Below are 71756 nucleotides of genomic sequence, written 5' to 3' on the forward strand. Positions count from 1 at the left end.
GGGTCTCTCCCTCCATCTTTCGACACGAGACCATCTCTCTTACAAACTTCAAGAGTTATGGGTCAACGATTAACATGTTAAGTAGGTATTCTTAATACTGGTAAGAACTTCTGTTCTGATCCAGCATCCAAAAGTATGCTTGCTTTGTGATCGCTGTCTTGATCTGATTCCCAAATTGTCTAGTGTTGGCGTTGCTGGTGCGGTACAAAGCTCAAGGGCTGTTCATGGGAATGCTTAGTGCGAAACAAGTAAAGCTGTTAGGTTTAAAAGTCAATAGTTACTTCCCAGGAAGCTTTTAGTAGAAAATTTTGCATAATGATTATGCATCATGTGGGTTTAAGTGGTGTTTATGGGGACCAGTTAGCCTTTATTTGGATGTAATGATGCCCATTTAGAAGAAAGATTTTAACTTGGCTGTATGAATAACCAAATAATAAAGGTATAACTTCGCTGATTACACGTGTTAGAACAAAAATTTTCAATTTTTCGTTCACTTGGAGAAGATTTTCAGAATCAAAGTCAATTAAATCCAAACTATCTCATGACAGATTTTATTTTATTTTATTTTATGTTTTGTTGAGTGGACTCAACACACAACACACCATTATCCGAATGTCACGTAATTTTTTAAGGGTCCAAGATGCCAATTATAAACCCACTTACGCACACTCCAACTCAATATGAGAGGAGTTATTTATTCATCTATTTTAAATGCTAGAAAGGCTTAAACACACGCAATCACTTGAAAGTGTAGGTAACTTCTAGAGACTCATGATGCTCTTTATAAATTGAGCTTACGAATGTGACTTAATATTAGAATAATGGCGTGTAAGATAAAATATCAACATTTTTCAAAAAACTTAAAATATTATGTTGTGGGTCAATAGTATATATTAAGCTTTTTACATTTTCTTGCATTGCAATCTCACAACATGTGGAGAGATAAATATATAATAAATAACATCTATGATAGGGAAAACAATATTTTTTTTGAAAATACTACAACTACAACAACAATAAAACTAAGCCTTAGTTCCATTAAGTGGGGTCGGTTATATGAATCATTTTTTTCCCAATTTATGTAATTATGGATAATTTCTTTTGATAGATTTAAGGATATTAAATCCTTACTCACTATCTCCTCTCAAGTTATTTTTAGTTTACTCTTATTCCTTCTACTGCCTCTCACAATAACTAAATCACCATTCTTCACAGGTGCACTATGTGGCCTATGTTGCAAGTATCTATACCATCTGAGTCGTTCCTCCCTTATCTTATCTTCTATAGGAGTTACAACTAACTTACCACGAATATGTTCATTCCTTAATTTATCTTGCAATGTTATACCACTCATCCATCGAAACATTCTCATCTCGACAACTTTTATTTTTTGGATATTATGTTTTTTCGTCGCTTAGTAATCTGACAAATTTTACGCTGACTGTCAACTACCTAACGCAAACCTCCTCCTTCATCCAAGTTTGGGACCGACTGTGTGTGTGAAAAAAATTAGGATATTAGGTGCATCACAGGTGGAGTTAATTTTTTTAAAATGCCATAGAATAAATGTGGGTAATAAGACTAGAATTTTGGATCTCTTAGTAACCAATTCTAATACCTTGTTAGATTCTCCCTTTATCTAAAAGTTTAAACTAATAGGTTGTGAGCCAATAATGTATATCAAGTTTTAACAATTCTATTTTAAAATTTTTAACATTTAGAAGCCCTCAAACTAAATCAAATTGAGTCTAGTGGACTTGTTTCTATTTAATCGACTTCTATTGCGAAAGGCATCAGAATTGAAATAAATATACTTTGCAAGCATGTTAAATAATTCACATGAACCAATCATATAAATCAACATTCGCAATCACTACATATTCAATTCGATCAACTTTTATGATATTTCATAACCCGAAAACAAAACGGAACCAAACGTTTCAAGTTTCATAATTCATAACTCTATTTCCTTGTAACCCTATTGCCTTCTTCTTCCCTTTGAGCTCTTAAGTTGAAGAACCCTCAACCCTAAGTTTTGGGTGAGAGTGGAAAGAGCTGAAAGCATAGAAGGAGAATTTGCAGGCAACTACATGATTGTGGGCGGTGGGCAGATTTGCATCTTTCTAGAGAAAGTGAAAGTCTCTACCCTTCACTTTTTATTATTTTCTTTTAAAACTCTTTTTAGCCGGCAGTTTGGGGGTATGTTTCTTCTTTCAATGCTCAAAAGTTGCATAATTTCCCCCTTTTTTTAGTAAAAGAAATATCAATTTTGCATTTGACAACCAAAAAACAGGGAGAAAAGGACATAAATTTTGCTTTATTTGGAAATACATTTTATAGAAATGCAGTAAAGTCAGAATTTAGTAGCTTTAACAGCAAAATATTTCATAAATTTTGGTGCAATGATTTATCTGTGGCCGAAATTTTAAGAACGTTCAGAATATTAAGGAGTGTAGTTTTCCAGTCAACAGTTACTATACACCTATCGACGGTTACTTCGACGGTTTCAGACAAAAATATTTTCATAAGAAAATCGTCTATGGTTTCACCAAATCATCGATGAAACATAAATATTTGTTTGCATTTTATAATCTAGGATCTTCTTGATTTGGTATTTAAATACTTTTGAATTTGTAATAGCTATACCTTGGACAAATCCTCTATATAAGACATCTTCATATCAATGAAAGTATTCTACAATTTCTATACACAATATTTATTATCATGACACGCTATTATTAGTTAGAGATTGTGACTTTTATTTTTTGACAAAAGACATTGACATATTTTAAAAATTTCATGAATCTTGAATCTTACTTGAGATTTTAAAAATCACATCAACCTCTTTTTAGGCTTTTATTTTTTGTCAAATATATATATATGTCGATTTTGGGTTGCTTGAGGTTTTAAAAACCATTTGTATATTTCATGGGAAATGAAAAGATCATAGTTAATGTGAATTATAAATTTTCTAGAATGTGAATTATAAATTTGATGCTCATATTTGCTTTGTTTTAAAAAGTCAACGTGATCAACATATTAAATATCCTGAGAATCTTAACAAAATAACCCTAGTTTTTTTTTTTTGATTGCCATCATTGTTTTCAAAATTGGGCCAATAAGTGTAGCGATTAGTTTGGCAGCTCGATTCAATTATGAGCGTCACTAATTTTAAATCTATATTTTATGTTATTTATGTTGAATATTTTTGTGAAATTGAGAAAAATAAGTTTTTTATATTAGTTTTGACAATAAAATGCATATATAATAGATATTATATATATACACATATATATTGAATGAAATAATAATTTTTTTATCACAAAATAGTTTTTAAACAAAAATTATATGTGAAATCTGTCAAACTAACCTAACTTTTAATCATTTCAATCGGATTTGATCGGCTTTTTGATCAAATTTAATTTTGTAGGTTAAACTAAACAAGATAATCAGACCAAATCTTGATTCAACTGATCAATCTGATCTGATTTTTAAAATACCAACTCTATATAATTCTAAAACATGTGATTTTCCCAATTGAACTAAGAGGAATTTGTTATTAAAGAAAAAAAAAAATATTGACGGGCAAAAATTGTGATCAACCCTAGCTATACGTCATGGGTCCGTGATGATATAGGCCGATGGCTTTAAGCATTTTCCATTGTGATTAGGCAGCCATTGCAATTATCAGCCTTGACCCAAAAAATTAGGGAGGTGAACGGAGCAGATATGGAGTATAAATGGCAAAACCTGAATCCACCTATCCAAGAATTACTCATCACGCCTACTGTCCTAAACCCGTCTCGAATCACAAAATTCATCGTGATTCCTATCTCAAATCTATTTATCCCGTACTTCAGAGCATAAATTTCAGACCTTATATTTGGATTTAGATGAATTTAATCAAAATTTAATACAATTTTATAAAACATTTTCTCTAAATCTAATACAACTTTAAATCCACGACCTTTTTCGAAATAGAAACGGTCATATTCAACAAGAAACACTTACAAAATCATACACCAATCAGCTTAGCACTTGATCATACCTGACTCAAAACCAAATTGTGATTTATGGTAAGATGGACCAATTATGATGGAAAGAGACACACCTCATGTCCTCTTTCAATGATTGGGAAAAAAATGACTTTATCCCAAGTGAGTTTAGGCCACAATCTGCACCATTTGTGACTATTGCACTTTTGTTCTTTTGTTGTTTCACATTTTGGTTCAGAATTGAAACCTGAGGAGATGAAAGAAAAGGGAAACAAAAAATCATCCCACATGCTTGCTAATTATTTCAGACCATGAGTTCAAGTGATCATAACCAGCCACTTGCTCTGTGTGGACACCATGTTGGATCCTTTATCTTCTCAAGGATTTTGTAAAAGTGGCTAAAGCTAGGAACCCTAAGTATCCACCGGAACCCACTTGAGGTCTCGAGCGCTCGTACGTGTATAAAAGATATTATGAAAAATTATTAAATTGGACTATCTAATCACATTATATTTTAGACAATTCAATCATACGTAAGGAATTATTAAATTAAATGGCGTAGTCCTATTATATTTTAAACAATTAATCAAATAATTAGATTTTAGGTTATTATGATGCAATTTGACTGAGATTTAAATGGATGTTTAAAATGTGTGAGATTAGGTATTTTAATTTGACAATTTTTTAGATATCATAGAAGGTGCAAATCATTTTTAGCTAATGGTTATCTATTTCGAATAAAGTGTCCTATAATGAATGGAAATTAAGAGGTTAAGCTGCCCAACCACGTCAAATTTTCGACCACTAATAAAATCTTTAGGTTATCTGTAATTTCAATTGTATGAGTCATACCATGATTGGATATCATAACCTAATGAGTTCTCATAAATGTCGACATACCTAGTCACCCTAATCAAAAAATAAATAAAAGAAGAAGAAACAACAAATATCTACGCTGTTTTAAACTTCGCAAGATAGACAACTAGAAAATATTTTTCGCAAGTTTGTTGTCTATAAATGGTCAAGTGCGGTTCATGAGATAGAGCCCAGCTATACCCAACTTCCTATATTGCTAGGATACTCTTATTATACAACTCGGAAAACACCTTCATACGCGTTGCCAAGATATTTTCACAACATAAAGGTTGAAATTATCACTTCTTATATTTATTATTGGTTAGGGTTTCAAATATGTTCCACTTAAAAGATTGACAAAATCGAAGAAAAGTCCCTTCATCCTCTCGATTAGTTGAACCCAAATGCCAAATTGGACCTTTAGTCGTGCCAAAAATAAAAATAATTATAAGAATAATTAAAAACAAAAAGAATGAAGTTTCTATATTTGAAAATTGAAATATATTGAATTTATTTTTCTTAGTGGGGGAGGTAAAATTTTGTGGCTAGTGGGCTTGACCAGAAAATCACGTGGCAAATAGAACCAGGAGGAATTCCATTATGGTCAAAAGCATGGTGGCTGTACGGTTGGAAGCTTGAAATTGGGAGAGTTATTACTTATTCAAACTTAGTGACAAAATCCTCCTCCATTAAATATTTGTATCCTTTTAAAGCTTTGACCGTAATTGCTAATTATCATTTCTTGTCTCTTTTTTCTTACCTGCCATTGATAATGCTTGTCCATAAATGATACGTGGATGATGCACAATTGTTTGAGTGCTTGTTGAATTAAGTTAATTTTTTTTTTTTAAAAGGGTTATGGAGAAAAAAATATTTGAGAATGTTGTAAAAGAAAATCAAATAGAGACGAGAGAAAAATTTTACGTGGTTTGATTATGCCTACTTTACGAGCGGATAAGACAAAAACTTCATTATCTTGGCAGGAATTATAAAATAATTTGAAACTAACTTTGTACAAAATATCTCTCTTCCTTTCTATCTCTCCTCTTCTTGAGGAGAAATTATATAGAGGAACTCCCTCTCCCTGTGACTATATGTTTGTTTCCTTAATTATACACTTACTAAAAATAGGTCCCTCTTTAATATTAATGGATGTGAGACCAATTTACCACATGTACATTAAGGAAACAGACACACAATCATGTGGAGGGAGGAGATCTCTAGTATAATTTCTTCTTCTTTCATCATTTCTATTCATTTGCACACTTCAAGTTTTTTTTATGTGTATGTTAAAATGAGAGGGAGAGAAGCAATAATAATTTATGGTGGTAAAAATGAAGGGACACATATTTTATGATTATGAAGATGAAAGGGTGACAGCCATTAATTTTTATATTTTTCATAACAGAGAAAAAAATATTTGAAAAAGTTGTCTTTTTTTCTTGGTTGATTATCAAAAATGAGGAAAAAATAAATTTAGAGCGACAATTTAATTTTATAGGCGATTGTAAATTATTAATTATCAAAATTTTATTTTTAATGGCATTTGATATATAAGGAAATTTTCAATGAGACATAATAGAAAATATCAAATAAGTGCTTTCTTTTATTACTGTATTATTATTATTATTAACATTCAAAACTAAATTTTGATAAAAAGTATACAAACTTGAGGTCAGTTTGTGTCATTTTTGTTTTTTATTTTTCATTTTCATGTATACACAATGATTCAATTAAGAATCTGATTACGCATTTGTTCGTGTTATTAATTTTCTACTTTTGTTATCTGTTTTTAGTTGTTTTGAAAAGAACTAAAAATAATATTTTATATTTTTTTAAAACTATTTCTCTGTGCACTAAATTATTAATATGTATACTTTTTTAATTAAATTACAACAAAATGATTACACAATTAAAATATAGTTAAAAAAACAAATATCTGTAAAATTTCCAAATATAAAATAATAAAAGCCATGTAAAATAAAATCGTCGAACATAAATTCTAAAATATAAAAATTAAAATAAAACAATTACATTAGTTTATATTTTCATTATAACATTTTTAATTTGTACCATTTGTGCTTATATTATTTTTATAATATTGTTAATTCTTATTTAATTATTCTAACTCTTGACCAGGGCCCTTTCTCATATAGCGTCTTGCTACCGCGACTCACCTACGTGAAATTAATTAATAAGTTTCGTTGAACCATATCGGTTAAGCCAATCTACATATAAACTAATCGGAGGCTGAGCTCAGCTCACCAACTAATTCCATTTTTTAAAATATTACTATATAAGTAAAAATTATATATATATATATATATATATATATTGATATTAACATTTCTTATTTACGCGTCAGATAGAAATATACCGAGTGAGAGCCGTGTGCTCACAGCGCACGCACAGTGTGCCAAATCCCATCGCGCAGAATCAATGTTCTTCCCTGCTCTCGCCTCCTTCACTGTCAAACCCATTGAATATGCTGCACCCCTTTTGTTGAATTTTTGAATTCAACTTCAAGCAGCCTTTTCGATCTGCCATCTTCCCATCCTTCAATCTTTTTGAATCATTCAACACAAATTAATCTTCGCGTCCAACCATCATTCCCGAATTCAAACATCGACCCTTCCTTTCAAGCCCTCATTAATAAACTTCATAAATCCCCTGTTCCCCAATTTTTCATGCATTAAATCCTTTGGCTTCTTCAATCAATCTGCATAAATGACGGCGGGGCGGCGAACTTAGTACCGGGTAATCTACTAGTCTTTGGTTGTAGTCGTAACTAACGCGCGCCATGATTTCCGATAACCCAATTCTCGTCACCGCCGCCGTCGCCGGCTGCGCCTTCTTCTTTATCCGGTTCTTCTCCGCCGCGTCGCTGCTTTACACCCTCAGAAAATGGTGGATTTCGGTCGAGGACAGATTCCACGCGCAGCAGTGCTTCAAAGTTCCACAGTACAACGACGTCATTCAGGAGAACCAGTTGTATCGAAGAGTGTCCAATTATCTCAGCTCCTTGACCTCCCTCGAGGACTCCGATTTCACGAACCTTTTCGCGACATCGAACGACGTCGTCCTTTCCCTCGACGCCAACCAGACCGTCCGCGACACCTTCCTCGGCGCCAGAATGGCCTGGACCGCCGCCGCCGATTCCAAAAACGGCGATAAGTCGTTTGTTTTGAGGATCAGGAGAAGCGATAAGCGCAGGGTCCTCCGGCCCTACCTACAGCACATCCACGCCGTCTCCGAGGAGATCGAACAGAGGAGAAAAGAGGTCAAGCTGTTCCTGAATTTTGATCAAAATCGCGATGGTAAGAGCATCGGACGGTGGAGATCGGTCCCGTTCTCCCATCCTGCGACGCTCGATACCGTCGTTTTGAATCAGGATCTCAAGAACAAGTTGAGGAACGATCTCGAACTCTTCCTAAAGTCGAAACAGTACTACCACCGATTAGGCCGCGTTTGGAAGCGGAGTTACCTCCTGTACGGCCCTTCCGGCACAGGAAAATCCAGTTTCGTCGCCGCAATGGCTCGATTCCTCTGCTACGACGTCTACGATGTCGACCTCTCGCGAGTTTCCGACGACCTGGATCTGAAATTGCTCCTCCTCCAGACGACCTCCAAGTCGCTGATCGTGGTCGAAGATCTCGATCGGTTCTTGGCGGAGCGATCGAAATCGACGGCGGTGAGCACTTCGGGGGTTTTGAACTTCATGGACGGGCTCTTCTCCTGCTGCGGCGAGGAGCGCGTGATGGTCTTCACGATGAACGGCAAAGATCAGATCGACATCGATCCGACGGTCCTCAGGCCGGGGAGGATCGATGTTCGCATCCATTTCCCGCTCTGCGATTTCCCGGCGTTTAGGGCTCTAGCGAACACTCACTTGGGCGTGAAGGAACACAAGCTGTTCCCACAAGTGGAGGAGATTTTCCAGAGCGGAGCGAGTCTGAGTCCGGCGGAGATCGGCGAGATCATGATATCGAACCGGAACTCGCCGAACCGGGCTCTGAAATCGGTAATCAACGCGCTGCAGACGAACGGCGACGGGAGGGAAAGCGGGACGGTGGGTCAACGATTGACTCAAGTGAGCCAGGCCGGGTCGGGTCAGTCGGGGGACGAGCCGGGGGAACCCGGAACCGTAGTTTGCCGGGAGAGTATTCATATGGTTAGAGAGTTCCGGAAGTTGTATGGGTTGTTTAGGATGAGGAGCGGCCGGAAAGACGAGCCCTTTGAGTTGGGCTCCGCCGAGAAGGAGGCTTCCCGGCACGGGTCATGAGGCACGTGTGTATCACGTGACCATTCTTTGCCTCGTGGCCACGCAAACTCCAGATGGTCAGTTGCTCGCCAAACTCATCGACCATGGTACTGATGTGTTTGGTACATATGTTAAAACGATTCGGCAAATACAAAATTTGTTCGATCATCGTGCGAATGATATTCACGATTATGATTTCGATTACTATATGTATTTTTCAAAACTATTGAATTGTGCAAGGTGCATAGGAAGATATTCAATTTGGATGATATTGAGAAATTGGAGGTTTTGAATTTAAAGTTGTGTAAATTTTTAGATAAAATTTCATATGATTTATATTGAAATTTATTTAAATTTATAAATTTGCATTAGTAGGCCGATGTTATTCATTGAATTACATCATGTAATTGTTTGCTTTTTTTTTTTTAAACCCTTGGTTTTACATTGTAGCATCAAGACAGAGATGTTTTAAATTATTTATGGTTTCATTTTGTAGTCATAGAGACTTTACTTTGGTGAAATTATATATAACATTTGATATGATATAAATGGTAATTTCGAATCATTCTTATTTTACACGTGAATATGCGAGTCTTTTAGTTTTTTAATAATTTTTTTATCTTAATCGAAAAATAAGTTTATACTTTTATGTGTTAGAATAAGAATATTTCGAGATTATCGCTCTTATTTCTGATGTGGGATCTCTAAATTATTCAAAATTTTTTCAAAATGATATTGGGAATTTGGTATATGGTGACAATGAAAGGAGGAAAATTATTCCTAACTAACATCTGATTTGGTGAAATGGATAATCTCTTTCCCATTTTATAGCTCTTTCCCATGTTAGTTTAGGCTTTTAGCAATCTTTATCATCAGTAGTTGTAAAGTATGAGCTAACCTACCTAATTGGTTATATAATTAATTGTTTATTTGACCTTATCCATACTATGAACATGCTTGGATTCAGTATTATATATTGAACATCAATGCTCCCCTCATGAGGCTCTTTCTATAACCATGTGCTTACCATGAAAGGCTTAAAATCTGACAAAGAAAGGCCCACTAAAACCCTGAATGATTGTATTGCAGTGATGATGATTTAATAACTTTTTGAAACTGTATATGAACTCTGCTTTCAAGTTCTTCCCTTTCATCATGGTCCTCTTCTCGTCTCAATACATTTACTCTTTTGAAAAATATTATTAAAACACGAGTTCACGATATCATAAAAAAAAAAAAAAAAAAGACAGTTCGGTGCACAAAGCTTCTGCATATGCGAGATCTATATTATTATAAGAGGCAGTTTTCACACCTCGTACGTGTGACCTGCAAGTCATAATATCACAAATTCACGTGATAAAAGCTCTTGTCATGTAAGCCCATAATAATCATGAGCTGACGGTTTTTAGTACAACTATTTTTCTATATTTGGACATGCCTTAAATTTGGAGTTATATTGGATTTGAGTAAAATGTAACATAAAATTATTATTAAAATTTATCTAAATTCATTCAAATCCAAATTCATTTGGATCCGAAATACATACTCCCAAATGCAGTTTTTCTCTTTTTAGGATATTAGGTAAAAACTAATGTGAGAGTAGATTAGTATTTCCTCTATTTGTTATTTCCTTCTTCTTTCTCTTTTAAAATAAAAAAAAATGAAGGAAAGATGAACTTTTAAAAGAAAACCTAGATTGGATTGGCAGATAGATGTGCATATAAACCAACTAATCAAGTATCAATCACCTCAAATAATATCTGCACAAGAGGTTGCTTAGAAGTTTCTCATGCTTTACTTTCTTCTGCCACTTTTTTTTTTTTTTTTTCTTTTGCCACTTCACAACTACACTCACAATCACAATAAAACTCACTTAGGGTTTATGTGTGTAAATATATATATTAATTTTATTTTGTTATATATCAGTAAGACTCATATTCTCCTCTTAACTAAATCCCACTAATATTAAAAATAAAAATGCTTATTCTGTTTGGTATATTTTTATTTCTTTCTCACTTTATTTGATAACCAAATATGAAAATATGGATTCCTTGACATTTTCCTTTCTCTAATATTTTCCAAGTTCCAAACAGAATATAAGGCTCTGTTTGGACTAAGAATTTTACCTAGAGAAAGAAAAAAAAAAGGAAATTATTTTTTCCTTATATTTTTCTGTTATACTAATTGCTATCAAAATTTAAAATTAATTTTAATATAATTAAAAATAGAAAAAATAGATAAATATTAATTATGTGTAAAATTGAAAATATTGTTCATAAAGTAGGGGAGGTGGTGGCATTGGCTATTGGGGTCCAACTAAAAAGTTTTGAAGCAGAGGAGGGCAGAGCACTCAGCTGCTGTTAAGTCGCAGATCTCTGAGGAGAAAGAGAAGAAGTGAGAATGAGAAAAAGAGAAAGTTGGACACAAATAAAGGAGGTGGAAAGCAGAGCATGGCATCAAACAAACAGAGGAATGACTTTTTTCATGGCAAATGATAAAAGGGTACTGCTCAAAGAATTGCATTTCCCGTGAAAATTGGTGAAGAGGTACTATGGAAATTCGTAAAGTGGTACTGAGAAAAGGAAATGTTACATCTACTTTGACAGTTGCAATTCAACAGTTATAGTACATTTATTTATTTACTTTCAAAAACAAAATAGCAGACATTCTGAAAATTTATAATCCACCTAAGTCCGTGATGAGACTCGAGGATTTTATCGTTGAGAAATTGGAGAAATTGAAAAAAATAACAATAAAAAATAGCAATGCTGTTTTTGGAGCGGATCTTGAATTCGGATTTGGGTGAATTTGAACAAATTTTAACATAATTTTGTATTACGCCATATTCAAGTCCAATACAAATTCAAAAGTTGCCCAAACATAGCATAAGATAAAAGAAGGTTAATCGTTTCGAGATAATCTGCCTCCAAATTAGTTAGAGGCTATCAATCAATTTGAATGAAAACCTCTGTAGGATTAAGAATCCTATAATTAAATAGGGAATCCCAATTGATTTTAGGACAAATTCGATTAACGGAATTATTTGAAAAGTTGGTTTGGTCGGGTACGGTTCGATTATAATACCTAATTCGGTCGATTCGGTTAGATATTATTGTTAACTGAAAATTTCGATTAATTAATCGAATTTGACCGAATTGACCGTTTGCACACCCTTACTAAAAAGGTATAGGATTGTACTTCACACCTACTCTTGTATTTAAAATTAGTGGCACCACCACACATGCTATTTTAAATAGTTATGAATGATTTCTTAAAAGATATGAGTATGTATATAAAGTATATTTATTTGTATAAATGAGTATCTATTTTCAATTGATAAGTTTGGTTTGAGTTTAAATGAATCCATGAGAAGGGGTTAGAATATTATAGACAAACACAAATTTAAGACGACTTGTATTCTCTTTATCAATGATACAAATAATTGAGTTTCATATTTGGCATCTTACAATTACCCAGTAGAAAATTAGACTAAAAATGGTAAGTCACCGCTTTACGTTGATTATGCACTTTTCTAAGTTTATTTGAATCTTATGATTAATTAAATAAAGGATTTTTCTTGGGCATATTTAGTTTCCGAAAACATGTTTTTATTTTTTATTTTATTGTTATAAATAACTACAAAAATACCACATTATTGTTTTTAAATTTTTTTAACATTATATATTAGGTTTAACAAAATCATTTTTTATTATTTTGTATAAATGCTAAAAAAACTAAAAAATAAAGTGGATTTTTTTTTGTGAATATTAAAAAATTAAAATTAAAAAATGATAACTGTTGCCTTCTATTTGTGTTTGGTTTTCTTCTTCTTGTTTTTTTTTGGGGATGAAGCTTCCTCCTCTGCTTCTCTGCCTCTCTGCCTTTCTGCTCCAAAGGGAAATCTCTCTTCTGGTCATATAAAGGTTTTCACTTGACCATCTCAAATATGTACATCACCTTTTAGCATTGTCAATCAGCCCTGCAGCTTTCCTATGTAGGGCAGTTTATCCTTATATCATAGGGCAAAAGGGCACAGACTACTCTATCTCATCACAGAAACTATCAAAGTGATAAATAAGTAAAATAAAATCTATGAACTATTTGTCTACTTCTGCAGGCATTTTCTTGTTTCATTTCATTTGTCATGCTCTCACCCTCAAAGTGGGATTTGCATCTTTGTAAAATTCCCTCTCCCATTGGCAAAATCATTAGCAACCCAAATACTACATGGGTTGAAAGACTTGATGAAGAGAAAAAAAAGTTTAAGTTTTTGCTTTGACAAAATCAATATGGTCTTTTTGTCTAACCTCTGTGTTTAAAATTTTTCCAAATAGTGGATCTTATTGTACTATATGTACACTTTATTTGGTAGAGCCGGGCTATTCCACGTCGGTTGTGGAAGAGACTGATGATCAATTATTAAATGTGAGGGGAAACCTCACTCATTGAGCCAACTTTTTGAGTTGATAAGACTCTAGACCACTCAATACTGGTATCAGAGCCTTAGTTCAACTTTCTCCCTTGTATGTCGTGCCTGGGGAGACCCCGTTGCCTTGTCGGGAGAAATCCCGATGTGTGAGGGGGATATTGATGGGTTATACAATAGCAACTATGTTCAAGAAATATAATTCCTTGACTTAAACCAACTTTTACAAGAATTAAAGAAATATCTCATGGGCTGAAAAATCCAATTTCCACCTTTCAAAATGAAGATTCACGTATCATGAACATCCCTAAAAAATTTCAATTCAATCAGACCACAAATGCTCGCTCATTGGATGCTCAGAATCCAATTTAGAACCCATGTAAGACCAACTATTCGGTGATTTCATTAGGCAAGAGACTTGACTAGAAAACTATGTTGATCCTTCGATAGAATATAATTTATTTTTTTATTTCATGATGAAGGGTTAATGTTTTACTTGACATTCTTATAGTTAAACACATGAAACTTTTATGTTAAAAGATTTGGATTTTAGATTTAAATGATTGGAGAAAGAGTTTAAGATGAAAGATGAGTTACTTTAATTGTGTAAGCAAAGTCTGATGAATTTTTCAATGAATTCAAAATAATAAGTTATTCATCCTACTAGTCTAAGTTACATGGAGAGTCTTTCTCAACCACATGAAGGTTACATATGGTCAGTGTGAAATTTTGAAAATGTAAGTAATACTTATTTCTTATATGGTACTTATTATTATATATTTTTTTAACATGTAATAAGAAATGAATAGACATCGGTATAATGAAATTTAGAAATAATTATTTCTTACATATATTTAAGGAATTTTCATATTATTATTTGATTTATGGTAACAATATAATTTTTCATATAGCTAATTGTAATAATATATTTTAACTAATCCATTTTTTAGGAATAAACATTTCGCCAAACATAACTTTAGGTTAGAATTTGAAACATTTTACATTTAAATTTTGTTATCTAGTCATTGAAATGTCTCCTAATACATCCCATGTTTGGTAGTGTGAATTTTGGATTCTGGATTTATATTCATACGAATTTTAATTAATTAAAATATAATATTATATTGAGTTTCATTTAAATTTATGCCATGTTTGGAGAAACCTTAAATTAGGATTTATTTTGGATTTGAATAAGACATAATATAAAATTATATTGAAATTTATTCAAATCCATTCATATATAAATTCAAAGTCTAAAATTTATGCTTTCAAACATAACGTCATAAAAATTTAAATCTAATACGTAAAATTCATGTTTCCAATCACACTCTAACAGGCAAAAACTAAAAAAAATAAAAAAATTGAGGATGGAATCATAGAAGGCAATATGAGTATTTGGGTTTTATTTTTTGGGCCAGCCCAAAGGGACCTTGAGCCTTTGGTTCGGTCAGTCTTTTTTAAAGCCTAGTCGGGTCTACACGCATGGGCCGTCTGTAACCAACTTGATTAGGCCCACCCGAAGTTAAACGAGTCGGGGATGCATCGCACGTGATTACGGTCACGGCACGGCAGCCGCGCAGGCCCATAGATGCTCCGTTTTGGTTTCGTAAACGTTGGGCCCGAACCCGATCGATCTACCGCGTTCGCTTGTCTTGTCCAGGTGTTACGGTACGTCGATTCTTCAATTTCTGCTTCCGGAAATCAAAATTTGCTCCTGTTTTTCAAGCTTTCGGGATCAAATTTCCATTTTTGGATTCGAAGTTCGGAGTTGCGTCTGCTTTTGATCTAATTGATTCTCTTCCCACCGACTCAGTTACGAAGATTGACTATGGCGATTGTGCGCCTGTGATGGCTTTGCGCTTTAGTGATTCTTCTGCAGGTGGCTCGAACTGTGGTTTTTTGATTTAAGATTTAATTTAAACATGGTAAGGTCTTGTGCGTAGCTGAAGGTAGTTGTTGTAAGTGTTTTTAGGGCATATTCGGGTCAGAGTTGATTTAATTTTGAGTTCTTTTCTTTAATTGATCCAGAATTACCTTATTGGAGCTTTCAAGCCGTCGTGTAACATTTCGATCACATTTTCTGATGGAAAATCTCGAAAGCAGGTATTTTATTTAATTTCACAGATTTGATTATCTAATCTCGCATTTAGGGACACGAACTTGAGGCTGTGAAATTGACTTTTTCATGTAATTTTGTATGAAAAATTTCCAAATTTTCGAAGCTCAAACTCACAATCTTTAGTTCGTATTCCCAAGCACCACGTGAGCTGTGTGCGCGCGTGCTTCATTTATTTTGGTCAATTTATAGGAGATTTTCGTCTTGCTCGGTGAGGTTGAATTGAATAAGCAACTTCATGCTCAATGTCTTATTGAACGCTTTGATATTTTAGTGCTGATTTTTGTGGGGCTGCATTTATACAGACGAGTATATAGATACTTGGTCAAGTTAACTTTAAATAATTGCGAAGTTCTTTGTTGTGGAATTTGAAGAACTTTAACAACAATGCATATATTACTACCTTGTAAACTTTTACTTTTACTTTTTTTTTTTATTTATAAAATCCATGGAATATTAAATTTGCAAAATAAGCTCTTATAGCCCTTTCATTCACTTTAGAGCACATAAAAATAAAATCTGAGGTCAGTTATATTTTTTTGCATTTATATTTCTTTGGATTTGTAGCAGTTCATATATTGCACCATGTATTCTCATAATGATGCTTCTTTGTGATTTGTATGTTTAGGTTCCAATAAAGAAAGAAAATGGTCAGACAGTAATGGTCCCTCTTTTTCATAGTCAAGAAAACATTGCTGGGAAGGTATATCTTTTGCTTGAATTGCAGTTATTAATGTTATAATTTTGGTTGTCATGTTAAAATTAATGCGATATCTAAGGTTATCAACTTAATACTACAAAGATATTTGTATGTGGTGATATTTTCAGATTGCTATTGAACCAATCCAAGGAAAGAAGGTTGAACACAATGGCGTGAAAATTGAGCTCCTTGGTCAAATAGGTGTGATTTTGTTTTGAGTTCACAATGTGCTATTGCTTATTAGTGGAGAAATTTAGAGAATATGACACTCTACTATTTTTTACCATACATTATATCACTCCGGTATTCATTGTGTCTTTTCTTGTTGCAAGCATTAGACATATATGAGTGAATGTCATAGGAAAAGAATGCCTTTTAGTATGAGCAAGTGTTTTGTGTTACGGTAATAGGTTTTTGAAGTTTCTTTCGCTCCATTTCCATTATTCGCAGCTAATTGTTGGGTTTATCTTTTCTTCAATCTTAAGACTCGATATATAGTTGTAGTTCATCTTTCAAAATATAACCACATATGCAAACTTGTGCCTTATTTTTGTATTCGTTGGACTCTCAAACACCGTACTTTTTCCCTAGATGGACCTGCTCATTAGGATGCGGGACTTGTATTGCAAAACCAAGAATGCCTATGTTGCTGCCAAAATTTGTATGAGAGAATTTGGATCAATCACGACTTTGATCACCTGACAAGAATAAGAGAAAAACGGCTTGGAGGACCTGAGGTATACTCCGGGTGATCACTCTGATGCCTAAGTTAGGAAATCTGGAAGGATTGTCTGTTTAGAACAGTGAAAGTATGAATGAGAATGAGATAAGATGAGATGCCTTACCTTCCTTAGAAGGTTCTTTTTATAGACGTTTGAATACCTTCCTATTGACTTCCCGCTCATGGATCGCGGAGATTATATTTTGGATAGGTTATTAGGAAGTAAAGATTGGTGTGCTAACCCCTTGCTTTAATTAACGGACGTTACCTTCTTTCTATTAATCCCTCAATGTCTTTTCAGTTTTTGGTCTTACATTAGTAAAAGCCGAGTTTAATGCTAGGGTCTTTTTTAGGTTATATTAGTCTCCATTGTGGGTTGGCATGTTTTGTGATTTTTAAGGTACTTTTGTATTCTTGGGGTTTGTACTGCATCTCATTTTTTTTTTTTTTTTTAAATTTACTGAATTTATTTTGTGATTTAATCTGCTTATTTGTAAATGGTGGAGTGGGTGCTGGCCATGGCTTTCTATTAAATGACCATGCTGAATTTAACTATTGCTCTATCATCTTAATCAATTTTAGACGAAAGCAACAACTTTGTATTGCTTCTTTATACTGATCTCAATGGATGCTGTTGACTTTCAAGTTCAATGCTGGTAGTTTAGTTGCAAGAATCCTTCATATTGGTGAAGGTGTTGCCTGAGAAGTGAGAACCATGTTTCTATTTTTCTTAGTAGGAGCTTTATACGATTGTGGTTCACACATATTGACTCAATGGTTAAGTACGATCAAACCTCAAACTAGCTTAAGGAATCTAGGTCTTAAGAGACTCAAGGTTTTGATCTATGAACTAGCATATAGTTCCAGAAAAAAATACGAGACGCATTGAATGAATGACAGTTAGAAACTGCTATAATAGTTATGCTTTGTTCAAAAAATGCCAAACTGTGAATTACCCTTCCTTCAAATTTTTTGCCTTTCTATTTTTCAAATATTTAATTTTGATGATAACCTACGTAGACGCACATGTTGCAGATTTTTGAGTAATATCTTTTTTCTCCTGATTTAGATGCTCCCTGTATGGTTTGAAATCTTTATAATAGTAGGATCTTTTAATAAAGTAGGTGAGTTAATGCTGCATACAATATTTCTTTTGTACTGAGCTAAATGCTCCCTGTATGATTTTAAATGGAACTTTCTAATGGTAGGGTCTTCTAATAAAGTAGGTGAGTTAATGCTGCATACAAGGAATGGCAGGGTCCATCAGATAATCATTGTAACATAGTTGTTTTACTGAAGCATTTTGTATGATTGTTTCCCTGTTCTAGTTTCTTAAGATAATTCTTTTAACCAAACTTTATTCACTTTGCAGAGATGTTCTTTGATAGGGGCAACTTCTATGACTTTACTTCCCTTGGTGAGAATTTGTTTGTTTGTGTCTAATTTGCTCATACTTAAAAATTGTCCATCTTGATATCTAGTTGTCTTGTGAAGTGATGGACTTTGTCTCATTGTTTCTTGTTATCTTTGCTATTTATTTTTAAAATTATTTGGACATCAATACTAGTGTGGAGTGCCTGAGTTTCTGTCAAACATGATATATGTTGTCCCTAATTTTTTTTTTTTTTTGGGTAGTTCGTGAGCTGGATGTTCCTGGAGAAATTTATGAAAGGAAAACATATCCATTTGAATTTTCTACTGTTGAAATGCCATATGAGACGTACAATGGAGCTAATGTGAGACTTAGGTAAGCTTTTTAGTAAGTATGAACACTTTCACGTGCTTTTGTATAGAGCACCCATACAGAACCACAATTTTGAACTATTGTTTTTCTGTAGTTTTTTTGAGTGGCTTCATGAGTTCTGGGAGGTGACATCAATTTTCTATAGTGCAATTGCTTGTAATGCTTAATGCACTACAAGTTCCCTGGTTTAATTGAATTTGGATACTTGCAGATGGTTTATATAGCATTTCAATTTTATTTTGTTCTTAATCAATGTGTAGTTTTTTTTTTTTTTTAAAGTCAGTTTGAGTTTCTGGCAATAGATCTGATATTCAATAACCGTGCTTTCACTTATCCAAGAAAATGAACTTACTAGGCTGTTAAAAAGCGAAACAGCCCCTCAACCCCCAACTTAAAAAAAAAAAAAGATGTAATATCTATGACAATTTTCTAAATATTTCTCAGACTGCAAACATCAAGAAGTAGCATGTCTTGTTTTGGCTTTTTCTGATATTCAAGAATAATATACAGGCAGGATTTTAGGTTTATTCCAAATTTGTATCTGCTAATCTTGATGCATTAAGTGCCATGGTGGTGGTTGCTTTCAGCAATCTTTCCTCCCAAAACCTGTAGTTAAATGCTTGCTCCACTTTTTACTTGAATGTTTACTGCACCCTATTTAATTGCTCTTAAGGCTGGAAACTATTAAATGGGTAATTGTTGGAAACAGCAACTGATGTTAGAATTTACTGCAAATATGCCCTTCACAGGTATGTTTTGAAGGTGACGATCAGTCGTGGTTATGCTGGCAGCGTTATGGAATATCAAGATTTTGTGGTAATGTTTTGTTTTGTTTTTTTTATTTTTTTCCCTTGCAAAAAAAAAAAAAAAAAAAAAAAAAAATGATGATTTTCAAGAATGGGATAATTATCAAAGTTATCCTATGAGAAAGCTTGACTTCACAATATAGAGTTTTAGTATTAGATTTTTGTACAAAGAAATGGAAGAAAAAGAGTAATATCATTCAATGCAAGATGATTAGGTGGTGGAGTTTTAAGGAAGAAAACATAATAAAATTTGATGATAAAATGATCTAAGAGGGTGATTGGACGTTAGAGGATGAAGGTAGATGTGAACACTCCGTGGAAAAAAAAAAGTGGTTAACTTTATTAAAAAGATAACAAAGAAATTTTAGGTGAATCCAAAGAAAGAGTCTCGGTAGCAAAGAAAGCTGGTGGTTGGATCAAGATGTCCGAAAATCACTAAAGACAAAAAGAATTTGGTATAAAACATGGCAATATTGTAGAAATATATATAACTTTGAAAAGTACAAAGAGGCAAGAAAAGAAGCAAAAAAGAAGGTAAACATAGAACTTAAGATAATTTATATGTTAGTCTAGATACCAAATAAGGGGAAAGAGAGATGTAAAATAGCTAGAGCTAGTGCAAAAATTTAGGTAATGTATAATGTATAAAGGATGAGAATGATAATATCTTGGTAAAAGAAGACATAATAGAGAGGTGGCGAAGATACTTTAGTAAGTTGTTTAATGAGACTCAAATTAAAAAGATTAAACCTAGAAGTCACAAATCAAGAGAAGACTAAAAATTTGAGATTTAATTAGAGTTACTAAAATTAAGACGACTCAAAAAAAAATGAAAAATGAGAAATATATAGGATAGCATCCCAATTGAAGTTTGGAAACGTCTAAAGGATAAAGAAAGTGTATGGTTAACTAATCTATTTAATGCTATTATGAAAATCAAGAAAATGCCAGAGGAATGGAGGAAAGCACATTAATGCCTACATACAAAAAAAAGAAGAAGGTAATTTTCAAAATTTTGATATTTATTGCAAAAAATTAAACTTATGAATCATATAATGAAATTGTGGAAAAGGGTAACTGAACAAAGAATAAGAATAGAAACAAGGGTGTTAGAGAATCAATCTGGTTTTATGCCTAGGAGATTGACAAAAGAAGCTATTTATCTACTAAGAAGATTAAAGGAAAAATTAATGGAAAAGAAGAGGGACTTGCATATGGTTTTTATGGAATTAGAGAGAGCATGTGAGAAAAAACCTAGTTAAGTTCATGGTGGGTTTTAGAAAAGAAGGGAGTATGCAGTAAATATACTGATGTCATTAAGGATATGTATGATAGGGTAACGGCTAGCCTTAGGAATACAAAAGGAGAGTCTAGAGAATTTCCAATCAGAGTAGGTGTACATCAAGGTTCTATTTTGAAACCCTATCTATTTGCTTTAGCGATTGAAGAGCTCACTAGGTATATCCAAAACGAGATCCCATGGTGTATGCTGTTTGTAGATGATATTGTTTTGATTGATGAAAGTAGGAGTAGTATAGAAGTCATGGTTTTAGATAACGGCCAATTGTTAGATAACTTTTTTTTTTTTGGGTTCCCAATTCTGTTACACACCTTGAAATCAGTGGGAAGAAAAATCATGGCTGCAGCAGCCCTTACAGACTGTGACTATTGCATAAAGGCCAAAAAAAAAATAATTTTATTATTTACTTTTTCTTCTCACTTTTGTTTTTCCCTCTTCCATAAATTATTCTCAATATACTATGTCTGCCTAGAGGGGGAAAGGATTATAATGAGGTTGATAATGATACAAAATTTACTATTTGTTTTTTAAATACTCACAAGAGATGCATTAATTAACAATTTGAAATACTAACTTATTAGGAAAATATTTAATTTTGATAATATTAGCAATTTGATATTTATGTTCTATATTTTTCAACTTCAACCTTCTTTTCTGTTCTAGTTACTGTATATTTGTATTATTCGTATGTCTTATTTGTCTAATAGATTAATGGAGTGTATAATGTATTTTGTTCTATTAATTAGTTTATCACACATAAGAATAATGAGAAAGTATAAATTACACAACATAATATTTTTTGTCAATGGTGGTTTAAAGCAAATGTAAATTTCTTACCCTTACCAAACGACTTAGTTGAACTAAAGGATCAAAAATACGCTAAAACTCTTTATAAGAAGGGTTAAAAACTTAAAACATGCTAATGCACTAATATGCATAAGGTTACACCCGCTTTTGTTATGTAACATACTAACATCCGCTATTTCAACTTCTTGTTACACCTGTTACCATCACATTATGCTACTCGCTACCACAATTTAAAACCATGATAGAAGCTAGAGTCTAGAGGTTTTAGGATAAGTAGAAATAAGACAAAATATATGAAAATGTACTTTTAGCCATCTAAGGAGGAATATTAAAGATGAGATTAAATTTGATGATCAAGAAACCAACAACACTAATATATATCGGTATTTTGGATCTATTATGCAAGTGGATGGAGTAAATGAAGAGGATGTAGTATATAGAGTTAAAGTAGGTTGGGTAAAATGGAGGCATGCTTCGGGTGTGTTGTGTGATTGTAGAATACCATTAAAATTAGAAGGAAAGTTCTACAAGAAGACAAGCTATGCTATATGGATCTGAATGCTAGGTAACCAAGAAACAACATATTCAAAAAGTAAAAGTGGCTGAAATGCACATGCTAAGGTGGATGAGTGGTATAAGTTATAACATGAAAGGATAAATTAAGGAACAAGCATATTTACAATATATTAGGCATAGCACTAGTAAAAGATAAGATAAGGGAAGAGCAGCTTAGATGGTTTGGACATTTGATACGCATGCCAAGTAGTGCGCAATGAGGAATGAATTAGTTATTGTAAATGGTGGTACTCGAAGAGGAAGGGGTAGACCTAAAATCACTTGGAGTGAATTTAACAGCTCTTAAGTTGAAGAAAATGCACTCGATCGTGTGAATTGGTGGAAAAAGGATTTACATTGCTGACCCCCACATAGTGGGACTTAAGATTTATTATTGTTGTTGTTGCTGTTGGATTACCTAAATATATTTGCCTCTTCTTAATGCCACAATATGTTTACTGAACTTTGTATCCAATGTTCTGCATAAACATGCTCCCACACACATCCCAAATTTTGATAAAACATAAGTTTTACAGTACTCGAATTTCAATTTTTTAATATTGATGCATGATGATTCTTTTACCTAGACTTACTTTTTGGCATGAAGTGATATTAGAACCTCTGAGCATTAGAGGTTGCAAACTGAAGATGATTTTCCGTAAGTCTTTCTACTGATATTGAATCCCTCTACTAAATTAATGTTCGGAGAATCAGAGCCATAGAGATTTTTTCCAGAAGATTTTCATTACTTGAGTGAATTGAAGTGGGACAATGGATGTCTTTGACATATAGCTTTATCCTAAAATTTGGATGTGTGTGGATTTGGACAAGTTGCAAGACAAAATTATATTGAGTTTTGTCTCAGTCCACACAAATCCAAATCCAATGCCTAAGATCCATGTTCTGAAAGACTAGTCAGTTTTTGAGGCATTGAACTAGCCTTGTGCTGCCAATTTTTGTATTAGCATGCACCAGTATGTCTAGCTCTTGCATGGCTGTTACATCTATTATATATATATATATATATATATATATTTAACCAACTTTTTTTTTAAGTGAATAATTAAAGAGGAGTTTTTCAATTTTATTTTCTTTGATCATTCTCACATTTAAAATATCACATGATTGACTAGATGGTATATGCACTTTACAAATGTTATTACCCTCTGTTTGGGTAGACCTTGGATTTGGAATTGTATTGGATTCGGATAAAATATAATATAAAATTTTATTGAAAATTATATAAATCCACCCAAATCCAAATCCAAGGTCCGAAATCTGTGGTCCCAAATGCAGCTTTAGTAAATTTAGCATTGCATTCAATTGCCAAGTGATGTCATTTTCTATGAATCAGGTTCGGAACTACAACCCTCCTCCAGAAATCAACAACAGTATCAAGGTCAGTGCAAAAGTATTGCATTTATATTTTTACATATAGCTGTGGAAGGTGTGTGACCTGTGTATGGGCAAATATTCTTGCTACTTTTATGGTTTGTGTGGAACTCTTTTTTCCATCCATGTTGTGAGAATTCATATGCTGAATCAGTAATGCAATGTTCAACACTATACATGTGGAGGTTTTTATATATATATAGCTCCAATGCTTCATGGAACATCTCATTTTTATTACAAATTGACAATTTATTGCCTGGCGCAGATGGAAGTTGGAATTGAAGACTGCTTACATATTGAATTTGAGTACAACAAAAGCAAGTGAGTCCAAATTTTATTTGTCCATATCAATTTGCAGTTAAGATTTTGGGTTGTTCTGCTCTGGTTCAGGTGCCAACTGACTTGGTTGAGATTTATTAAAAGTAAAAGCTGGAGATAAACAGCTTGTTTCCCTGGGATGTTCTGTTTTTTTACTGGGTTTTTCTTTTTTCCTTGGGCAAACCCAACCCAAGCTCCCGCTGGGATAGGTCATCCTTGACTGGAAACAGATCCAGCCTAGCCAGGATGCATTGGGTGTGTTTGGACAGTTTTATGTGACCTTTGAGTTCAATGATTGATGCCCTGAATATACAGTCAACAGATCGGAGTAGGGTGGCAAATTTATTATTTTTTTTCCAGGATTTGTTTTGTGGAAATATGCACTGCTAATGGAGTATTAATACACAGGTATCATCTCAAAGATGTTATTATTGGCAAGATTTATTTTCTTCTTGTAAGAATCAAGATAAAGAACATGGATCTAGAGATTAGGCGCCGAGAATCAACAGGATCAGGGGCCAACACACATGTTGAGACGGAGACACTTGCAAAGTTTGAGTTGATGGATGGTGCTCCAGTCAGAGGTACACTAGTACTACTACTAAACTATAGTTTTTGAGTTTCCCTCCCCCCCCCTCCCCAACTCCTTTTTCCCTGGCTGGGATGTTTTTTTTTCTTTTTTTATTCTAGATTTTTTATTTTGGTGGGGGAGGGGGGGGAGGCATGTGTGGGGAGTTCATTGGCTGCTTAGGCTTTTAGTACCTTCTTGGATTTGTTTTGTTATAATGTGTTATAGAATCAGAACCAATTTGTAGTTTAATCTTCAATAGGTATGTCAATGGTCTATTTTAGGTTGCGTAGGGGAGAACGCAAAAATGTTTCTAGACTTTGTTCAACTAATGGCCAAATCTCCGGGTTGTTGTAATTATGGTGTTTTTTATTTTCTGGGTCACCTGACAATCTATTATTTGGGTCTACCTGATGGTTGAACCAGCCTACCTAACTGCAATCAGATTTTTTACTGTGAGTCAATAGTTTCCAGAGAATGCTAACACTCTCAAACTTTTAATTTGTATAAGCATTCTGAAATGTTGGTACATTTTCTTTCCAGAATGCTAATTTTAACAGTCCAAAGTTTTGATTCAATATTTTTCATACGACTTACTTTTTATTAGTTAAAGTGGAGAATTATTGCATTGTAATTCTATTTTCAGTCATTATTAATCTATTTCACGAAAGAAAATCTCTTCTCATTTTATGAACATACGATTGCTATTGCGTATTTTTTACGAATATATCTATGTGAGTATACCCCTAGCATTCAACATTTTAGAGAACAGTTCGTGTTCCCATTCCCGTTCTTCATTCTAGGTTGGTCTGAGTTTTAGAACATGGAAATTTTTTTATTATAGCATGTTTCTTATCTGTGATTTAAGCTCAAGGTTGAACTGTATATGAAGCTATGGTTCCAGGTGTACCTGCTGGTGGTTTCATCCACCTGGCTCAAGACATCCGAAAGAAATATAATTAGGAACAACATCATCATCATCATCAACCAACACAACAACAGTAAAGTCTTAAATCCCACCTGGTGGGATAGGTTATATGACTCCTCTTTGACCATTTTATACAATCTAAATATCCTAAAAAAGATGATGTGCTGCCATATCTTTATTTTATTTCAATCAAAGTTATATTAGCTCTGCCCCTCTCCCTCCTATAGGTTAACTTCAACTGAATCATGAGCATTTTTTTGTCATATAATTGTCCAAGCCATAGCTACCCTTCTCTTGTCTAAGGTGTTGCACTTAACAAGGGGGGTGGTGTATTCATTCTCTAGTGTATCTTTTAGAGTCATACAGTTAATCCATCTTAAAATTTTCATTTTCTACTACATTCTCTTTTTGATATGTTGTAGACTCGTAGTTGCACAACATTTTGATCCAGATAACATAGCTTCTTACGGCCATCTTGTAGAGCTATTATGATCATCTCACAACAACAATGACAATAACCAAGCCTTAAGTCCCATTAGGTGAGGTTGGCTACATGATTTTTTTTCCGCCAATTTGCATGATTTTAGGCAATATCATCTCACAGATTGAGGGCTATTAAATCCTTACTGTCTCATTCTTATTCCAAGTTGAGGGCTCTACTCCTACCTTTTTTACTTCCACCAACATTATCTAACTCACTCCTCTTCACTAGTGCATTATATGGCCTATGTTGCAGATGCACAAACCCTATAGCCCCTCCTTTATCTTATCTTTCATGTATGCTATGCCTAACTTACCACACTCCTTCCTTGATTTATACTTTTAAGTGATACCACTAGCCTATCTTAGCATTCTCATTTCAGCAAATTCGATTTTTTGGTTATGTTGTTTCTTAGTTGCTCAACATTCCAATCCATATCTTAGTCTTATAGCCATATTATATGACTTTCCTTTTACAACCATTTCTCCATTTTATCCAACCTCTTTTAACTCTATCTATTATATCTTCTTCAATTTCTCTTTTAACTTGCATGATAGATCCAAGGTATCCAAATCCATTGGTGCAATTAATTCCTTAACTTGTTCAATCTTTTTTCTCCAAAATTCCTTGTGCCTTGACTAAAATAACATTTCATATATTTTCTCTTAATTGTACTTATGTTAAAACCTCTAGATTCTAAATTTCCCTCCTTAATTTTTTTTTTCCTTTTTTTGTTAAAAGAGAGCGGTACCTCCTAACTTTATTAGAAAACCCCTCACTTATGGCGGAGGAAAACCGTGGTTGCAATCTTGAGACTATGGGACAACAAAAGCAAACTCTAAGACCCTAAAACTAACTTAACCAACATAAACCAAACCAAAAAATCAAACACCAGCAACCAAAAAACTAAGAAACTAAACCACTAAAAGTGTAATAACACAAAACATCATGAGCACAAAGAAGGAAAACCCAACAAATCCAATCGAATCATTCCCTCCTTAATTCTAACTTAGATTGTACTCTATCTCAACACACACACAATAGCTGAAAGTAGTTGATATATATGAGTTTTATCAAATTGCTCACATATTGGTGCTTGAGAACTCTTACGCTGCACTAGGGAGCATTGATTTTAAGTTATGGGTTTGGATATGGATTTATATGGGTTTGGACAGATTTCAAACAATTTTGCATGAATTTGTCCAAATCTACACAATTCCAAATCCAAGCATCTAAATCCATGCCTCTACACCTGGTTAGTTTTGCTGTCATGCCATTAGCCCTCATGGGTTTCAACACTTGTTGGAAGGAAGAACTATAAAAGGATCTTGGAAGAAAGTTGAGTTGGTTTGATTTTCTGGTGTAGCTTTAACATCATACTGTCATGAGTCTTTGGCTCATCATGAATGCAGTGGCTTACAGGTATGTGCTTTCTTTTACAGGTGAATCAATTCCAATCAGACTGTTTCTTAGCCCATACGAACTGACACCAACACATCGCAACATTAACAACAAATTCAGTGTCAAGTACTATTTGAACCTTGTTCTTGTGGATGAAGAGGACCGTCGGTATTTCAAGCAGCAGGAAATCACAATATATAGGCTTCCAGAAAATCCCTGATTATTTATCTCCTAGGAAACCACCATTCCATCGTGGGAAAGGGAAAGTAGATTAACCATCTTATGATATCTCATAGGACTTTGAAGTCCACCAGGATTCACCCAGCTGGTACACAAATCTTTTCTTCAGAAAAGGCTAGGAGAGCTAAGATATTTGGCAAGTCAGCTTTGATATGGGACTATTTTGTACATGAGCAACATCTAGGTGAGCTAGGGTCTCTTTTGATGCAACGAAAGAATCATCGTATCATATGGTATGAGACACCATGAATTGCCATTTGAAGCAATTATCTCTCTTTGGTTGGAACTGTTGGATATGTTTGGTGATTTTGATGATGAGTTTAATGTCATTTTCTCTTGTTTCTCTTTCTCCCGTTTGTTATTTTTCAAAACACTCTTATATTAATGTTGTTTGGTTGTGTCAATATCTTGAGTGATGTGGAATGCAAGGATGCTGGAGTGTGTTCCAATTTCCTTGAATCTGTATGTTGAGCTCTCTTTTGCCCCTAATTTTGTCTACTTGCAATTCTCTTTTTTACTCGATCCAAAATTTGAATTTTTCTTTTTTTGGTAAAAGTAAATATTAATTAGTTTTTAATGATAATTGTACTTGCATGGCGAAAGTACTTTTCCAAAATCTGAACTCTTATATTGGAGGAACAAAAACAAACAATTTCAATGGTAGCTGTCTTGAGATTTTCATTTTGATTCATCATTCTAATTGTGCTAGCAATTCTAAACTATAATAATGACTCTTCTTGTATCTAAATTCCTTCCAATTCTTTTCTAAAACTTGAACTTTAAAAACTTGGAATGTGGAAATCTCATATGCTAATAGGAAATGAAAAGAAGAAAGAAGAAGTAATCTACATAATCTTATACAAATCCTATTGGTTTGCAATGGCTTCTAATCTAATGTAATTTTTGTCATATAATATATTTTAACTAAATAAGTAATTTTTTTGATATATAAGGCAAAATCATGTTAAATTAATATCTAATATTTTCTAATAAGGAGAGGGGCAAATGGTAATCACCAATAAAATGAGTTACTGTATAATATACGAAGGAGTGTGGTTCGTTCGATAAATTCCTACATTCTATCCGAGAGTTATCAGTATTTATCAAATTTGTTCCTACCAACGGAATGCTATTGGATCAAATGACAAAAATATTGTTAAGAAAAAAATGACTTTTCAAAATTGGATTCATGTAACAGGAGAAGGATTTCCATTCCAGCCATAAAGGAATCTAATGAGGAATTTGCAAATAATCATTTAAAATTTTGAATTAAAATCATATAAACTCTAGTCATAAGTTCCTTACAAACCCTAAAAAAATCCTTTTTAAAATCAATAATAATAATAATAATATTTTATTATTCATGAAAAATAAAAAATGTATACATTCAAAATAAGTTGTATACCCTCGAAATGAATAAACGGAAGTTTGATATTAAGAATTCGAGATAAAATAAAATAAAATAAATCAGCTACTGATATACGTACGACAAAGAACAAACCCTACAAATCTTTAGTAGCAAATTTCAGAAATTTTTAACTGGTGAAAATCGAGTAGATGCCGAATTTGCTCCAGCAACCGGAATCGCTGACGGAGCTTGATTCGGGAGTTCCAGTTGCCAAACTGTTGCAGGTTTGATCTAGGTAATTTCTGGAGGAATCACATTTGCTCTGTTTAGGGTTCATTGTCTGCTTTTATTTTTTATTTTTTATTTTTTTATTTTTGATTTATGCAACTTATGGATCATCATTTATCTTGGCATTCTTTCGCTAGTAAACCAAATCATTGTTGTTTTGTGGCTTTATTTTTCATTCCAGCTTGTAAGCTGAGAATTTTTTTTTTCAATTTTGAGCCATTCAAAGTGTTTGTTTACTGTTAAGGCTTCAAAAGATTATATCAGCTCATTCTGTTTATTGTTTTTTCACTTGATTGAACTTAAAATTCATCCTTGAGAATGGAGACTGCATGGGAAATGCTACAAACACACCATGTTGTACTCATCCCAACCCAATTCAATTGATTACTAGGGGTCAATTTAATTACTCATTTCGAACCTATAGAAGGAGTGGGAGGGGTTTTGAAAGAGATGGGTTACCACTGTTGTTTAGCCAACTGTCTCTTGGTGGAACACGCGCGCACACACATAAAATTCAATGGACAGAGTACAAATACCATGTGATGCCCTAGAAATTTGCTCAGCATTAGCGAATTCCTTTACACTTCGGATGGGAGCATGTATTTTGGCCTTGAATTTGGATCTGGGTGGATTTGGACAAAATTTAATATAATTGTGTATTTCATTCATCCAAATTGATGTAAATCCAAATTAAATGCCTCTCCCAAACATAGGGTTATTTTATTTATTTATTTTTATTATAAATAATTTTGGGTCTTGACACTGAATTCATACTAGAAGCTAAACATTGCAATGGGGGTTAGGTTTTAAATCTTGCTTCTCATACCACTTTTGAACTCCATCCATCTTTATAATTTTGATTAGCCTATTAGGACAATGCCAAATCATCATCAGTTTTTTTTTCTTTCTTAAATATACATTCAGCTTCACATTGACAGCAACTTAATGATCAGGAATACATCATATCTCATTGTGAATGATAAGCCTTCAAACACTATTCATTGATACAGTGAGCATTTTCATTCATGGGATGAGTTAGTAAGAATACCCAAAAAAGGGGAGGGAGAGATCTTCAACAGTAAAGGTGGTTGAAATTTCACTCCCCTGAAACTTGTGGCAGTCCTTCTTTGAACCATGTATAAAGCCCCCCTTCTAAGTGGAAAACATTAGCATATCCATTTAGGACAAGCAAGTAGGCTGCTATCAGTGACCTGCAGGAAGTGGCATAATAAACAAGTGAGGATTTCCTGGGTGTGTCATGATAATTAACAAATAGGTCCTTTCGTAGGCTTTTGGTTAAGGGAGTCATTTTCCTTGGAATCTTATGCCAAGGAATGGGATGTCATTCCATTAGTGATTTAGTTTACCAAAGAAATAGATGAAATATTTGTGGACATAATGGATTCTCAAAGAATCGGCTCTGCCCTGCCCGTGATACAGAATTCCTGAGACAAACCAAATGTAGGCATAAAAGGATTTCCAATTCACATTCCCAAGAATTCTCAGATTTTTTGAGCCAAGCAACTAATTAAGATTAGTAATTTTCTATTAGAAATACAGCACTGCTCAACCTCAAATATCTAAAATATGGGATAACCAAAATGGCATACGTAGCTTTGAGATCAAATGCTATCACCCTGTATAGCTATACATGTTTCAATGGGTCTTGCATCCATATTTTCCATATTTTTTTCTCGATAGCTAAGTATATTAATTGTAATAATGAAAAGAGCATCCTACAAACTATGGCCAAATCAAAGACTTTTTTTTTTTTTTTCTCAATTCTCATCAAGAGCTTAATGTACCTTTTTTTTTTTGCCTAATAAAGGAAACTACGCAGAATATTTAAAAAACATGCAGTAAAATATATGGATTTGACAGTCCTCCAGTTGTCATAGCATATTGCCATATATCATGCAGAATAGCAAAAGAGGATTCATGTAGCCAATCCCACATAGTGGGAGTTAAGGCATGGCTGTTATTGTTGTTTACAGTGAAATATATAGTTTTAATTTTTTTTTCCTTTTTATTTGATTTTAAGGAACATATTATTTTTTACTTAAATTTCTCTTGTTGGTAGTTATTGCTTTGTAGCCTAAATGGATTTCTTTTTCCTAGTTGATATTTAGTATGGTCAAATATGGTATAGATCACAAGGGCTTACCAAAAAAAGATGGTAGGACCACATGCAAAGTGTGACATGGTAAAATGTGGTACACAACACATGCACTACTAACCAAAAAAAAAATTATAGAGCATATGCAAAGTCACAATGCAATGTAGTGAGAAAGATAAATTAAGGTGGGAAATCCTAAGAGCAGAATAACCTTGATTGTTGACCTTCAGGAAGGTTTTGAGATGGTTTCATAGTACCCCCAGATTGACAGGCCACTATTATCTTGGAGTTTTTATCTATTTTTGATTCTACGCCTGTTTTCACATGCCAAACAATTAGTTGATCCCAAATCTGTATATTATCTAAAAAAATATAACAAAATAATCAAGTAACTTATCATACTTTTTATGAACTCAGGGTTCTCTTCAGTGCCAGAAAAAATGCCAAAAAATGCAAATGCAGCACGCCTTGCAATATCCCATGCTGTCCATTCCTTTATAAGTCTATATATTTGCACGTTAATGGCACCTGGAGGATGAGCCTACACCCAAAAACATTAGAAAATTCCTGAAAGCTTTTCATCAGATGGGTTTACTTATTGCCCGTAATTGCTGGAAATTGGAAATCATTGGATTGAAGAAGGCAGTCTTGGCGTACACAATAAGTGTGTATAAACTCATTTGGAGGAGGAGGTTGAGAGTTCTATAAAGTCTGATACAAAACCCACTACTATTTGACTTTCCTATTAGCAATTCAGATAAGAGTTTTGATAGCTGTCTAACCTCTCTGAATTCTGCTTCAGGCCGTACATCAAGAATTAGAAAGTTATTTTCATTCTGAAGGCGCAAGGCTTCCTTTACTTCGACACTCCTAACCTGCAAAAAAGTTTCAAGAAAATTTGTACAGTGGTTTAAGTTGCATCAACAAATCTTCAAATATAGGTCTATTGCGACTCACTTCCCAGTTCAGGGCTAATAGATGGCCTGGATTCTTGCTTTTATCGTCTGGATGCTGTGCATGGTTTTCTCTTTTGCTATTAAGAGTGCAGCATATGTGATTCTTATTTATCTCTTCTTTCAAGACCGTGATTCTCAAGGCTTTTATATGTATTAATTCAGTGAATGTATTTCTGCTGAAGTACTTGAATCAAACTAAAAAGTCCCAAAATATTTAGTAATTACCAAAATTGTAGCTCCAACTATTTTTAGTTATCTTTTAACACTTCACTTGCTAGATTTTTTTTTGGGGTGGTGCAGGGTATGCTTTTAGTTCTACTTTCAACACAAACATGCAGAAAATAACGTTTATGCCAGGAGAAATTAATAGTTGAAAGCAAACTACAACAATGGTTTGCAGGGTGAAATGACAGCACAGGATGAATAGAGTTATCCTATTCATCTTGCTATTCTCTCCTGAAAATCCATGACAACAATGGAGTTCTTCAGCTGTTGGTTATTATTGAAGTTTGCAAATTTGTTTCAGTTGACTAGAACAATTTGAAAGACTTTGTGTGCAAAATATGGGAGTTGCTTCTCTTTCATCTTTAGATCAATCGCTGCAGTGTTAATTGCTGCTTTTTTTTTAAAGGGAAGTGGGTAGAGCTTTAAAGCTTTCTTCCACCTAGCTACCCTTTGACTTTTTGTTATCACGATCGAGTTCACCCCCCTGGATGCCCAACTAATCCCCCAGGTTAAATGCCTGCCTCTCTACCCCCTCTACTTATTACTTGATCTGATCTTAATTGGAATGCTGAAGACCCCAATATTTGAACCCAGGGAACTATGCTAGGTGAGCCTTAACTGAGCAATCTTTGGAGAACCCTAGCTACCCTTTCATTTTGACGGAAAGGGTGTTGGCTGGGCTTCCAAAGGACCCCATTGACAGTTTCTGAAGAGATCTGTAGATATGCCTTTTAATTAATTCTTATGCCTAGCAAATATGTATGTCTGTGTCAGCTTCCACTGGATCACTACTCGGTTTATTCTTCTTCTCTGATGAATATTTGAGTTGGTTTTTGATTGTTTTGGGTGCATTACTGATGTGGGAAGAAAGAAGAAGATTTGAGATTTATTATTACTTAATTATCAATTTTATTTACTTGAAAGATATAGAGTTTATCTTTTTAATTTTATTCCTTTAGGGATTAGTTATTATTTATTCTTTCTCACTTATTTAGATTTCAGGTTTAAGCCTATATGAAGGCTTCAGAATGTACTTTTTGGGAAAGCTTGCATTATTGAAATTGAGAATATTAATTGTACTTGTGCTTTTTCCCTCAATTTTTCCTTGTTTTCATTTAAGTTTGTCCATTTTACCTTTGTTTTCTTTTGTTTTCCATCACTTTCTCTCTTGGTGAAGGGTCTTGCATCAATTACTGTGTATTCTGCGAGTATACTTTTTCCCATTATTCCATACCTCGCATAAATATCAATGACGGTTCCCTTTGTCTGATCCAATCCCTTAAAGAAGGTTCTTCCAATTTCAGAACAATGGAATTAAAAGATAAAGAACTATACTATACCCTTTTCTGTAGCAGATACTCTCGCTTAATCTTCCACTCTTCTTCGGCTAATCCCTCCAAAAGAAAGAGAAGCAAGAAAGAAACTCAGGACAAGCTTGGAGATATCATCTCATGGACCAAATATTCAATTCTTCTAGTGATAAGAAGATATCATCTTATCTTATGAAACCCATAAAATTTCTCATTCTTTCGAGCTTCAATAAAAATTTCACACATACCTGGAGATTTTGCAGGCTTGCTAGTTGCACTCTGGATTTTTAGCCCGGCTGAGGTGGGCTGCAAAAAATGTCCCCTCCTGAAATACCTAAATGATCTGCCTGTGAAGCTACATGAAGTTGGTTCATGAGTAGGATTTGAAGACAACCCAAGTGCTGAGAAATGGATTTTGGGATGTAGAGAAGATGAGGAAGAGTGTGGGGCAAGGGAAGCAAGAGCTGCCATTGTTCAAAGCTTTGAACAGACCAAACAACAACTACAGATTCAAAAAATAAGTATCTGCATCAATTATCCTGCAACTGGTGCGTAGATAAAAGTGGGAGCATCAATGTTTGATCTGCTGCTGCTGTTTTTACTGCTTCATTTCTTCTCACAAGATTTTTGCAACTGTGTAGGCTAGTGGGCCAGGGACATTGTGGATTTTTAGGCTTTTGGCTTTCTCACGATCTGAATATGTGGTGGAGGTTTTAAGGCTCTGCTTATGTTTGGATTTCCTCCATCTCAATCCCTTTCTTTTGTTGCAAGCGGATAATTTCCACCCTGTTTTGCATTTTGTTTGGATCCCATTCATGGGATGCCAATAACTTTTGCATGCAGAACCGAAAAGCAAAAAATAAAAATAAATGGGCCTGTGGGCTGGGTCTGTACGTCATAAAAGGGACGGTATTAAATGGGTCATGACCATACTAATCCTAATCGACTCAAAGAAACACTCCTTTGTGAATTGTGATTCTGTGAACACACACACACACACACACACACACACACAGGAAAATGGGGGTCAGCGTGGGAGGAGGCGTCGTCAGCGGCAGCTGAGCAGCCGTGACAAGAGAGAGCGTGCAACGCACATCTCCGTCCTTGCGCACTCCAATTTCCACCGCTGGATCGTTCTTCCTCTTCCATCATATTCGGATGGATCGTGCAGCTGCAACAGGAGGTCCAGGAGCTCCAATTTCCACCGCTGGATCGTTGTTGGTGCGATTGAAATTTTGGGGCCAGGAGGTCCAGGAGCTCCGATTCTTTGCCAGATTTAATGGCGGGATGGTATGGGTAGATCGCCGGATGGTGTAGGTATGGGGAGCTCCGGCTTCTGCCGGAATCAATGGGCTGAAATTCCGATGAGATTGCAGAGCTGTGGCCTGTGGCCGTGCGGGTGTTGCGGTGCGGCGTGCTGGGAGGCTGAGCAGTGGAGTTTTTTTTTTTTTTTTTTAATATTAAAATATTTAATAAAGGTTCGATGATTCCTAAAACTCAGATGGTCCGGTGAGTAAAAGAGCAAGTAAAAGAGCTGCCCGCAACTCGATGGATCATTTAGTCAAAACTGGTTGGATCATCTAGTGAGTTTTGAATTTTTTTTATTATTTTTTTTAAATTGTTACATGAAGTAGCAAGTTTTGCATGCTTGCCCAAACTTTCTCTCCTCCAACTTTTTTTTTTCTTCTTCACATGCAATCACCATGTTCTCATCACCAACCCTCTTAGCCTTCGCCCTCGTGCTCTCTCCCTCCCCTCTTCCTGGTCGGCCCCATGTTCCTCCCTCCCAAACATCTTCAAATCTCCCCCTTTAACTAGCTCGACGACCTCGCCCTTTTCAGCTGAGCCACCGTCGCAGGCTAGCTATGACAACGTTAATGGAGCTCGTTCCGTCGGAGAACATTTTGGGTGCATGTCGAGTCCCATTTACGACAACAATGCTGGCTAGCCAAGTAGGGGAGGACCACCATTTGAGACGCCGAACAAGTCTCCTTCTCGCTTTGAGGTGGGGGGTTCTTCCATCGAGGACAAGAGTGGGCAGAGGTCCTCGACCAGTCCCTCGTCGGAGCTGATTACAATGCCTCCATTAACTCCGATGAAGAAGCTCTTGGTAGATGGTTGTTCAGTGTCATTAAAGGACGCTCGATCGCTAGACACTTCGGGGAGTGACTCAAACAGTAACAATGGGCTTTCCTTGTCTTCTTCGAGGACGCCATGCACTCCTAAAAACACAATTTTTTCCCCTTTGTTGTTGACTCCACCCTTCACAGTTCACATGCATCCTCCCAAGCCTCAATCTCAAAATGAAGCATTAGGAAATCTAACAAGTAACTTTTCAAAAATACCCACAAAAACGCAATAGTTAAAAAAAAAAAAAAAAAACTATTATAGTACTCTACAATGCAGAGAGAGAGAGAGAGAGTGTGTCACGCCCCAAACCTAAAAATGGGCCCCAGGGTGTGATTTAGTAACCTAACATGTCCCTGTATCATACAACCATCCATGATACTACACAATATTAGGGTTCGACCTTGTAGGATTCACGTATACCCTATCCACAATCACATACACTATATACGCAGTGAAATAATTCAACCTATTACCTCATATTACCATACCAGAATCTATACAAAATTATATTCTAATTCCCAAAATACATAACATACTAGGTGTCTATAAAACCTAAAATGACAACCCGACCAAAGAACAGTACTTACACAAGTACTTCTACAAAGCTAACCAATGTTAAGATGTGTGTGGCTCGTATGTGTGTCGGCAGCTGCACCCAGCTGAAATCGTTGAAGCTGGAAATGGACGGCCACCAACAATCTGCCTACCAGCTGACTTTGCAGCAGCCTTTGTTTGATTTCTTCCCCCTCCCATGTGTATATATATGTAATGTATGTGTGTATGGTTAATTGCAGCTATGTGTGGTGAATTGCAGCAGTGTGTGGTGAGTTGCAGTTGAGTGCAGCAAAGTTGCAGTGTGCGCGCGCATGCAGAGAGTTGCATTGTGAGAGTTCGGATAGCTGTGTTGCAGAGAGTGTGTAGTGTTGTGTTGTGAGGCAGAGTGAAGGGAGAGTGAGAGAGGAGTTGAGGGTAGTAGCCTCCTCCTTCTCCTTGTATAATTCTTACGGTGATTTTAGTAGATTTATGCTCTCTCGTAGACGTAGGTCATAGTGGACCGAACCACGTAAATCTTGTCTCACATTTGTGTTACGTAAGTTTTGCCTGTGCGATTGCTGTTCGTCGATCATTTTCCCAACAAATGGTATTAAAGTGAGGTTGGGGCAAAATCATTGGATCAAAGCAAAATTACTAGATTTGAACCTCTGCCTAGTAACTAAAAACTCGATTTTGAGACCACCACAACATTCGTCTCGTCGAAACGAAGACAAAGGTGGTAACCGGAGCTCAAACGGAGCTCGGATGAAGGCGTATGCGCTCACACGCGCCACCGACGAAAAGACCGCATCACCATGCGCACACGCGCTCTGGCAATTGATTAGGAAGTAGCGTCACGCGCACCTACGCGCCGACGAACTTCCGGTGCACGTTCGGAGGTAGAAGACGCTGACGTCAACGACCACGTAAGCGTTGAGTTAGCGCCGCGTCAGTAGGTGTTAGGCCAAGTCAGCACACCACGTTAGCGCTGAGCTAATTGCATAGTCAGAAGCCACGTCAGTGGGGGGCCCCAGTGCCACGTCAGCAAGTGGGCCTCAGACGAGGTGGCCCCCGGTGCCATGTCAGCAAGTGGACCACACAGGATGTGGGTCCCAGGTCAGCATGTGGGGACTGGGGACCACGTGCCACGTCAGCAGATGGCGTCAGTAACGACGTTGGTGGCTGTTAACGCCGTTAGGAATATTCCGTTAAAGTTAAAGAATTATTGACTTTTGTTGACCAGTTTGACTAGAAGTTTGACCGGTCTTTTCGGAGCCATTTTAGGTCAGTTTTTCGAGTGGTTTGAGTCAATTCTAAGATTTTCGGCCGTTTCGGAGCCATTGGTGATGTCCGTTTATTGAGATTCGAAGCAGAATGACAGGTATTGACACGTCGAAGTTTGAGGTGGAGAAATTCGATGGCCGAACCACTTCAGTTTATGGCAGAGTTTCACGAGTTAAGCTTGTTCAAGGCATTATGCTTGCCTGTGACCGGTTATCTCGTGTGCTTGGGATGAGTTTCTATCATGTAAATACTAGTGTAGGGTTATTTTCTACTAGTAGAGTCTTTGTAAGTCAAATAAGGCAGTATGACTCCTCGGTCACTTTGATGTTTCCTAGTGCCAAGATGATAATTGCATAAAAACCTCTTCAGGGGAGGGTGAGTGTTCATCAATTATTGTAAAACTCACTAGCAATTGTCAACGTGTTTAGCCTACTTGCCTCCCTCGCTAAGTACACCATGTCAACGGAGGATTTGTTAATGAATTACGTTTGCTTCAATGTTTACTGCTTGCTTACCATGACTTTCATGAATTGATTACTGTTTCCGCTGCTATCTAAATGAATGTTAATGAAAGTGCTTTGTGGATGAATGTTGGTAAACGATAGGCTGACTAGTTAAACAAAAGTACTTTAGCTAGAGTCGCACGACCCTTCATAAGGGTGTGAAAATAGTCGGACCGTGACATTTGGTATCAGACCCAAGTCGGTGACACTTGTTGAGAGCCCAAGGTTGAGTTGTTATATGAATTCGATTGCCTTCTTTGTTGAATTTGGGAAGCTTTGGTAAGTGACCATGGCACCAAACAATGCTGAAAGAATTAGTGCACTGGAAGCATAGGTTGAAGAGACAACCAACAATATGGCCAACGAGATGGCCCAATTGAGGGGACTTGTTGATGAAGTGATGGGATCACAACAGCATCAAGCAAGTTTGACAAGTGAAATGTCAGAGGACTTTCACCACACTATGGAAATTTTGCAGGCCCGAATGGCAAATCTGGATGCAAAGATGAATGTGATGGTTCTTGCTATGGGGAACTTCAACACTCTGGAAGTTAGCAAGACTAAGGTGCCAGAACCCAGGACGTATAGGGGTGCCCGAGATGCCAAGGAGTTAGAGAACTTCTTGTTTGATGTGGAGGAGTACCTTCGCGTTGTGAGGAAGGCCTCAGAACAGACAAAGGTGGATACTGCAACCATGTACTTGGTTGGTGATGCCAAACTGTGGTGGCGTACCAAGTATAGAGAAATTGAAAATGGAAGCTGTGTAATTGATAGTTGGGCAGACTTGAAGAGTGAGCTCAAGGCCCAATTCTTTCCTGAGAATGTTGAGTATAATGCAAGGAGAAAATTGAGAGATCTCAAGCATACGGGGTCGATCAACGAATATGTGAAACAATTTTCAACTTTGATGTTGGATATTCGGGATATGTCGGAGAATGACAAGTTGTTCTATTTTCTAGAGGAGATGAAACTGTGGGCAAGAATTGAACTTCATAGGAAAAGGGTTCAAGACTTGTCAACTACACAAGCGGCTGTAGAACACTTGACTGACTACGCTGGTGATGATATCGTTTTGTCCAAACGGTTTGACGGAGAGGGAAACAATGGAAAGTCTTTCAAAAATGGCAAACCCAAGAGTGGGGGTGCGAATTCTAAATCATCAACCTCAAAGGAAGCTTCGTCGTCTCAAGGGTTCAACACACCCAATGGAAAAGGAAAGAGTAAAATTTCATGCTCCTTGTGTAGTGGACCTCATAGAGTTTTTGAGTGCCCTCACAAAGCATCACTTAATGCTTTACAGGCTTAAATTGCGGAGCATGCAGTGGAAGACGATGAGGAAGAGGATGATGCCTCGAGGGTGGGTTCAGTGCGGCTGGTGAGCGCATTGGAAAAGCAAGAAAAACACCAAAAGTTACACGAGCAAAAGGGTTAATGTTTGTGGACTTGAGGATAAATGGGAAGAGTACTCGCGCTATGGTGGATACGGGGGCTACTCATAATTTTGTTTCGCAGTTGGAAGCATGGAGACTCAACTTATCCTTAGAGAAAGATACTGGACGCATGAAAGTAGTTAACTTTGTAGCCCAGTCTACTCTGGGAGTAGCCAAGCAAGTGATTATAAAGCTTAGACGGTGGGAAGGTCATGCAAATTTCATAGCGATGTCATTGGATGACTTTCTAGTCATTCTAGGAATGGAGTTCCTAAGGGGGACGAGGGCAGTGCTGATGCCTTTGGCTGGTTCCCTGTGTCTGATGGGAGATCACTCGTGCATGGTGCAAGTTATTGCAACAAAAGGAGACGACGGGAAGTCCCTTTCAGCCATACAACTTAATGAGGGATTGGGTCAGGGTGAGCAGACACGTCTAGCCACGGTGGTGGTAGACAAAGAAGTAGGCCAAGAGCTGGAGCCTACGACCATCCAAGCGGTGTTGGATGAGTATAAGGAGGTGTTGCCGGATGAGCGGCCTCACAATTTGCCTTCACGATGGACTGTGGAGGATGTGATCGAGTTGTTATCAGGAGTGAAACCACCTGCAAAAGGGCTATGTCGGATTGTGCCTCGAGAGATAGTAGAGTTGGGGAAGCAGCTTGATGAATTGGAAGCGGGATGTGTTCACCCTTCCAAAACACCGTTGGGAGCATCGGTGTTGTTTTAGAGGAAATATGAAGAGCATCTACGGAAGGTGTTCGACAGGCTAAGGGTGTAACGACTCGAATTTAGAATGAAATTTAACTAATAAAGAAAGGGAAATGGAAACCGAAAACAGAAGGAGGTCATTGACTTCGTTGACGACATTGAGCTTTGGGAGGGAAAACGAAAAAAGGGATCAGCAGGACTTCGTCGACGAACTCAGGGATTCGTCGACGAGAAAATACCGAGAGGGATTCTGAGGTAGCCTGAATTTTGTCGACGAATACAGGGTCTCGTTGATGAAATTTGTGAAGGACTCGTTGACGAAGAATGGCTCGTCGACGAAATCCCCTATTTTATATATACGAAAATCTTGATTTTTAAAGCTTCTTTAAGAAGCTAACTCTCTCTCTCTCTTCGTTTTTGAGTTATTTTTACGCCGAAATGACGATCCGAAGTCACCACGAGCTCCTGGCGGAGTTCTCTCTGAATTTGCTGGAGCGGATCATCGGTGAAAGTAAGGAGGAAACCATCCCAAATCTAAGGTAAGACTTTATACTCAATTTTTGGATTTGTAACAGTTGAGAGAAGTGTTGTACGAGTTAAAATATTAAAGTTTAATACTGGAAGTTTCCGTTTCTAGGGGTATTGATTGGGAACGTTGGGAATCATCTCTAAGTTGAGGTAAGTCTTTTAAGCTTAATTTGACTTAGTGATAGTTATAGAAAATGTTGTACGTATGAAAATACTGAACTTTAGTTCTAGTGGATTTCATTTGCAGGGTATTGAGTCGAAAACCCTATGGGTACAGGGAAGAGTTTCTTAGGGGCTTTGCAGGAATCAAGTAAGGGGATAAACTACGCTAGTTTCTATCCTTGAGAAAATGCTTATATATATAATTTGATTTATGGAAAATGTATAAGTTTATATATATGTTCTATATTTGCAAAATACTGTGAAAATGATCGTATATTGAATATTTGAAAAATCTGTTGTGTGGCATGAGTAAAATGTTGGGAAATACTATTTTCTGAAAATGTGGATGGTATGGATTTTTATGATGGAAAAATCGGCGTATGAACCAAGATATTTTATATATATATGATTTGCCGGCATATGAGCCTTGCTATGTGGATATGTTTGCCGGCGTATGAGCTATGCTATGTGGATGAGATTTGCCAATGTACGGGTTGTGCTATGTGATTTGCCGGCGTATAGGCCGAGTTATGTGATTTGCCAGCGTACGGGCTGTGCTATGTGATTTGTCGGTGTACGAGTCGAGCTATGTGATTTACCAGCGTACGGGCTGTGCTATGTGATTTGCCGGCGTTCGGGCCATGCTATGATAAATTGTGTAATACCGGCGTACGGACCGATGATTTTCATGATACACGTATATATGTGAAATGATATGATTGATGTGAAAATAAATGATATGAGATATCTATGTATCACAGTTTTAATATATATTATATGATATCAGAACCTGGTTGGCTTGATTTAGGCTAATCTTGCACGGTACCGTTGAAGTTTTGTTCTACTGTTTGGAAGCAGGACTTCCGTGGTAGTTTCTGTGCTTTTCCTGGGGTGACGATTTTAGGAAAACCATAATAAGCTATTGTCGAGTTGTGTTACTAGAATGTAGGACTAGAAATTAGAAATGAGGTGTTAAGATAGGTGGTGAGGATAGGTAGGTAAAGTAGCAGGATAGGATTTCTGAGTTGTGTCTATTGTTTGCAGGATGGATCCGGAAGGAAATAGTGCCCATGTGAGTGGCAGCGATGGAGCAGGACCATCAGGTACAGCTGGGACCGACTCTGATGCGGTATTACGTAGCGTGGCTCAGTATGTTATGGCTGAGATCGCTAGGAGTTCAAGGGAGCAGAGTGGTCCATATATAGGCCATGAGTACACCATAGAGAAGTTTACGAAGATGAATCCTCCAGCGTTCTCGGGTGGAGTTGATCCTGCAGCCGCTGAGAATTGGATGCAGGAGACCGAGAAGGTCTTGGTCGTGTTGCAGTGTACAGAAGAGCAGAAGGTCCTCTTTGCCACCTATAGATTGACAGGAGATGCTGAGAGGTGGTGGACTGCAGTGAGACTATTGGAGCAGCAAAGGGTGACTCCAATAGCCATAACATGAGACCGATTTAAAATCTATTTTTTGATAGGTATTTTCCGGCTACTGTCAGGGAGGCTAAGGTAAAAGAGTTCTTGAGTCTGAAACAGGGACAACTATCGGTCTAGTAGTATGCAGCACGTTTCATCGAGCTCTTTTACTTTGCTCCATACATTGTGTCTGATGAGGTGAAGAAGTCGAGACAGTTTGAGAGAGGCTTGAGACGGAGTATATTTAGGCAGGTGGTGGTGCTGCGGATCCAGAACTTTGCTGAGTTAGTTGACAGGGCGGCCTTGACAGAGATTGGTGAGTGTCTCGATGCGGATGAGCAGGGACAGAGAAAGATATCTGCATCTACGAGCTACTAAATACTGTAGTGAAGGAGTTGCGTTCCTTTCTTGGTCTTACTAAATACTGCAGGAAGTTCGTTGATGGGTATTCGCGGAGAATGACTCCAATGACAGGACTACTGGGAAGGTATTATTGGCTGCACATGTGGGATAATGTGGTTGGTTATACCAAAACTTGTCTCACTTGCCAACAAGACAAGGGGTAGCGGAAGAAGTATGGTACTTTCATGGCTGCACCAAAGTACTGTTCGGTAGAGGAGACGACACAATTGTTTCTTGTGACTATTGTGAAACATTGGGGTGTTCCCCAAGTTATTATTTGTGACCAAGATTTAATGTTCACTGACAACTTCTTGACAGGGTTTTTCAGGATATTCAGGTCACATCTTGACATCTCTTCAAGTTATCACCGACAGATAAACAAACAGACGAAGATATTTAGAGAGCTACTAGATGAATACTTGTGTCATTGTGTTAACAACAACCAGAAGAATGACGTGCAACTACTTGATGTGGCTTCGTTTTGTGGCAATGCCCAAAGGCGCTCAACAACTAACAAGAGCCCTTTTGAGCTTGTTACAGGCCAGTTACCATTGTTACCTCACACAGTGGGTGAGTTGTATAGATGAAAGAGTCCCAGGGCGTACATCTTCACCAGTGAAGGGAGACAAAATGCAGAGTTTGCCCAAGCCTATCCGGAGAAGGCTTTTGAGCAGATGAAGAAGTAGGTAGATAAAGGGAGAAGACTGCAGTTTCATGTCAACTGCCTTAAGCTGTTCAACGCCAACACCAATGACTTGAGCCGAAGTCAGTTCAACAGAGTAGAATTGAAGATAGTGCAACATGATAGACATGATGTTGAAGAGATCCTTGCTGACAGAAAGTTCATATCCTCAAGGAAGAAGCGGCAGAAGTTCCTAGTGAAGTGGAAAACCTTGATGACAAAGAAATCAACTGAATTTCTATGGAAGATGTTCAACCGCTCGTGGACAAATTTGAAGTGTACCTACCGCCAAAAGTCTACGAGGACGTCGACCGCATAAGTACTGGGAGAGAATGTCACTAGTTAAGCTTGTTCAGGGCATTATGCTTGCCTGTGACCGCTTATCTCGTGTGTTTGGGATGAATTTCTATCATGTAAATACTAGTTTAGGGTTATTTTTTGCTAGTAGAGTCTTTGTAAGCCAAATAAGACAGTATGACTTCTCGGTCACTTTGATGTTTCCTAATGCCAGGATGATATAATTACATAAAACCTCTTTAGGGGAGAGTGAGTGTTCATCAATCATTGTAAAACTCACTAGCAATTGTCAACGTGTTTAGCCTACTTGCCTCCCTCGCTAAGTACACCATGTCAATGGAGGATTTGTTAATGAATTACGTTTGCTTCTATGTTTACTGCTTGCTTACCACGACTTTCATGAATTGATTACTGTTTCCGTTGCTATTTGAATGAATGTTAATGAAAGTGTTTCGTGGATGAATGTTGGTAAACGATAAACTGGCTAGTTAAACAAGAGTGCTTTAGCTAGCGCCGCACGACCCTTCACAAGGGTGTGAAAATAGTTGGACCGTGACACAGAGCACGGTGAAGGACATTTTGGTTCATTAAGGCTTGATCAAGCCGTTGATCAGGAAGAAGTCAAATGATTTCAAAGATGATGATTTGACCGAATTAGAGATGAAGACGGTCAACACAATCCGATTGTGTCTGGCAAATGAAGTTAAGTATTCGGTGTTAGACGAAACCTCATCAATGGAGCTCTGAAAGAAATTGGAGTAAAGGTATATGGCGAAGTCCCTTACCAATAAATTGTTTCTGAAGAAGAAATTGTATCAACTTCGAATAAACGAGGGAAGCAGCCTTTTTGATCACATAAATGATTATATCAAGATTTTGATCCAGTTGTTGAACCTTGGCGTAAAGATTGATGAATAAGATAAGACAATTCTACTTTGTCGTCTCTACCAGCTTCATTTGATGGTCTGGTAACTGCATTGCTCGTGGGGAAGGAAACCTTGAAGTTGGATGATGTGATGGCATCACTTCAAGATTATGTAATGTTAAGAAAGCCAATTGTGACGTCTCGTGAGCAAGCTTTGGTAACTAACAGTGAGAGACAAGGAAGAAGCAAAGATCGAAAGCTCAGAGGTAAGCAATGGCGTTCAAAATCAAGAGGACGAGATACGAGCGAAGTCGTATGTTACTGGTGTGATAAAAAGGGGCACTCTTCAAGGGGACTATGAAGATAGAAAACGATACGAAGAAGAAAAAAAGACATGGGACGGTGTCAATGTATAGGAGCATGTCTCATGGCATGGTAATGACGAGGTCCTTGTAACGGCGAGCAACTCACATCAACAAATCAGTCAAAGGAATGTGCAGTGTCGATACTGCAAGAAACACGGCCATATGAAAAGAGAGTGCCGGAAATTGATGAGGAAAAATATGAATGCTCATGGCAGTCCAAACGATAATGGATGGGTTTTGGACACTGAGAGTTCAGTTCATGTCTGTTTTAAGAAAGAATTTTTTCATTCTTTCAAAAAAAATTGGCTGTACAGTATCACTCGGTGATGGGTCTTCGTGCGATGTCAGAGGGATAAGATTTGTGAAGCTGAAGACGCCTGTTGGAGCGGTCCGTATTTTGGATGACGTTAACTTCGTTCCAAGGATGCGAAGAAATTTGATCTCCTTAGTCGGTTGGATTCTAAGGGCTTTCAAATCTCTGTCGCAGGTGGAGTTATAGAGGTGACACGACGCGAATCAATGATATTCACTGGGAAGGAGTCTCGTGGGCTATATCAGTTAATGGGAACCACAGTAGTTGGTGGTTTGACCTCGGATGATGATAGCGGCACGTCGTCAGAAACGAACAGACGAGTTCGGTTTGCTGATGAAGAAGGCGGTACTCTTTGCATGGTTCAGATGTTTGAACCAAGCTATGAAGACTTGCATTGATCGAGTTCGTGTCAAGGTGAAGTTGTGGACTTGAGAGTTGATACTCGCAAAGGTGGAGATTGTTATGATGTGTGTGGCTTGTGTGTGTGTCGGCAGCCACACCCAGCTGAAATCGTTGAAGTTGGAAATGGACGACCACCAACAATCTGCCTACCAGTTGACTTTGCAGCAGCCTTTGTTTGACTTCTTCCCCCTCCCATGTGTATATATATGTAATGTATGTGTGTGTGGAGTGTGTTGTGTGCGGTGAATTGCAGCAGTGTGTGGTGAGTTGCAGTTAAGTGCAGCAAAGTTGCAGTGTGTGTGTGCATGTAGAGAGTTGCATTGTGAGAGTTCGGAGAGCTGTGTTGCAGAGAGTGTGTGGTGCTGTATTGTAAGGCAGAGTGAAGAGAGAGTGAGAGAGGAGTTGAGGGAAGTAGCCTCCTCCTTCTCCTTGTGTAATTCTCCCGGTGATTTTAGTGGATTTGTGCTCTCCCGTGGACGTAGGTCATAGTGGACCGAACCACGTAAATTTGGTCTCACATTTATGTTACGTAATTTTTGCTTGTGCGATTGCTGTTCGTCGATCATTTTCCCAACAACCAACAACCATGCTCATAAAATGCTAGGACGTTAGTGTCGGCTACTCGAATGACTTGAAAAACATTTGTATTGTAGGGGTGAGACACCTCTCAATAAGGGAGAAACATGTTATATCAGTGTGTGAATACATGAGTGTTATTTCAACAGTAAAACATAAACATTTCACAATTCCAGTATTTTCACAATATAGTTCCAGTATACTTCACAACACAGTTCCACTATAATTCACAACATAGTGAATTCACAAACACATAGTATATTTCACAACACAAATCCACATCGGAACTAAACCGGATGTCCCAACCCATCGATAACAACATAGATGAGTGACTCGTCGGTATTAAACACATTGGAATTAAACCGGATGTCCCAACTCATCGTTAACAACCTGGATGAGTGACTCGTTGGAATTAAAATTGGATTTCAAACCTATCGGAATTTAACCGGATGTCTCGGCCCATCGGTAGTGAACCGGATGCCCTAGCTCATGGGTAATTAAATCGGATGCTCAACTCATCGATAATTAAATCGGATGTTCACCACATAATAATAATCATCTCATAGAACCCTTTGTATTTAACCGGTATTAGTTTTCCACAAATTCCTGAAAACAGTTTTGGAACCATCGTTCCTATATCTCATTTCACAATTTCATAACTCAACTCATTTCAATATACCAACTTATGCCACACTTATTTGGGTAAAACAAATAATCACCCCATAATTAATCCGAGAATACAGTTTAACATAAAATGAAGGTACGATCATCTCTATATCACCATTTATTTAAATACGTGATTTTCCAACAAAAACTGAGATGAAACCCGATAACCCCAATTTTCCAAAAAATCGTAAACCCGAAAATCCCGTAATTTCACACGATAAATTTTCCCAAATAAATAACCAAAACATCTACATAATCGCAAACCACAATTTTACCGATTCAAATTACAAAAATAACTGATATAAACAGAAATCCCTTATCCTATCCCGAAAACTGAAACACGAACTTAATCGGTCCAAAACAACGACACGAGATCCCCAAAATCGAAAAATCAAAGAACAATATTTCAATATAATCCCAACCACTACAAATCTACTGAATTGAAACAAATTCAGACCCTTACCTCGATTTTGCAGTAAAACCCGAAAATCCCCAGAACGCAAATCCGATCTGCTATAAACGTTGAGATTCTCCTCTTGATCCACGTGGTAACGTCGGATCATTGATGTGGCTAATAGACGACCCGAAATCTGAGAGAGAGAGAGAGAGAGAGAGAGAGAGAGAGAGAGAGAGAGAGAGGATTTTGGTTGGTTTTTTAGCAATGAAGCAATAAGAAATGATATTTATAGATCCCTTGACCCAGTTAGCCTCGTCGATGAGACGGTATCGTTGTCGACGAGCACAAGAAGGGAGTTCATTGATGACGGAGTTGGTCTCGTCGACGAGCCTGAGATTTTAGAATTCCAAAATCTCTCGGCATCCTTTCGTCGACGAACCTATGATTTTCGTCGCCGAGTTGTACAAGGGACTTCATCAACAAGAAAGGAGCCTCGTCAACGAGTCCTGCTATTTTTCTTCTTTTAATTTCCCTTCTCTTTTCTTATTTATTTAATCCACATTTCTCAGGTTGGGTTCTTACACGGAGAGAGAAAGAGAGAGAGATGGAAAGTGCTGCTTGGAAAAGCGAACACTTTTGTTAGCATGCATAAGCGTGGCTTGAGCGGATGAGTCAATGGTCAAAACTCAAAAACAATAGCTCTCACAACTCAACATACAATAAAAAGAAGCACAAAGTTGAGGAGAAGAAACTTACCAACACACGATGAAAAAGAAGCCATTCTAGTGAAGAAGGAGATGGTGTGAAGACTAATGAAAACTAAAAATGAGGGTTGGGTTGCTGGAGCAGTAGACTCGCAGAGAATAATCTATTTCTGGCATGGCCCTTTGCCCAATCCAATTGCGCCATTTTCTCATCAATTCTTTTCTGGAGTTGATTTCAAAAATCTTGGTTTCAGAAAAATAAACTACAAAATAACAAAATATCAGTTTGAGAATTGAAAATGGTGTTAAATATATATAAATTGCACAAACGAAATGATATTATCATCAAAATGAAGCTATGTGATGATTTTAACGACGCTGTGACGCTTGGGTTGTTGCATCTTTGTGAGGTGCCTTGCATCAACGACTAATTTATGCCTTTTTGCATTTAGAGATGAAGGATGGTTTTGAGTTACGAAAACAGAAACTTGCGTGGGGAATTTGCTCAATAGAAACTATAATCAATATAGTAAGGGTGTGGTTCAGGTGATAGTGCGGGCTGTGAGAGTGCCTTTCACGAGGTCAAGTGTTCAAACCCTTCCGAACTCGTTTTCGCTCCTGAACTCCTGAATTTACCTTCCCTTTGAAGTTGATTTGAAGTTGTGGGATCAACTTCAAGGAGCGCAAGATTAGTCACGTAGACCGTAAAACGGACGCGTGGATATTTGGTGCGAATTCCAAAAAAATATATATAAAAGGTGAGTTTGACACTTGAGTTGTTTTATAAATCAAGAATTGCGTATAATTTGTTTGATTTTTTGCAGCTTTTAGAAAGTTATAGTTCATGAGGCACCATTTGGATAATGAATTTGTAAAAATAAAAACAGAAAAATTAGAAGGCGATATATTTTTAGCTTTACACATCGTTAATGACACCGAACAACCATTTGTTGAGAGCTTCTTCATCGGGGTTGATGGAGGTGTCATAATCAACTCTGACAAGGGATTGGCTGGGGACCCTGCCCACTCTTGTCCTCGCCAGAAGGACGCCCCATCTCAAAATGAGACGGAGACGTGTCTGGCGTCTCGAGCGGTGTACCTCCCCTGCTCGGCTGGCCAGCATTGTTGTGTAAATGGGATTCAACATGCACCCGAAATGTTCTCCGACAGAGCGAACTCCATTAACGTCTTCACAGCCAGCTGGCTTTTGGGGCGCGAATGGAGGCGACAGTGGTGTGGCTGAAGAGGGCGAGGTCGTCGAGCTTGTCGGAGGGGGAGATTTGAAGATTTTTGGGAGGGTGGAACCTGGTGCTGACCAGGAAGAGGAGAGGGAGAGAGAGCACGAGGGCGAAGGCCGGGAGGGGTTGGTGATGAGAACATAGGGGTTGCATGTGAAGAAGAAAAAGAAAAGGAGGAGGAGAGAAGTTTGGGTAAGCATGCAAAACTCGCTACTTCATGTAGCGATTTAAAAAAAAAAATAAAGCACGTTCTAGTGAGTTTTGGTTAAAAATTGCTAAATGAGTTTTAGAAAACATCAAATTGGAAGATAAAATTTCATCGAATCTTTATTTTCTTCAAATAAAATAAAATTGTATATATATATATATATATATATATATTGTTTAATTAAGGTCTTTCGTCCTTCTTTAGGTCGTTGTTTGTGTGCAATTCAAAATTAAGACATAATTTTACTTTTTGGAGTTCTAATTTCCCTAATTAAATAAGGAGTCATCATTAATTAAATTAAGGATTCAAAACTTGAAGATTCTTTACAAATCTTCAAGATGTCAGATATAACTTTTATCTTGCAAAAAACTAATGAAAGATTGTAAGAAAATATTGATGCCAAGCCCTAAGGCCCACATTTTGGTGATTGAAATTTGAAAAATTGGCAAAGGAAAGAAGATTGGTCAACCTGTTAATTAATCTACTCTTGTCCTCGCCGGAAGGACCTTCCATCTCAAAACGAGAAGGAGACGTGTCCGGTGTCTCAAACGGTGTACCTTCCCCTATTCGGCTGGCCAGCACTGTTGTGTAAATGGGATTCGACACGCACTCGAAATGTTCTCTGGAAGGACATTAACGTCGTCACAACCAGCTGGCTTTTGGGGCGCGGAGGGAGGTGACGGTGGCGCGGCTGAAGAGGGTGAGGTCGTCAAGCTTGTCGAAGGGGGAGATTTGAAGATGTTTGGGAGGGAGGAACATGGGGCCTACCAGGAAGAGGAGAGGGAGAGAGAGCACGAGGGCGAAGGTTGGGAGGGTTGGTGATGAGAACATAGCGAATGCATATGAAGAAGAAAAAGAAAAGGAGGAAAGAAGTTTGGGCAAGCATGCAAAACTCGCTACTTCAATTCTTTAAAAAAAATTTTGTTTAAAACTCGCTAAATTATCCAACGAGTTTTGGTTAAAAATTGCTAGATCATCCAACGATTTTTTAGTAAACATCAAATTGGGAAATAAAGTTCCCATTGAATCTTTATTAAATATTTTAATATAAAATAAAATAATAGAAAAAGGGAAAAAGCTCCTTAGTAGTGGCCTAGTGGGTAGGAATTTGCCAATTAGGGTTATTTTAGGCAAATAAATGGGCCACTCGCCGGGTGACTTAAGTCGGACTCGGACCTAGCTAACTTGTACAGGTTGACCTGTTTATAAACGGGTTGCCTTCTGTTAAACTTTAACCCAGTTAAAACAGGCGGGTCACGAATCATCCTTCGAGTTTTGATGCCCTTATTTAGGACCTTCGCTTGGGGGGGATATTTGTTTAGTACTCTATATAGAAATACTTTAACCTTATGTTTGGAGAGTTCTTGGATTTGGAGTTTTATTAGATTTGAATAAAATGTAATATAAAATTTTATTAAAATTTGACCAAATGCTTCCAAATCTAAGTCTAAGGTCTGAACCGCTGCGTATGGTACCATGTATTTTGGATCTTGAATTTGAATTTGAATGAAATTGGACAAGTTTTAATATAATTTTATATTATATCTTCTCCAAATCCAATATAAATTGATACAATATCCTATATTTTTTCCACTTATGTGGAACAGTATGTATTGAGCGCATTACCATCATTCATTTAATTGATTGTGTCTCATTCAAGACAGCACATCCAAGAATTTCTAACGCTTTAAGTTTCATTTGAATCAATGATTTTATAAGAAAATAAAATAAAATTAATTTTTCATTAATTTTTTTCTCTGTATTAAACACAAGAATGAAGATCACTTCAACATGCTTTTAAATTAACAAAAATTTCTACATAATGAGAAGCAAAACAAAACTTCATTTATCTATTTATATATCCATTTTCTCATCACTTTCCTTCATAATAAAAAAAATTTAAAAAACAAATCTCATTTTTTTTTTGCCCCTTTTCTCCATACTTAAATAATAAAAAAATAAAACTTTTCATACCCTTTTCCCCTCATATCCTTCAAATTCTAAACCAAGTGGCATGCATGATAAAGGGGATGGCCAACATAGTTGGGCAGGTTTGAATAATTATTCTTAGCAATGTTGAATTTTCTCAATGAATTGAGTTCACCTAGATCTAGATCTATTTATTTTTCTCTTTCTTTTTCTAGTGGGATTGATCAATCTTGCTTTGTAAGCAAAATCACCTACTTGCTCATTCTTCTAAAACCACCATATCCATTTATTGCCCCACTTGGTTTATGCCTTACTTTGAAGCAGCCCCTTCCATCCATCCACATGCTCTACTAAATTAGTATTATTTGGACCTTGTGAACTACAATTCATAGATCCAAAATCCAGGAGGCTAAGGGACAACTTACTTTCAAATCATTTGACTACCTTACTCCTCTCTAGTCCAAACAAGGACCAACCCCAAACCCAATCCCATTTATTGACCCATTGTTTTATATTACTAGTTGAATGACACGTGGAGCTTGTTGGGCTTCCTCGTGTATAATAATCCACAAGAATTGAAAGGCTACTACCAACATTATACATGTGCTCGTCGTCGCAATCCAATGTAGCAATAAAAATACCTATCAACTTGAAAGTCTTACGTTCAAATTTTAAAAATTGCAAGAAAAAGGTTTGCGTGCAGTGGAGTATAGGCTACTTGTCTAGTTTATAAGTAAGTGTTATAAAATCAGTCAATGCCCTAGCATTGATCCCGAGGGAAGTGAGGAAAAAGTGGTTAAACTTGTAATTAATTAATTTTATATATATATATGCATATATATATATATATATATATTTGTTTTGGGTCATTATTTTTTTTTTTTTTTGGATTCGTCCGGGTATCCGCCTACCGTCAACAGTGTCAGTTTTACTGTCCACTGCACCGGCCAGCGACTAATCCCACGCCCCGTGGATCCGGCCCCACATCACCACGAGGAGGGTAAACCAGGAGCTCAGAGCGGAATCGATCCCGGGTGGCTAATTGCTGACCTCATTATTTTGGTTTGTGTTATAGGTGTTGTGATTTTCAAAGAACAAATTTTTGTAAATAAAAGATTATTGAAGAATATGCGACTCGACATTAAAGGGGAGCTTTGAAGGCTAATTTTGAGACAAAGAAAATCAAAAATTATTTTTTAGTTTTTAGTTTTTTTTTTTGAAAAAAAATTGTTCGTTGGGAATTGGAACGTCAATAATGTGTAAAGTTAATGATGAAAAGCAAAATTTTAGATTTGAGTGACTTATGAAAACTACTATACAAAACTGTTCTTTTTTGTTTGAGAATTTCTTCTTTGAAAATTGGAACATCCATAATATTTTTGATATTAGAAAAAGTACTATTGATAAAAAAAATATAAAAGAATCGAAATGAAAAATCATCATTATTTTTGAGATTACAAAGCATATAGACTTGCAACATAGAGGATTTACGATTTAATTTCAAATTTTAGAAATTCGAGCTTAGCCTCGAAAAACTCAAATTGATTATATAGTATTAATAAATATATGTAATATATATATATATATATTTACATTATATGTATAAAATATGTAATAGATCACTTACACGAACGAAAAAATAGGTACTAAAATAATAAAAATATTATTATTACAAAATTAAAACTTGACTTATCAAACTGTTTAACTCTCTCGAACTCAACTCAAATTCTAATATAGTCGAGTCAAATTGAGTTACTTGACGAGTCAAGCTATTAAGTTAAGCTTGAGGAACCTCAAGCTAGTTTGACTTAGTTAAATCTTCCATAGTGAAAAAATTATCAAGTTGTACTTTTCCAAAATGACTCAAAATCCAATACTTTGATCTATTGATTAAAAATATAACGTGATTATGCAATCTCTTATAAAATCTTAGGTTATATAGTAAATTAAAATTGGATCCCTAACAATGAAAAACTATTAATTTTTTTAAAAAATCATCCACAAAATTCAATATTTTACTTGATTACCTAAAGCTTGACTTAATTAGTACTCCAGCCTAATAGTTTTTGTTTTTTTCTAAATTAAGTACAAAAAGTAAATTTTTTATTATTGAATTGAAGGCGGTTCAAGTTATATTTTACAAACTAATTACTTTTTAAATCAGCTGAGGCTAGAATTAAAATATCTCTTTTTAAAATTTAAGTGAAATAAAAGATTTTACTCTTAACTATGTGATTGGGTCTCATTTTTTATTTTAAATAAAAAAATGTCCAATCCTAGGTGGAATTTTTCTTGTTAAAATTGCAATTATTTATACACACACAACATATAAACAGAGGTCTCATTCTTCAAATGATTTTTCCAGTTCATACCCACCAACCTCCTAAAAGCTCCCCTAGGGTGTGGCCCACACAATCGGACGGCTCAGAGAGTCCCACATGTGGGTCCACCACACATTACTTGGCGGTGTTGCACCACCCGATTCTTTCCCCTACACCGTTCGAGAACTTTTATACGCTACGGTCGCTACCACCAGAACCACCGACACTCCCCCAGAGGAACACTTAATCGGACAGTCTATATTCCGCCACGTGTTACCCTCCGCAAAAATGATGATGATCCAGACAGTAAATCAAGAAAGAAAACGCGTCCCTCTCCCTCCTCCTCCCATCTGTTTATATAGTTACATTTGTACACACTCTGAAAGGAAAGGAAGGATACTCAACAGCCTCTCTCTCTCTCTCTCTCTCTCTCTCTCTCTCTCTCTCTCTGAGATTGCAGCAATGGAGGTGTTCTACTACCTCGTGTTCGGGGCTCTGGCGTTTGTGGTGGCAGCTCTGGAGCTGAGCAAGTCCAACAAAGATCGCGTCAACACCTCTCCGGCTTTCAACTCCTTCAAGAACAATTACCTCCTCGTCTACTCTCTCATGATGGGTAAAAGCACTTACCCCTGGATCTCGCGCTCTTGCATCTCCATTTTCGTTTCAGATCTCTTTTTATTCGTTCGAATCGTGATTTCTCTCAATTGGATCTGCTATGCGTAATTTCGTTAGATCCGTGCTCTTTATCTGCTTGCGGTGTCGGTTTTTGAGCTAGGGCGTCGGGATGTGTCGTATCCCTGTTTGTTGTTTGTAGGGTTGCTGAGATAGTCGTTGATCTGTAGAATGCGTGGTTAGCTGATAATGTGGTTTGATTTAGGGCTTCGGCAGTATTTTTTGTTAATTCTGTAGTTTTTATTTTAGAATGGGGACATTAACTGTTGCGATCCGTTGAATGATGACTCTGTTCATTTTACTGGTCTGTTATTTTAATGCTTCTGTTTGGATAATTTAGATCTCGGCTGTTCATGCGGGATATAGTTGAGTGGATAAATTGGCGTGTTCAATGTTTTTATGTTATATGAATCACCCGTTGGTGTCAAAAGTATAAATGAAAATATAGAATTTAGAAATTTAATTGATATTGGAGAAAATTTTTTGTTGAATTTCATTGACTGGATCAAGCAGCTGTCTTCCAAATCTGATTAAATGTGAATACTTAAAAACCATATGTTGGTTTAAAAATTATAAATGAAATTTTATAGTTTAGAAATTAAAAATAAATGAGGGAATTCTGTCTCAGGTTTTTTTCCTGGTTCATTTGCATTTGCTGCTGTCGTCCAAATATAATTAAATTTAAATGCATAAGCATTGATCATTATTGTAGTGTCAAGTCGTATTGTTGGTAAAACTGATTAAATTTATTCTAGTGAACCTATTTGTTATCCCTCTTTTTGTCTGATATACTCATGTTTGTGTGCTGTAGCTGGGGACTGGTTGCAGGGTCCATATGTTTACTTCCTTTACAGTCAATATGGATTTGGGAAAGGGGAGATTGGCCAGCTGTTCATTGCTGGATTTGGGTCCTCGATGTTATTTGGAACAATTGTTGGATCACTGGCTGACAAACAGTGAGATTTCTCTTTCAAGATTTTGACCCTTTTTGTAGTTGAATTGCTACTTTTTGGTTTCTGATGACTTGATGTACTGAATTTAGGGGTCGAAAGAGGGCTTGCGTGACCTACTGCATAACATACATTTTGAGCTGCATCACCAAGCATTCTCCTCACTATAAAGTTTTGATGTTGGGGCGTGTTTTGGGAGGTATCGCCACTTCTCTCCTATTTTCAGCATTTGAGTCATGGCTTGTTGCAGAACACAACAAGGTGAGGGTTCCATGCTCTCTGCCCTTAAGCTGAAAATACATCAGTGACTGATTGCTGACTATTTTTTTTTTTTGGGGTCATGTTTGAGCAACTGAATGATCATGTCGGTAGGCCTAAGCACTTATGGTCATACATATTACTTAAAGTTACCGAGGTCCTGTTAATGTCTGCTATATTAAAAAAAAAAAAAGATTTTTATTCATGGGAAGTGGGATAACTTATTATGAGAATTTCATAAACCTTAGAATTGATCAGGAAATGCTATGCATTCCTCTCTCTCTCTCTTTTTTCCTGGTCACTGTAAACTATTTTCTATAGATGCGGTCCATATGTTGTGTTCAGCACATTTCTTGTTATTATCTCTGTTAAGTTTCAAAATCTAATTGTTTCCTATCTTGCATTAAAGTCAATCCACACCTACAGTACATTTCTGCTTTGAGCATATCCTATTCACTGAGATAATACTAGTTTCTAATCTTTGCAGAGGGGATATGACCAACAATGGTTATCAGTGACATTCTCAAAAGCAATATTTCTTGGCAATGGTCTTGTTGCCATCCTATCTGGTTTGTTTGGAAATATACTAGTTGATGCCTTGAGTCTTGGGCCTGTGGCTCCTTTTGATGCTGCCTCATGCTTTCTAGCAATTGGTATGGTCGTAATTTTGTCATCTTGGTCTGAGAACTATGGTGATACTTCAGAGAGCAAGGACTTGCTTACCCAGTTCAAGGGTGCAGCTGTGGCCATTGCTTCTGGTAAATTTCTAAACTTGCTTTATATTGTTTGCATTATTCTTACTACTTAAATATAATGTCTATTGATACAAGTGGGAGACCTAGGGAACTGGTTACATATGATGCTTGAAGGGACATAGAAAATAATCATTCTTCCTTGTGACGAGACTATTATTAGAACTGCTTCACCTAAACTTGCTCCATTTTAGACTCTCTACATGGCTTTCGGAAGGGCCTGTAGAGTGTTGTTTGTCTTTGTTCTTATGCAGCATGTGCACCTTTTATAAACACATCATGAAATATATTTTACTTGTCAGGGACGTGGAAAAACAGGAAGTACTTAACCCTTCACTATTAGATATATGGTGCATCTATCTTTTTACTGTTGGCAGCCTGAGTTCTGAGTTCTGAGTTCTGTTTCTTGGTGCCTTGTTTGCTGTTTTACCATTCCTATGGTTATCATCTGCTGTTTTTGATTTTTTCCTATGCTTTTTTTCTCCTTTGTTTCTTTTCTTCTCCTTTCTACAGCTAAAAATGCTTTTCTTAATGTGATTTAGATGAGAAAATTGCATTGCTGGGCGCAATACAGTCTTTGTTTGAAGGTTCAATGTACACATTTGTGTTTCTTTGGACTCCTGCTTTGAGCCCCAGTGATGAGGACATTCCCCATGGTTTCATCTTTGCAACTTTCATGTTGGCTTCTATGTTGGGAAGCACCATTGCATCTCGGCTAATGGCTCGCACATCATTCAAAGTTGAGAGCTACATGCAGATTGTTTTTGTAATCTCTGCAGCTTCTCTGACGCTTCCCATTTTGACAACAGTATGTTACTTGCTATCTTTTTCTCTGCTTTTTGTTTTTGTTTTTGTTTTTGTTTTTTTTTAACTTCTAAATTCTTCTGATCCTCTCTGACATTGTTGATTTGTAACAGTTCTTGGTTACTCCTCAAGTGAAAGGTGGAAGCATCTCATTCGCAGGGTGTCTTCAGCTTCTTGGCTTTTGTACCTTTGAGGCTTGTTGTGGAACATTCTGGCCATCCATCATGAAAATGAGATCTCAATACATTCCTGAGGAGGCCCGAAGCACGATAATGAACTTCTTCCGCATTCCTCTGAACATCTTCGTCTGCATCGTGCTGTACAATGTATGTTACTGGATTTATCAGTTGCTTGTCTTTTCCACTAAATTTAGATTTTAGAGGGCCTTGGTTTGTGGAGTAGCAGTCAGACCATTCTTAGGGTCATTTTATATTATTGTTAAAAATTATGATAACAAAAACCAAAACATAAGCTAAAAACCAAAACTAAAAACTGAAAACTGTTAGCTTTTAAGAGGGCCTCGGTTTGTGGAGTTGCAGTCGGACCATTCTTAGGGTCATTTGATATTATTGTCAAAAATTGCGATAACAAAAACCAAACATAAAACCAAAACTAAAAACTGAAAACTGTTAGCTTGTTTGATTAGGGTCTGTTTGGTATCGTTGGTTTCTGTTTTCTGTTTTTGTTTCTTCACACTGAAGAAACAAATTATAAAAACGTGTTTGTTTATATTGTCAGCTTTCTATTTCTATTGTTGGTTTTCAGTTTGACAAAAAATTGTATTCCAGATTTTATGGTTTTCAATTGTTTTTGCAACTTGTTGCCAAAAATTTTAAAATCTAAAAATAGCTTTTTTGGATTAAATTATTCATTTTATACACTTTTAAATTAAAATCAAAATTAAATGATCATACGAATTTAAATATTATTAAAAAAATATGCATAAATTTCAAAAAATAATAATAAAGGCAATTACAAAATACTCTCACTATTTTTCAATTGTCATGTCTGATAAAATTTTTATTGTAAGGTAAAATTTGAAAGTTGAACAATTAAGTAAAATAATTATAATAAATTTTATTTTTATTATAGTAATTTTTTCAATGTGTATTATTTGCAATTTTATTATTTTAATAATAATTATATAATATCATTTGATTTAGAATGAAAATGAGTATTTTTTATTAAGTTTTAATTTGTATTAGTTTTATAAATGTTAACTAAATAGGTTGCTAGTTGCTAGTTTTTAGTTTCTATTTCTGATTTTTGGTTTTCGTTTTGTCTTTTATTCCAAAAGGCCCCTTAGGATTCCAGAACGAAGACAAATTAAAATTTAAAACCTAAATTTCCTTGGATTAAATTATAATTAAAAAATATGATTAGAATGATGAAAATGAAAAAGAACAAAAATTAGAAAATATTATAATAAAAAAAAAATTATAATCGTTTTACTTAAGTTTTTATATTTTTAAACACACTTTTTACTGTTCCAGTAGTAATCCTATTGTTTATGAAGGCTGAAAGTGGTTATTTTTGGATAACTTTTATTGTTTTTCAAAATGTTGGGTACTTTTTTATGGCTATTTTTATTTAAATTGTATTTTAATTTGCATGGAAATTTTATTTTAATTTTTTTTCAAGAAAAATTGTGTACAAAATAATTTAATCCACAAAAATCAGTTCTAGCACTTTGGCCAAAAGTTGCTACAACAAAATTAAAAACTATAACATCTAGTTTTTTCAAATTTTCCCATAATAGATTAAAACCAAAAATGAAAACTGGAAACTAGACACATATTTATTCATTTTTGCCACCTGTTTCTAAGTTGTGTTGCAATGTAAGCGTAAAAAAGAAATGACACCAAACAGCCCCTTAGGTGGTTATGTTTGGTTATGAAATAGGTAATGGAATTGTTGTTATGTTGGCCATAGCAACTTACAAGAGAAAATAAGTAGTTAGCATAAAACAAATGATTATGCAAAAACAAAAAAATGTATTAATTCATGACATGGGTATTTACCATGGAATGATTATTTGTGTCCTATTTCATGTTGGATGGAGTAACGCAAACTTTTGAATGAGGGACTTTTAATACATCTCTGTACAATTTCTACTCCATTCCTACACTATTATACCCCTTGAAACAATCAACAACTTTAATGTGCATGATATTCCTTATTCATGTCCAGTCAGAGTTGAGACTTTAGCCACACTTGACCTATCTGAACCAGATTAGAACCTATAAATACTGAGCCTGGGGGTTTGTATCCTCCAGCTAGACCCAGTGATAACCCAATCTAATCCGTTTCCAGCACTTAAACGTGTTTGATATACTGAAGATTTCTGACCAATATTTGGGAATACTCAGTACCTTCCCCACTGGATAAGTTCCTGAAAACAATGTCAATGGGTGTGTGTGCGTGTATATATGAATATTCATTCTTCATTTTCTTTTCCTTCTATCAAGAATGATGAGATGCATGATATGATGATAGTATTATGCAGTTGATGTGCTTTTTCCTGCTGTTACTAATACTATCTTGCTGTGTCTCTGAAGGTTAATGCATTTCCAATCACCGTTATGTTTGGAATGTGCTCAATTTTCCTCTTTGTGGCATCCATATTGCAGAGGCGGCTCCTGGTGATTGCAGACAAGCCAAGTAAGTATCCACGTCTTGGAAAATACTGTGAGAGTACCACCCTTGATTTTAGTAACTACCACTTATGATTTTCTCAATGCAAATTGGTGGGTTACCTGTGCTAACCTGTTAACCTCTTAAATCTTAATGGCAGTAGTACCCATATGGTCTCCTTGGAATGCTGAACCTTGAGAATAAATATGTCCAAATATTATTTGATGGCCATGTGTTTTTATGGGTTATTTTTTCTTGTGCTCATCAATGAGTGTCTTCATTTCAGAGACTGGAGATTGGACTGCAATGAAGGAAAGGGATGCGGAGTCAGAGCCATTAAACGACTGATCGATGTCAAGGAATCAGTCAAAAGACAGGCCAAAGAAATTTTTGCAACTGCCTGATTCAAAAATTGCCGCAGCTGGGGTTAGAATGGCATATTCCATTTAATATGGTCACAATGTATCAGAAAATTAGTGATCTGCCCATTAATGGAGAAGGGTGGAGCAAGGAAGGGGGTTATAATTGGTTTTTTTCTTTGTTTCCTGGTTTTTTGGTTTTTTTATTAATCATAAAGTAGCACATAGCATATAAGTATCTCTGCTCTGCTCATGCTCAAGCTCAAGCTCCAAGCTCAAGCACTTTAGCTGCTATACAATGTTGTTTTTTGTAATTTGATTATTATTATTCTTTGTTAATCTGGGTCCCGAGCATTAACTGTTGTAGTCTTGGTCCCCTATGGACAATTTTGTGTCCTGCACCTCTTTCCTTGAACTCTTTAAACTATGGTAATTAAGGTGGGATAATGATTTTCACTTCTGAAGCTGAATTCATGCTGTACCTACATGTACTCGACTTTGGAAGAAACGTTGAAATTTGTGTCTTTACCATATTGGACAAACAAAAAAAATCACTGAAAATGCTTGTAGAAGCTACTACTAAAGAGTTTTTTTTTCCCATTTTATTATTATATTAAAATAAAATATTAAGTAATACTCTATTTGAGAAAAAAATTTCTAAACTAATGCTCGTATAATCTCGCCGTTTGGTGCTGCGAGATTTAACAAGTCTCGCAGGATCAAGCTGTAAGATTTGTTTTCTTGGTTCTCTTATTCAATTAAATCTGGCAGATTCTTCTGCGGGCGCGCCCGCACACACACACACACACAAACACATATATATATATATATATATATATATATATGTTTAAAATTAAATATGCATTATACCCAATTAAAGAAATAAAATTTTTTTTTACCTTCTAAAAGAAAGACAAGTATTTTTAGAAATAAACTCTATTCAAAAAAAAAAAAATGTAAACAAAAATATTATTGCCTTCTAAAAGAAAGACAAGTATTTTTAGAAATAATAATTTCAATAAAATTGGATAAATCAACTTTTAAAAAATTTATTTGAATCCAGCAAGGCTAGACTTAAAAAAATCTATTTTATTCAAAAAAATAAGTGCAAAAAATTTAAAAATATTAAATAAAATGCAAGCTACCCTGTCTAATGAATGCTTAGTTGAGAATCTCATATATATCTATCTAAGATCTAATTTGTACCTTTTTTCACTTTTTTTTTTTTTTTAAAATTCTAGTCATATTTTTTAATAGCTATTTCATTAAAAAAAAGCATCAATTTAATTAGTTTTTTAATTTATTTTAGTTTTCAAAATACTAAAAAAAAAAAAAATTTGCTATTTTAATATTTTTTCTTCCTATTTCTAATTTTTCAGTTCTTATTCCTAATTTTTAGTTTTATAATTTTTGACAATAATATCAAACAAATTGAAGATTTTTCATTATTATAACAATATTTTAATATGTAAAATTGGTTTATGGAGATTAATTTATTCAATTTTATATAGAAATTTTAATGGAAATTAAAATAAAACGACCATGTGAATTTAAAATATAATTTAAATAAACATATTTGCAAAATTTTAAAAATAATAAAAAAATATTTTTTTACTATTTTTCAATTGTCTACAAGTTACAAGATTATTTTTTGTAACAGTTAAATTTTGAAAATAACTGCAATACAAAATAATTTTATTAATATCTATTTTATGCATTCAATTATGTGTTTTTGTTTACTAGTTAGGGATACATGATGTTTGTAAATATCAAGTTCTTTTGATTAATACTCCAATTAAAATAAAATAGATCTTAGCTAGATATATATATGAAATTCTCAACTAAGCATTCATTGGATAGGGTAGCTTGCATTTTATTTAACATTTATAAATTTTTTGCACTTATTTTTTTGAATAAAATGGAATTTTTTAGGTCTAGTATTGCTGGATTCAAATAAATTTTTTAAAAGTTGATTTATCTATTTTTATTGAAATTATTATTTCTAAAAATACTTGTCTTTCTTTTAGAAGGTAATAATATTTTTGCTTACATTTTTTTATTAAATAGATTATTTTTTATTAAATAGAGTTTATTTCTAAAAATACTTATCTTTCTTTGAGAAGGTAAAAAATATTTTATTTTTTTAATTGGGTATAATGCATTTTTAACTATATATATATATATATATATATATATATATATATATATATATATGCCTGGTAAATCTCGCAGGAAAAACTTGCGAAATTTAATTGGATAAGAAAGTCAATGAGAAAACAAATCTTATAGCTTGGTCCTGCGAGATTTGTTTAAATCTCGCAGTATCAAGGTGCAAGTTTGAATATCGTAGGATCAAGTTGCGAGATTACGTGAGTATTAGTTTAGAAAATTTTTTCCCAACTAGAATATTATTTAATATTTTATTTTAATTTAATAATAAAACGAGAAAAAACTCCTAAAAATCAGTGTCTCCATGTTTAAAATTTGTTCTTGAAGTGTTGCAGAGTCCAAAGATTACTTTGAAATTTGGTCTTTGTATAAGCAACCAACTCAAATGTTTTGAATTTTTTGCAGTTTGAGATAGAAAGGACACCATACATTAATTAGTACATTCTATGATATGCATGCATATATAAAAAATTATTGTCATGCACTGTTGCCCGGTCATAGTTTGATATTCTTACTTGACTGATTAAGAATATTACTAAAAATATTCTTAAAAAATAAAATTTAAAAATTAAGAATATCAAGTGTTAAACATATAAAATTATTTTTTTGTTTATTGATTTGCTATATATTCTATTTTTTTTTTTTTCACTCTTAAAATAATTAAAAACAGAAAATTCTTTCCAAATGGACCTCAAAGCAAATCAAACAAAAATATTTTCAACAAATATGCATCTTATTTCCGAAGTAAAATTTTCTGGGACATCTAAGATTTCGGACACCAAATTACCCTTCAAGAGAATACAAAATAATAATAATAATAATAATAATAATAATAATAATAATAGAGATGCTTCTTCCATTACAAAAGAAATAATTATCCACGTTGCAATAATCAGACACAATTTCCAGCATGAGGTAACAAAAATACAATTATTCATATGCGAGATGGTAGACTTCTCAGGGAGGCATTTCAAAAGGAGAGTTTTACCACCCCAAGGAAGAAGGCTAATACTTCCCTCTTCATATTAGAAGATTCAGATCCTATCCTTGTACGTAAATACAAAAAAGTACATACAGAACTAATTACAGCATATGGCGTCGTTTTTCATCCGTCATTGCGACTTCTAAATCCCCAATGAAGAAGAGGATTCTGTCCAAAATCCCCTCGCAAGGTTCCCCTTCCTCGAGCAATCCTTCCCTGACAAAGCCTCTTCTTGAACCCAAAGCCAAGTGCGTTTCATTTCCCGCTCTGCGTCTCCTCGAACCCAGACAGCGTTGGATTTCACCTTGGTGGACAACATAGTAGTACTCTCCTTCTCTAATTATCTTCAGCCCCCTGAAAACACAAACCAACCTCTGCATTCAAACTAGTTCCATGTAATCATGGGGATCATAAAAATCAAGATAGCTGTAGTAGGCTAAGAGATTTCTTGGCTAATAATCATTCATGCGTAAGTTCCCCAACTAGGATTAACAGGAGTCCTTAAAAGGCGATTTTGGAAAAATGCAGATAGTATGATACAAGGGATATTGGGGTTTGTAAGCACATTTATAGGAACTAATTTGAAGGGACACATTGAAAAGACTAACAGAGATTATGAGAAGGTACACAGAGACCATGGGTATGGGTATGGAGATTAAAATGAGCCTCGGGATATAATTTTAGATTTCACCTTGTCATACAATCTCAGTTATATGAATACATGTTGTAAGAAACAAGAACACTTAATAACCTTCAGAAGTGTTCATAATAAAAGCCAAATAGAGTTCTCCCTAACTAAAAGGGGAGACCTTTTATCTTGTAAGGATTGTAAAGTTATGCCAGGGAAAAGTTTGACTTTACATCATAAAGTTTTAATATTAGATATTTGTACAAAGAAACAAAAAAGAACAACATAAACAAATCTCTCTTTCAAACAAGTTCAAAGTTATGTTCTTGCAGATCATAATCATAAAAAACAAGATAGTGATACTCCCCTTCTATAGTTATCTTCAGCCCCTAAAAACAAAAAACAAATCTCTGTGCTTAAACAAGTTCCACGTTTTGTAATATTTGGGATTATAAAAATCAAGAGAGTAATACTCTCCTTCTCTAATTATCATAAACAAATCTGTGTGTTCAAACAAGTTCCACATTATATAATCTTGGGGGTCACCGTTTTGATTACATTAGCTGTCAAACACAGGCATATGTTAATTAATTATTACTTCTATATGTTACTATTTTTATTCCTGTTTTTATAATTCCTTTTTATCCCACTGCGAATTTTTGTAAGCTGGGCAAAATATAGTCAAGATATAGGGAATATGTTACAAATAGTTAAGTGCCAATAAGAAGTTAGCTAGACTAGTAACTTCATTAATATTTTTACTGGGATATTTAAGGAGAAAAAAAAATAGATATCAAAGAAGAGAAAATATATAAACTTGTGTGTGTGTGTGTGTGTGTGTGTGTATAAAATATATTACATAAAAGAGCTCAAGCTAGATGGGCTTAGAAAAAAACAAGTCTCCATATTTAGGGGCAAACCCATTTAACCCATTTTGAAAGTCTCGCATTCAATATTGGGAATGAGTGGGCAGGTGTTAAGGAAATGCGCTGCCCCTGTTGTGAAACCAGAGGCAATTCGCCTTTGCAAAAGATAGATACAACAATACTTAAAAGAGATCGATGTGCCAATCGTCCTTTAACAGAATAGTTAAGGTTTTGGTGCTAAGGCTCCTCCAAACCAAAAAGATTTGGGGTTCTGTTCTCATTGCTACGAAAAAGGCAAAAGATACACACCCCCTCCACTGAAGCCTACACCGACTTAGCTCAGGCAATCAGATCCATAGCAGGTGGACTAGTTGGCTTGTCAGAACAATGTCCAGACACTACTTATACTAACCAGAAAAGGGGTGGAAGCAAACAGAAATTATTGTAGTTTTCCAGTACTTAAAAACATTTTTGAGTTTCAAATCAATTCACCTCATACAGAACACATGCACATGGTGGGATTGATTGTTGAACTATATAAGATCCACAAAATGGGGTTCTGTACTTTTTTCCCTACTTGGATAGGAAGGGGGTGTCAAGCTTTCAGAAACTCGTTGAACCATCACACACTAAAGTTTGTGTGTCGTTCAGAACACAACAATATGTTACTTGTGTAATTAGATATTGGGTAGGACTTTCATATTTTTTGAGGTGTCTTAGGTTGGACAAAGAGCAATTCAGAACCGCAGTAGTCAGTTTTAGTCTGAGATCGACCCTATATATCAAACAATTTGTTTAGTCCATTCTAATGCAAAATAGATCTGCACTCCATCCTCCTAACAGATAAACCATATTATTTGGACCTTCAACTTACAATCCAATTCGTTCGCAACGATCTTGCACCTCATACACATCTTTCCATGACTTTGTGTCGCTTGGGGCAAAGAATGCAGCACGATCTCCCCCCCATCTCTCCTTGAACAGGTTAGACCACAAAATGTTGTCAGAAGCCAAGAGTTTCCACTTCCTGCAAACTTCGCAACACCAAATAGACAGTAATTAGTAATTAATCAACCAAACAGATTAAAAATGCCAGCTAATGAACAAAATTTTGGGCAGTAATTCCAAGTTTCCAACAAAAAATACAATTAAACATAGCAGCGAATCCAGCGATTCTTTTTACATCTATTAAGAATTTTGCCTTAAAAAGTTAGTGTTCTGCAACTGATACAAACACAAGGATGAGCAGGTTAGTCATTTTTTTGCTGGAGAAAATACAAACAATTATTTCCACATCATGATCTTTTAAGGAACCAACTCCCAATCTTCTTTCTCAACAACAGCCCTTGATACCAATTGAGAAAGAATCTGTTGATAGATATGTGATAGTTATCACTTAATAGTCAATAGGGATAGCATACTAATTCATTTTGAAAAATCATACCAATCTTGCATTCTTACGTTCACATAATTCAATTATCTGTGGGTAACAATTTCCATTTTCAGTAAACTTAACGCCAAAACAGCTTGTATTCATCACCAACCACCGTACAACCATATCACACAGCTGTTTTTTCTTTTAGTAGATCAAATGTTTGGGCTTGAGGAGACATATAATCATGATGGTATCCTCTGGAAATAAAAACATTCGATTTCAATTTTCATTGCTCTTCAAGGAACTTAGAAAGTAGGTGTAGAGTAACAATAAATTTTGGTAGATTGGCCAAAATAACAATAAGGAACTTCTCTTTTGGCCGGGAGGAGGATGGGTTCTAAGACATCAAAATGGTTTATGATAATGACACTTTTTGAAATCCAATAGTAATGCATACATAGTTTTGCATAATATTTCCAAATCCCAAAGGAAAAGCTTCATTATGGAAATAAAATAACATCCATAATATAAGGATGCACAATGCCTTGCTGCCGTTTTTCAGAAGCTGATTAGCCAATGATATCCTTCATAATTATTGAGAATAACCATATCCCAACATGACTCGCATATACGTAGAATTTAATCTATATCATCCATAGATAGACGAATAGATGATTGATGTCATAGGTGAAATCTGAGTTTTCTAATTTTCTCCAAACTTGCTCGAAATTTGGATCTGACAATCCTATTTGATCTTAATTCTGGGCTGCAGGATTTTTGAATGAATTGCAGAACTCCATATAATTCCTTTAGCTCTTTCTGCTTCTGCCTAACAAGTAAAAGTCGGGTGTTCTCAAAGATTAAAACCATGTATTACTATGCAAATGGAGATGGTTGAGGGTTGCAAAACTCAATTCATGACTTAAAATTCAAGAAATCCTCTCAGAATTCAAAACTTTGATCTAAAATGATAAATAAAATATCATTTAGATAACAATACGACATCAATTTCGTTCTCCAATCAAGCTTCAAGCATAAAAACACATCAATCCAGAATTCCAAAAATGTTGAAACACGAATATGATTCAGCCAAATCCATAGATATGAGTAATTGGCAACTCTAGGTCAATTAAACAAACCCATTTTGGATCTTATCAAAAAAATTGAGAGATCCATCAACAAAAAAAAATAAATAAATAAAACAGAAGATCCCAGAAGAATGTTCTGTTCTTAAAGGAAAAAAATCTAATACACCCACCAAAAGAAACGCAAAATTCGAGGTGGATATTGGATACCCAGTTCCGATCTTAGCACAAGATTGAGAGAATTATACAGAAAAAGCGCAACAATTTGTCAATTAAAATTTGTATGAACAAAAATGATGTGCGAGTGGGTTAATATGCGATGCCGACCTTGTTGAGCAGTTGCAAGGTTCTGATGATCCAACAAACAGAAGATCTTGAGATACAAATCTGCTGGCAAATTCTCCATTTACTTTTAGAATCAAACTCCGTTTGGAAATCTTTACAATTGTTTTTGCACGATCATTGGGGGATTTAGATTCAGACTAGAGATTTCTCCGCTCATACACACCCCTCTATTCTTTCTCTCGGGTGGTTTGTCTGTGTTTCCAAGGTGAAGGATGAGAGTGCAATGACAAGCCGCTCGAGTAAATAAATAAGTATACTCGCTGCCCATGACACTACTATTTTATTTGATTTTTTTTAAAAAAAAATTAAATTTAAATTGTAAAATTCAAATGAAGTATTATAAATATTTTAAATTAAATTTCATGATCTACTAATCTCTATAATTATTTTTTTTTATCGATTGGCGACAATATATACATGGTTGTTGCAGGCAAAAATTGAAAAACTTTCACGATCCCTAATCACGACCACCTGAAAAGAGATAAATAAGTAAGACTTTGAGGACTCGAGGTGTACTTCGGGGGATCTTTCCGATGCCTAAGTCAGGAATGAGTTTAAAAGGTTTTTTATGTAACAGTAAAATAGAGTTTAGAATGAGATACCTTAACCTCTTCTCTAAATCCCCATTTATAGCGGCAGAGTTTAACCCAATGGTGATATGCCAATTATTGGCGAATTATGTTGCGAGCATGAATCGCTCTGGTTATTATAACGTTGGCATAAATTACTCTGATCATCATGGTGCTAGCATCAATTGCTCTAACCGAGTAGTTGACTTGAGTGGTAACTACCCTCATCAATATTGGACTCTAATCTCCTTTTTTTTTTTTGGATTACGTACTGGGTATCCACGCGTCCATTTTACGGTCCACGTGACTAATCCTGCGCCCCTTGAAGTTGACCCCACAACTCCAAAGGGAGGGTAAATTCAGGAGTCCAAGGGCAGAAACAAGCGCAAGAGGGTTTGAACACCTGACCTCGTGAAAGGCACTCTTGCAACCCGCACTACCACCTGAACCACACCCTGGGGGTTGGACTTTAATCTCCTTTGAACTTATGTTAGGTGGTATCAATATTTGGTTGCTTGTGGCTTAATGAGTCATGTTCTTCTTTTTTGCCCTTTTTGGCCTAATGAGTTGTGCTCATATTTTGGACCGTTTCTAGGCCTCACGAGCGTTGCTCGTCAGTTGGGCTGATTCTTTCTTGCCTAATGAGTTGTGCTCATTTTTTGGGCACTCTTTTGACTTTGCGAGCGTTACTCATTAGTTGGGTCGATTCTTCTTTACCTAATGAGCTATATTCATTTTTTGGGCAGTCTTTTGGCCTCGCGAGTATTGCTCGTCAATTGGGTCAAATCTTCCTTACCTAATGAGCTGTGCTCATTTTTTGGACAATCTTTTGGCCTCATGAGCGTTGCTCGCAGTTGGGCCGATTCTTCTTTGCCTAATGAGTTATGCTCATTTTTTGGATAGTCTTCTGGCCTCATGAGTGTTGCTCATTAGTTGGGCCGATTCTTAATTGCCTAATTAGCTGTGCTCATTTTTTGGGCTATATCTCCAGTAACATTTTGGTAATTTATGATGTCGGGATGGTTGTTCAATTCGACTGGCTCTTGCAGTTTTGATTTCATTAGGGTTAAAGATGTGAGTTCTAGTATTTTCAATATCAGTTAGGATTCGAAATTGATTCAGGATGGATTTGTTTTGAAGGGTTTGGACGTGTATGCACCAAGTGTTTGATCATTTGCGGCAAAGGGAACTGCAGGTGAGCGTGTAGTGTTATTGATTTCGTAGACTATTTCCGTGTCGTATGTATCATCTGTAGGGTCTATAAACTCAGATTATTCGATTGTATCCCAGTTGATCCGTGAGTCCCATGTTGGATTTTTTGGACATGAGGTTGTGAGTGTAGTGGCAGATTGAAGTTTGAGATTGTGATCTGCGAGATATCTACCATTGACGACGGTGATTTTGTTACTGTTTGTTTTGATTATGGTGTGGATTGTTCAGTTGATTGGGCTCTGGGTGCTCGAAAAAATGTCACTAAGGAGTTCGGTTTTGCTATTTGGGGTTTTGCCAATTGCAGTTGCTACAATTGTACAATTTCAATGTGCTTTGCAATTTCAACTCAAATTTCCAATTGCAATTTCAAATTCACTGTTCAGAGCACTGTTCAGCGCACATGAATGTGCAAGAGCCATTATTGCCGACCCCATGGTTCGTTCGGCCAACCCAATGGAATTTCAAAGCTTGGCTTTGTTTATTTGACTGGCAGTGCAACTGTCATGACCTCACTATGCATTTGGTGTATAGGTCATTGTTCAATCAATTAAATAACTTGAACATTCTATTAATTAATATTAGTTATTAAGGCGGAGCTCTTCAAGCGTTGAAACTATGACATTTATTTATTTTATTTTTTTTATAATTATTATTGTATGATAGAGAAAAAATCATACCTTGAGAATAGACACGTTGGCTATATAAATCTTACACATAGAAACATGAATTGTAGTCGGATTCGCTTTAGATTCAGAATTTCCCAATATCGTAAGCTGGGTCCTGATTATTCGTCCGTCAATTTTCTTACTTAGCTTCTTCAATGCAAGTAAAGCACCATTGACATGCTTGAACATAATAAGCCCGTACCATTTACTTTTCCCGGTGACCTTGCCAAGGATTGCGACAGCTTCTTCGAAGTCACCATAGGTGGAAAAGGGATTGTGGAGGTTCTTGATGGTAGTGTCCCATCCAAGGCCACAAATGAAGAGTTTGCACTGGGTAGGGTTTTGATCGACAATGGATTGGACAGCGTCGAGTACATTTAGGTGTCAGACGGCGGCATTTTGGACGATCTCAATCGAGCCAATGCATCGACCTTCAATTATTTAATGTAGTCATGATCAAGGATTAAAAGAGAAAACCTCTCAAGAAGTTCCCACAGACAGCGCCAACTGTTGCAGCCAAAAATTGAAGGACCTTCATGATCCCTGATCACAACCACCTAAAAAGAGATAAATAAGCAAATCTATTTTCTATCTCTTATCCTTTTGTATTACTTTTAGAATTCAAATTTGAGACGTACAACAAGAAAGTTTTAAACACTAGAATGTCCTCTTAACACATTTAATTTGGTGACTAAAATTTACAAATGTCGATTAGACTAAATTCAACAAAAATGAATTGTGTATGATTATTATCTTGTCTTATATTTCGCAATAATGCTCATAGAATAGATTAATTATTAAAAAAATCACAATCAATCTAGTCAAATCTTTCCACAACACCCCTGCATTGTCACCATAAATTGGATTCTCTACAATTATGCCTCCCATTAGCTCCCACCACTCATGAAGGAGCTCCGCATTTCCTTCACCTTCTTCTCCCTCTTCATTGCTGCTTACTTAACCTATGTTGGCTTGCCTCTACGATCTTCTGTGGTGATTTCTAAGTCATGTGGGAGGATCTTGTTGGGGAAGAGGTGGGTAATGGAGATGATGTCCAAAATACAATGGTCCAAAAAAAATCTTCTCCAAGTCCAATCAATACTAAGTAGAAAAATTAATTATCCAAAAAATAGAAATAGATAACAACCAAACACATAAAATCAGACACACAATCACAAAGAGAACATCAAGATTTACATGGAAAACCCTTCGTTGTGAAGTAAAAAACCACGAGACTGAAGTCCACTTATAATCTTCCACTATTTCAAATTAGTAGGTTACAATAGGTCTTCCCTAGTAAAAAATAGAGGCATACACAACAATCATCAAGAATTACAAATTCTTGGCATAGAAAAATAATATGAGTCATCACCATCAAGGTGGAATCAAACTTGAATGAGAAATGGAGAGGTCTCACCCAAAACAGGGGCTATTGTCCAAGCCACAAAACCAAAATTACAAAACTCCAAATGATAATCAGACCTACCAGAATGAAAAAGGATGAGTTAGGAACAAAC

General features: G+C 35.7%; 5 protein-coding genes and 1 long non-coding RNA gene across 9 annotated transcripts; 4 read left to right on the forward strand and 2 right to left on the reverse strand.

Annotated features, from left to right (window-relative positions):
• Window positions 1–7038: 7038 nt before the first annotated feature.
• Window positions 7039–9473, forward strand: LOC131145631 (AAA-ATPase At2g46620-like). Its single transcript, XM_058094817.1, has one exon. The coding sequence runs from the start codon at window positions 7651–7653 to the stop codon at window positions 9130–9132; it is 1482 nt and encodes a 493-aa protein (XP_057950800.1). The 5' UTR covers window positions 7039–7650; the 3' UTR covers window positions 9133–9473.
• Window positions 9474–15053: 5580 nt separating this feature from the next.
• On the forward strand, window positions 15054–28018 carry LOC131145633 (vacuolar protein sorting-associated protein 26B). Of its 2 annotated transcripts, XM_058094818.1 has the most exons (12): window positions 15054–15205; window positions 15351–15462; window positions 15566–15640; window positions 16282–16356; window positions 16482–16554; window positions 18447–18491; window positions 18710–18821; window positions 19568–19634; window positions 23641–23685; window positions 23944–23999; window positions 24405–24580; window positions 27416–28018. In XM_058094818.1, the coding sequence occupies exons 2-12, from the start codon at window positions 15460–15462 to the stop codon at window positions 27592–27594; spliced, it is 906 nt and encodes a 301-aa protein (XP_057950801.1). In that variant the 5' UTR covers window positions 15054–15205; window positions 15351–15459; the 3' UTR covers window positions 27595–28018. The 2 variants fall into 2 exon arrangements, with proteins under 2 accessions (XP_057950801.1, XP_057950802.1); XM_058094819.1 differs by having other exon boundaries at window positions 15054–15462.
• A 1038-nt stretch (window positions 28019–29056) lies between these two features.
• LOC131145635 (uncharacterized) lies at window positions 29057–32592 on the forward strand. Of its 2 annotated transcripts, XR_009134182.1 has the most exons (3): window positions 29057–29257; window positions 31784–32075; window positions 32169–32592. It is a non-coding gene; the product is annotated as an uncharacterized LOC131145635 (long non-coding RNA). The 2 variants fall into 2 exon arrangements; XR_009134183.1 differs by lacking the exon at window positions 31784–32075.
• LOC131145634 (rhodanese-like domain-containing protein 14, chloroplastic) lies at window positions 30197–34627 on the reverse strand. The gene is made up of 6 exons (XM_058094820.1): window positions 34106–34627; window positions 33888–33934; window positions 32149–32241; window positions 31769–31907; window positions 31578–31680; window positions 30197–30461 (listed from the first exon to the last, which is right to left on the reverse strand). The coding sequence occupies exons 1-6, from the start codon at window positions 34326–34328 to the stop codon at window positions 30347–30349; spliced, it is 720 nt and encodes a 239-aa protein (XP_057950803.1). The 5' UTR covers window positions 34329–34627; the 3' UTR covers window positions 30197–30346.
• A 19630-nt stretch (window positions 34628–54257) lies between these two features.
• On the forward strand, window positions 54258–60803 carry LOC131145636 (uncharacterized). Of its 2 annotated transcripts, XM_058094823.1 has the most exons (8): window positions 54258–54527; window positions 55398–55542; window positions 55629–55797; window positions 56282–56552; window positions 57089–57354; window positions 57464–57676; window positions 59909–60011; window positions 60271–60803. In XM_058094823.1, exons 1-8 carry the CDS (start codon window positions 54377–54379, stop codon window positions 60330–60332), a joined length of 1380 nt encoding a protein of 459 aa, XP_057950806.1. In that variant the 5' UTR covers window positions 54258–54376; the 3' UTR covers window positions 60333–60803. The 2 variants fall into 2 exon arrangements, with proteins under 2 accessions (XP_057950806.1, XP_057950805.1); XM_058094822.1 differs by having other exon boundaries at window positions 54271–54527; window positions 59909–60803.
• A 2542-nt stretch (window positions 60804–63345) lies between these two features.
• LOC131145637 (uncharacterized) lies at window positions 63346–68048 on the reverse strand. The gene is made up of 3 exons (XM_058094824.1): window positions 67776–68048; window positions 65863–66022; window positions 63346–63848 (listed from the first exon to the last, which is right to left on the reverse strand). The coding sequence occupies exons 1-3, from the start codon at window positions 67852–67854 to the stop codon at window positions 63596–63598; spliced, it is 492 nt and encodes a 163-aa protein (XP_057950807.1). The 5' UTR covers window positions 67855–68048; the 3' UTR covers window positions 63346–63595.
• Window positions 68049–71756: the final 3708 nt, after the last annotated feature.

The sequence above is a fragment of the Malania oleifera genome, chromosome 13, assembly GCF_029873635.1.
Source record: "Malania oleifera isolate guangnan ecotype guangnan chromosome 13, ASM2987363v1, whole genome shotgun sequence".
Taxonomy (NCBI): Eukaryota; Viridiplantae; Streptophyta; class Magnoliopsida; order Santalales; family Ximeniaceae; genus Malania; species Malania oleifera.

Coding starts and splice junctions, on each gene's coding strand:
- LOC131145631 (XM_058094817.1), top strand. CDS start 7,651: ATGATTTCCGATAACCCAATTCTCGTCACCGCCGCCGTCGCCGGCTGC.
- LOC131145633 (XM_058094819.1), top strand. Junction 19,635..23,640: donor TGGAATATCAAGATTTTGTG/GTAATGTTTTGT, acceptor TCTATGAATCAG/GTTCGGAACTACAACCCTCC. Junction 24,000..24,404: donor TTTGAGTACAACAAAAGCAA/GTGAGTCCAAAT, acceptor ATTAATACACAG/GTATCATCTCAAAGATGTTA.
- LOC131145634 (XM_058094820.1), bottom strand. CDS start 34,328: ATGGCAGCTCTTGCTTCCCTTGCCCCACACTCTTCCTCATCTTCTCTA. Junction 31,908..32,148: donor CTGAAGCAGAATTCAGAGAG/GTTAGACAGCTA, acceptor TTTTGGGTGTAG/GCTCATCCTCCAGGTGCCAT. Junction 30,462..31,577: donor CCTGAAGGTCAACAATCAAG/GTTATTCTGCTC, acceptor CACTTCCTGCAG/GTCACTGATAGCAGCCTACT.
- LOC131145636 (XM_058094822.1), top strand. CDS start 54,377: ATGGAGGTGTTCTACTACCTCGTGTTCGGGGCTCTGGCGTTTGTGGTG. Junction 54,528..55,397: donor CGTCTACTCTCTCATGATGG/GTAAAAGCACTT, acceptor TGTGTGCTGTAG/CTGGGGACTGGTTGCAGGGT. Junction 57,677..59,908: donor TCTGCATCGTGCTGTACAAT/GTATGTTACTGG, acceptor GTGTCTCTGAAG/GTTAATGCATTTCCAATCAC.
- LOC131145637 (XM_058094824.1), bottom strand. CDS start 67,854: ATGGAGAATTTGCCAGCAGATTTGTATCTCAAGATCTTCTGTTTGTTG. Junction 66,023..67,775: donor CCTTGCAACTGCTCAACAAG/GTCGGCATCGCA, acceptor GGTGTTGCGAAG/TTTGCAGGAAGTGGAAACTC. Junction 63,849..65,862: donor CGTTGCGAACGAATTGGATT/GTAAGTTGAAGG, acceptor TTGTGTTTTCAG/GGGGCTGAAGATAATTAGAG.